The 69951-nt window shown below is 36.9% G+C and overlaps 8 protein-coding genes and 1 pseudogene across 24 annotated transcripts; 5 read left to right on the forward strand and 4 right to left on the reverse strand.

Annotated features, from left to right (window-relative positions):
* The first annotated feature begins 418 nt into the window (after positions 1-418).
* Positions 419-10545, forward strand: LOC122008821 (zinc finger protein ZAT2-like). Of its 8 annotated transcripts, none has more exons than XM_042564677.1 (5): positions 431-783; positions 1515-1582; positions 2455-3090; positions 8475-9529; positions 9616-10543. In XM_042564677.1, exon 5 carries the CDS (start codon positions 9622-9624, stop codon positions 10381-10383), a length of 762 nt encoding a protein of 253 aa, XP_042420611.1. In that variant the 5' UTR covers positions 431-783; positions 1515-1582; positions 2455-3090; positions 8475-9529; positions 9616-9621; the 3' UTR covers positions 10384-10543. The 8 variants fall into 8 exon arrangements, with proteins under 8 accessions (XP_042420609.1, XP_042420611.1, XP_042420612.1 ...); XM_042564678.1 differs by having other exon boundaries at positions 431-746; XM_042564675.1 differs by having other exon boundaries at positions 419-1582; positions 1808-3090.
* A 1872-nt stretch (positions 10546-12417) lies between these two features.
* On the reverse strand, positions 12418-12527 carry LOC122013069 (annotated as a pseudogene).
* A 15872-nt stretch (positions 12528-28399) lies between these two features.
* LOC122010759 (UBP1-associated protein 2B-like) lies at positions 28400-29925 on the forward strand. The gene is made up of 3 exons (XM_042567242.1): positions 28400-28513; positions 28675-29412; positions 29885-29925. Exons 1-2 carry the CDS (start codon positions 28400-28402, stop codon positions 29374-29376), a joined length of 816 nt encoding a protein of 271 aa, XP_042423176.1. The 3' UTR covers positions 29377-29412; positions 29885-29925.
* LOC122010760 lies at positions 29912-33461 on the forward strand. Its single transcript, XM_042567243.1, has 3 exons — positions 29912-30007; positions 32095-32592; positions 32703-33461. The coding sequence occupies exons 1-3, from the start codon at positions 29912-29914 to the stop codon at positions 32979-32981; spliced, it is 873 nt and encodes a 290-aa protein (XP_042423177.1). The 3' UTR covers positions 32982-33461.
* Positions 33462-39584: 6123 nt separating this feature from the next.
* On the forward strand, positions 39585-41183 carry LOC122008825 (proline-rich receptor-like protein kinase PERK10). The gene is made up of 4 exons (XM_042564687.1): positions 39585-40144; positions 40240-40337; positions 40776-40848; positions 40924-41183. Exons 1-3 carry the CDS (start codon positions 39658-39660, stop codon positions 40833-40835), a joined length of 645 nt encoding a protein of 214 aa, XP_042420621.1. The 5' UTR covers positions 39585-39657; the 3' UTR covers positions 40836-40848; positions 40924-41183.
* Positions 41184-41296: 113 nt separating this feature from the next.
* Positions 41297-43037, reverse strand: LOC122008824 (rust resistance kinase Lr10-like). Of its 4 annotated transcripts, none has more exons than XM_042564683.1 (3): positions 42920-43037; positions 42717-42806; positions 41297-42625 (listed from the first exon to the last, which is right to left on the reverse strand). In XM_042564683.1, exons 2-3 carry the CDS (start codon positions 42757-42759, stop codon positions 41415-41417), a joined length of 1254 nt encoding a protein of 417 aa, XP_042420617.1. In that variant the 5' UTR covers positions 42760-42806; positions 42920-43037; the 3' UTR covers positions 41297-41414. The 4 variants fall into 4 exon arrangements, with proteins under 4 accessions (XP_042420617.1, XP_042420616.1, XP_042420618.1 ...); XM_042564682.1 differs by having other exon boundaries at positions 42717-42838; positions 42920-43024; XM_042564684.1 differs by having other exon boundaries at positions 42717-42842; positions 42920-43022.
* Positions 43038-47040: 4003 nt separating this feature from the next.
* LOC122008826 (serine/arginine-rich splicing factor RSZ21A-like) lies at positions 47041-52187 on the reverse strand. 4 transcript variants are annotated; one of them, XR_006119386.1, is made up of 7 exons: positions 52037-52187; positions 51539-51651; positions 49497-49585; positions 48879-49113; positions 48367-48486; positions 47718-48167; positions 47041-47449 (listed from the first exon to the last, which is right to left on the reverse strand). XR_006119386.1 is itself a non-coding variant. In XM_042564688.1 (6 exons), the coding sequence occupies exons 2-6, from the start codon at positions 51625-51627 to the stop codon at positions 48143-48145; spliced, it is 558 nt and encodes a 185-aa protein (XP_042420622.1). In that variant the 5' UTR covers positions 51628-51651; positions 52037-52187; the 3' UTR covers positions 47041-48142. The 4 variants fall into 4 exon arrangements, 1 of the variants encoding a protein (XP_042420622.1); XR_006119385.1 differs by having other exon boundaries at positions 47041-47596; XR_006119387.1 differs by having other exon boundaries at positions 47041-47596; positions 51539-51696; positions 52037-52165.
* A 2273-nt stretch (positions 52188-54460) lies between these two features.
* On the reverse strand, positions 54461-56280 carry LOC122011467 (protein CHROMOSOME TRANSMISSION FIDELITY 7-like). The gene is made up of 6 exons (XM_042567862.1): positions 56182-56280; positions 55862-56117; positions 55689-55784; positions 55433-55507; positions 55005-55354; positions 54461-54794 (listed from the first exon to the last, which is right to left on the reverse strand). Exons 1-6 carry the CDS (start codon positions 56244-56246, stop codon positions 54659-54661), a joined length of 978 nt encoding a protein of 325 aa, XP_042423796.1. The 5' UTR covers positions 56247-56280; the 3' UTR covers positions 54461-54658.
* A 2413-nt stretch (positions 56281-58693) lies between these two features.
* LOC122011597 (zinc finger protein ZAT2-like) lies at positions 58694-60124 on the forward strand. 4 transcript variants are annotated; one of them, XM_042567982.1, is made up of 3 exons: positions 58694-58843; positions 58983-59122; positions 59207-60124. In XM_042567982.1, exon 3 carries the CDS (start codon positions 59213-59215, stop codon positions 59993-59995), a length of 783 nt encoding a protein of 260 aa, XP_042423916.1. In that variant the 5' UTR covers positions 58694-58843; positions 58983-59122; positions 59207-59212; the 3' UTR covers positions 59996-60124. The 4 variants fall into 4 exon arrangements, with proteins under 4 accessions (XP_042423916.1, XP_042423913.1, XP_042423915.1 ...); XM_042567981.1 differs by having other exon boundaries at positions 58723-58843; positions 59068-59122; XM_042567979.1 differs by having other exon boundaries at positions 58983-60124.
* Positions 60125-69951: the final 9827 nt, after the last annotated feature.

Here is a 69951-nt window from a genome sequence, read left to right on the forward strand (position 1 = left end):
TATTTAGAAAATTAAACAAATCTCAAAATTTTTATCTATTTCTTTGTAAATTTTTAGTATCCAATAAGTATGAAATTGATAAAAATAAATGAAAGACTTATTGCATATGAAATTGATAAAAATAAATGAAAGAAATAATGTAGGTAAGGGGAACATGAATATTGCTCAATGTTTAGAAAAAACAAACATTGATTAAGGTTCGATTTCGATTTTTTTTTTTCCAAACATTCGGTTATATTTTTTTATTTCTCTGAAAATAGACAGAAGAATTAAGTAATTTAAAAAAAACAAAAAAAAATATGGTAGCCCACCTTATGTGGGCCTAAAAAAAGAAAAATCATCATATATAAGTTAATCACCTCAAAAATATGAGGATATTTAAGAGGAAGGGATATTTAGAAAAATATCGCCTTTGAATATCTCATTAGATTAGAGATTAGAGATGCTGAGAATCATTTACTCGAAAAATTATACGATTAAAAAAAAAACCTTAAAGCAACCATGGAAAAATAAGGATGACTGATCCAAGCACCATCCCCTTCTCTATTCTTCCTCACCTACCGCAAGCAATCATCCAATTTATATTTTCATCTGGACCTTGGGATTTCCCATCAGATCCAATTTCGTCATAGCAGCATCTCCACCAGATCCGATCATCTTGAAGCTTCCAACAGCACCTCTTCAACATTCGGGGCAGAACTTCATCTTCTCCATATTCCGGCGATTTTGACAGCATCTCGTTATTTGTTCGATCCTTTAATGCGTTGATTTGAACATTTGATTGTTAGTATGAGCATGCTGATGGTTGATTATAATTGGTTGATTCCCCATGTTTTAGATTTCATATACTTAGTTTTGATTGGTTGATGCTCGCAACGTGTTCGCTCAAATGACCTTACAATTTGTTCACTCTTGTTAATGCACTTCATTCATTTAATTCATGCTTGTCTTGTTTTGTTGCTCTTCATTTAGATGCAATTTGATGAGGTTCGGTTAGGTTTTTGCTAAATGCTCTAGGTTGATTAGACGCTTCCTTTATGATGCTCTTGATTTCTTTTCGATCGTAGTTTAGGTTAGATTTGATTTCCTTTACTCACATTGTCTTTCAGTTATTAGGGTTAGTTTTATACGTGCATTGCTCTTTATTTGTTAGTTTAGTCCCAAAACCCAAACCCTCATTTCCATAACAAAAATCCCAAAAGCAATAACATTAGTTCCTAAGTTTATCACTCTACCATTACATTCCTTATGAGAGATGATCTGGGTCATTACCTATGCTATCTTAGTGTAGAGAGGAGTTTCGGTATTTTATTATTTGATACACATTTCACGACAAAATTGGATTTATCAAGTTGCCGTCGTTGCCGGGGAATGTTCGCAATGTTTGATATTCTTAGGATTATTCTCTATTTTATAAACTAAAAAAATTGTTTGGGTGTCTTGATGTCTATTGTATCCATGTGTTTTGCATTATATGTTTCCTGTGTCTTTGATCTTGTGTGCTAATATTTCAGGTAAGACCAGGAATTTCCTTTTATGAGTGACCATGGATCCATATTCTCAGAAGTTTGAAGATAGAAGGGTGAGTAAGTTAGATGAAATAACTTTCCATCTCATACAGTATGTTGCAATTGCAACAGCAACATACCATACAACCTCAGTGTTACCAGCCTAAACCTTAGTATTATCAGCACGAGCCTCCATATTATTAGCCTGATTCTCAATACCACCAGCCCTATCAGTAGAACAAGTGTGATTCATTTTCGGACACATATAATTCTAATTGGAGGGGTTATTCGGATTTCAGGTATGGGAACACAGAGCAGTGTATTTATGAGCAACCTCAATGATACCGACTTCCACAACACTGCATGTATGATCCAGTTCCCAATGCATATATGCCTGATTGGAGAGATCATCCAGATTATATATATGGGGAATACAATAACAGAATACTCAGACCTTCCCAACATACCAAAGTTCATTTGGATTTCAGGACGACCTAGTGCCTATTTGATCTAAACTCTAAACCATTTCAGCAAGTCGAGCCAATGTTCTCAGGCTTCCCAGCATACCAGAGTTCATTTGGATTTCAGGACGACCCAGTGCCTACTTAGTCTAAACCATTTTAGCAGGTCAAGCCAATGTTCTCGGATACATTCGAGGGCTCTAATGAAGAAACCCTTAGGCAAGGATTTGAAGAGATCATGCATGAATTAATTTTACATATGCAACAACAAGCCACTCTTAACCTTCAGTTCCAACGGCAAAATGATGCAAGGATACAAGATTTACAAATACAATTATATCATATTGCATTATCCATCAGCTAGCTACAAGCACGAGACTCCTCTAGTTTTTTGTGTTGTGATGTTATAGTTGTAGATAATTCTGATGATATTATTGTTGCAAATTCTGGAAGCAAAACTTTGGCTGACACTGTTGATATTATAGGAATTGAAGTTGTTGATAATGAAAGTGTAGTGACTTGCATAGTGGAAGCAATGCCCCAAAAATCACCTCTTTTAGTTGCACCATCATCTAAACCAAATGTTGATGAGGAGATTATAGGGACTTGTGCTGTGGAGGCAAGGACCCAAGAATCATTTCCTTCAGTTATACCAGCACCTTAGCCAGAGCCAACATCACAAGAGGAAGTCATATCCCTTCTAGAACCTTTAGGTACCTATGTTTAGTATTTCTTTTGATTTTTTGAAAAATTCCATGGAGGTACCTATAATTGATTTTATTGGATGTGATTCATTTTTTGATGCATGTTGTGTAGAGATTGATTCTATTTCATCTATTTCTTACCCTACATGCGTGTAGGAGGTGCTCTCTTTTCTTGGCCTTGTAGGTTGGCAAAAATCAAGCTTCCGAAGTGGGTGCTCCAATTGAACGACCTCCGACCTTCGGGAAGTACTTTCAAAGAGCATAGGATGAAGGGAGCAGTCATGACTTCAACATATAGCATTCCACTTCCAGAGTGGATTTTGTACCTTAACCAACTCCAACCACCGGAAAGGACTATTCCATTACTGTCATGGATTTTGTTTTTAAATCTCCTACAACCACTTGGAATAAAAGGGAGTCCGTTCTTTGTTTGTCTTTTCACTTTATACTTTACGTTATTTTTACACTTTGCTTTCATAGTTTGCTTTATACTTTACATTTTGTTTGGCTCATATTTCATTTGGTTTTGAATAAATATCTTCCTATGCATTCCTTCATAATGCCTTGAGAATCATAAAAGCTAATTAAATTTGACCATCTAGTTTTGGATATTTTTGCATGAGTGAGTCTCTTACTTGCGTTTGGTCATGTGTGTGGTGATAGATTCTATCTTGATTGATTGAATGTGATAGAAAAAAATTACCTAGTGAGGACCACTTTTATGCCTATTATTGATCTTTTCTTTTATGTGATGGCACTCATGGCAATTGATACTCTATAACTTGCTTTGCTTCTTTGTGAAACCATGGCAGCATATATAAGCATGAATATGATGAAGGCTATTTTTCTTATTTACTCCTTTTATTTCTTTTCCTATCACATTTTTGTCTTCCAACATATTTACTTCACATTTAGTTGAATAATCCATATTTTGGCCTTTCATCATATTTGCTTTGTCCTTACCTCTTTGAGAGTCTTGGTTGATAACATGATGAGTTGCTAAGATGGACAAATTTTAAGTGAGGGGAGAAGTGCCGCATGTTGTGTGTTCATAGAGGTAACCTATATTGGTCTTTCAACTTGAAATATTTTCCATACTTTTTCAAGTGCTTAGGGAAACAAGGTATTGAATGGCTTACAAAATTATTTAACATGATATTGAAAACGAAAAAAATGCCTGATCAATGGAGGATAAGTACTCTAGTTCCCTTATATAAGAATAAGGGAGACGTACAAAATTGTGCAAACTATAGGGGTATTAAACTAATGAGTCATACTATGAAACTTTGGGAAAAAGTAATAGAAAAAAGATTAAGGAAGGAGACCATAGTGACAGAAAATCAATTTGGGTTCATGCCTGGAAGGTCGACAATAGAAGCTATACATCTTCTTAGACAATTAATTGAAAAATATCGAGAGCAAAGACAAGATCTACACATGGTATTCATTGACTTAGAAAAGGCATATGATAGAGTCCCAAGAGAAATTATATGGAGAATTTTAGAAAAGAGAGGTGTTAGCGTAACATATATTGAACTAATTAAGGATATGTATGAGGATGTAACGAGTAGAGTAAAGACTTCATACGGAGTAACTGAAGCATTTCCAATAAAGATAGGGTTACATCAAGGATCAACTCTAAGTCCCTATCTTGTTACACTAATTATGGATGAACTTACTGCACATATTCAAGACAGTACCATGGTGAATGTTGTTTATGGATGATATTGTTTTGGTAGATGAAACACGTGAAGGAATAAATGTTAAACTAGAATTTTGGTAGAAAACACTAGAAAGGAAAGGTTTTAGGCTTAGTAGAATAAAGACATAATATATGAATTTAAGTTTAGAAATATTAGACATAATGAGACAATTATTAAGATAGGAGATGACGAGTTTCCGAACCGAGAAATTTAATATTTAGGATCATTTTTACAAAATGATGGAGGGATTGAGAGAGATGTCTTACATAGAATACAAGCGGGATGGGTGAAATGGAGGGAGCGTCGAGTGTTTTATGTGACCGTAGTACCTCTTAAACTTAAAGGTAAGTTCTATAAAACAACTAGACTTGCTATGTTATATGGAGTTGGGCTCGAGCACATGAGCAGAAGATGAGAGTTGCAGAGATGAGGATGTTAAGGTGGATGTGTGGACATACGAGGATGGACAAAATAAGAAATGAGAGCATTAGAGAGAAAGTAGGAGTTGCATCTATTGAGGAAAAACTCAGAGAGACACGTTTAAGATGGTACGGACATGTACTTAGACGACCAATAAATGCTCCAGTTAGGCGATGTGAAACTATGATAAACATGCATATAAAACGAGGAAGAGGAAGACCAAAAAAGACTTGGTTAGCAACAATAAAACAAGATAAAATTTATTTAAATATAGATGATGATATAATAGGAGATAGAGCTCAATGGCGTAAAAGGATTCATACAGCCGACCCCACTTAGTGGGAAAAGGCTTGGTTGTTGTTGTTGTTGTTCAAGTATGGAGTTCTAAATCAGTTTTTGGAGGAGTACATAGTGGTTCAGCAGATAGGTGATTTTGCAAGGGTTCTGGAAACAATTGAGGAAGATTTTCTGCATAATTCTTTTGCTGGTGTGCCAATCTGAAACTGATGAGCCTCATGCTTTTGCAATTTTCTGCACAATGTTTCCAGTAAGTGCTCAGAATTCTGTGATTTCTGCAATTCTGTGTTGCAGAAACAGATTTGAAGTGCTGATTTCTTGAACTGTGTTGTTGCTGGGGCATTGGTCTTGTTTGGCTTTTCAACCATACAAAATGAGTGTAGTTCACCAGCCAACCAAGGAATAGGAATCATTCACAACTGAGGAGAGTACATCTGAAATATTCAGTTTCCAAAAAGCTGATAACTTAGTCCACAGCTTCTGAAATTTTCTGAAACTGAAATTTTCTGAAACTTCAATTTCATTTGCTACAATAACTTGATTGGTTTTCTATCAATGAAATAGGAATGCACTTCTCAAGTGAAGTGGAAAGGGGTGTCAGCTGCTAAAAAAAACAAAGAGATCAGAACAGCAAACTTATCAGAATCTGAATTCTGAAAGCAGAATTCATGCTGCTGCTGAGTTGCAGCTTAGTTCCTGTTGCTGGGACTGAAAAAAATGCCGAATCTGAGTTTCAGAAATTGCTGAGCAGTTGAATCACTTTCATGGCTTTTTCATTCTTTTTCTATTTGGCTGGAATTCAAAGAAAGAGAAAAAAAAACACAAGAAAAGGGGTTGCTGTATTGTGCAGCACTGAGGAACCTAAGAGTTATGTATCATTGATAGTTTGTGCCAAGTTTTCTTGCAAATCTTTAATCAGAAGAAGTTTAAGTGGAGCTCTTGCGCTCTTATTATCATTTGGTGTTTCTTTCTCTCCAGTCCTTGTGATTCAAAACCTGAAAATTTTCCAGCAGCTGATTTCTGAAACTAAATCCAGAAAGTTGATATCTGTCACTGCTGAGAAGAAGTTGAGCGGTTCACTATTGACCATATTAGTTGGAGTGTTGAACTACCTGAGAAACAAATCAAATTCAGGGGATTTTGAAATGCAGATGTTATGATTGAAGTTAGTATGGAACTTGCGATTTCTAGAACTTGACAGAACTTGAAATTTCTGAAATTCAGTTGAACAATTCTGATGAAGAGTTAACTGATGTTTGAACAGAGGCTTGCAGATTCAACAGTGATACACATGCTTACAACTTTTTGGAAACTGATCAATTACACTTGAGTGTAAAGAAACCAAGTTGAGTCTATTGCATTTTCTGTACAACAATTTCAGGATTCAGGGTGTCCAGATTACTAACAGACCATGAAGAAGGTGGAATTGTAATGACTTGGGCAATGGATTGAGACCTTTTCAGAGATACAGGAACTACCAGACCAACCACAGCAGCGGATTTTAAAACAAAGACTCATATATCTTCAAATCTTTTAGGGAGAAAGGCGTGATTGAGAATGTCTTTGCGATAAGCATGCAGATTAATCAAGTGAAGAAGAAGTGCATCTGAGTTGATATCTGTTAGTGCTGAAAACTGAATTTCTGATTCCCAGAATTCAGAAATAATTGTCTAAGTCCATATGCCATTTCTTGTTGAAGTTTCTTACCAGCAACAACTTCAAGAATTCCATAAGCTGAAATTGTCGGAGTTCTTAGTTAAATGAAGTTAGTCACTCCAAGTGTTGGGAGATCAGAATCTCCATCTTTGATAGGTTCTATGTGAGTTTGAAGAATGAGATAAGAAATAGCCAATAAATCTGGAATGAATGTATCAATTTGAATATGTTGTGTGCCAAGAGTAAATCCTTTTGAGCATAGCAATCAATATTTATATGCTGGCAACTTCTTGAGAACATGCCTTCAAAACTGATTGTTGATTTCTGAAGAATGCATGAGCTGCAATTCTGAAGAATGGGATCAGTGAACATGTAGTGTTAGGAAACAAGAAATTGGAAGCTGCTGTAATGAGAAGTAATTTGTTGCAGATCAAATGAAGATTGGTAGTTTCAGTTTGGAATCGAGTTGGAATTTGCTCTGTTACCTCATGCTATTAAGTCTTAAAAACCCCATTGAGCTGAATCCTAGTTTTAATTTCTTGAACGGCAGATAATTGATGGAATTAATCTGATCTCTGAGGAAAATAAAAAAAAAAACTGGGTCAGCAGAGTTTGTCAAGTCAGAATTTGGTGCTAGAATGTTTATGTTATTTTTGAATAGCAGCAATCTGAATTTGAACTTCTAACATACCAGTGCCAAATAATACCCCTCATCCCAACTGAATTCTATTTGATTTTAACTGAAGCCACTTAAGAATCTCAATTCTGAAACTTAGGCCTTAATTCTGAAAATTCTGGTTCTGAGTTCTAAGTTCTGAAGCTTTGAATTTCAGAAACTCCCTAAGATTTCTGGAACTGATCTAGGAAATATGAAAATGCAGAAATCCTTCAAGCTTGAGCCTAAACTAATTTATGAAGATCCTGAAACTAGTTAGAAGCTGTAATTTTCAGCATTGAACAAGAGTTCTGATTTCTGAGATTTTGAACCAAGAAACTTTGAAAGAGCATCACTTCCTCATTGATTCATGGTGAAGTTATAGGGAGACAATCCCTTATATAAATCTATTGGTCAACTCATCATGTTTATTCTTCCAATACTTTTACTTTCTCATTAATTCTTTTCTTACCCACTTTGTTTGCTACACTTAGTTCTTTACCTCCATTTCAATTCTTGATAAATCATTTTGATTCATGCATGCTATGCATTTACAATGGTGGAAAAGTAGAAAATAAGCAAGCCTATGGTAGTTAAATTGTTGTGAATAGCTCTTGAGGGAAACTCCGTCTTTATATATGTTTTTGAGAGCTAGAGATGAAATACTACCTTGTGAGGCTCTTTTGATGCTTAGTCTACTCAAGTAGGTTGAAATCACCACAGTAGTGTAGGAATTGGACTCATGATTATTTTGATCCTTGCAAACTTGATGATCCTAGGTAATTTTCTTTTACTATCTTTAAGGTATTGTTAAGAAGTTGTTTGACAAATATTTTAGCATTTTTTATTTTGTTTGCTTGTCCAAGACGTATAAGAATAAGTGTGGGAGAATTAATAACTACCATTTTGTCACATAATTTTAGCCTTTAATTTCCATGTTTTAATCCTATCATATGGTTAATTATTGATTCTTATCATGTTTATTGAGTTGGATTCAGATTATGGATTTTATTATAATTCTTTCTATTTGTATAGATTTCTACTTATAATTGTGTATTTTTATCGTGTAGGGATTGAACTCAAGTTAGACCAAATTGAACCTAAAGCCGCGAGTCAAGGAAAAGTCCAATCTAAAGAAATTTGAGTCGTTAGATCAAATTTGATGTAAATTAATCAAAGGGCTCAGATCTAATTAATTTTGGTCGTTCATCAAGATCTGGCTAAGTTTGGTCAATCTGTGTAGATTTGAGATGATCTGAGTCGCTCATTTTGATCCAACCATCTTAACCTTCAATGGGGACTTGTTTGATCTAGATCATCCATTTGGATTGCATATGATCCGTGAGCTCAGATCTAGAAGAATCTCAGTCGTCCATTCAAATGCAATTCAAATGCGAAGCTATACAAATTTCACGAAGCAAAGTGGATGACGCCACTACCTCTTCATCCATCGTCGATCGGAGCTTCCTCATCCTCATCTTCTCATTTCACAGACACGTACAAGGATTCCACCTGATGCCATCACTACCGAGAGCCCTCTCCCGATCCTTTAATGCATTGATGTGAACATTTGATTGTTAGTATGAGCATGTTGATGGTTGATTGTAATGGGTCGATTCCTCATGTTTTAGGTTTTACATACTTAGTTTTGATTGATCCCTACAATTTGTTCACTCTTGTTAATGCACTTCGCTCATTTAATTCATGCTTGTCTTGTTTTGTTGGATCCATTAAGTTTGTGCTCTTCATTTGATGTAATTTGATGAGGTTAGATTAGGTTTTTGCTAAATGCTCTAGGTTCGTTAAACATTTCTTTTATGATGCTCTTGATTTCTTTTCAATTGTAGTTTAGGATAGACTATGTTTCTTTTACTCTGCATCGTCTTTCTACTATTAGGGTTAGTTTCACAATTGCATTGCTCTTTATTTATTAGTTTAGTCCCAAAACCTAAGCCCCCATTTCCATAACAAAAATCCCAAAAGCAATAACATTGGTTACTAAGCTTATCACTCTACTATTAATATTATTTGCTAACTATTCAGGATTAATTGGATTTATCAAATATACAGCGCGAAGCATGTCTTGATTGTTGCATCTGTGAGAGGCAGATCGTCGCAGAACAGAGTGAGTTGTTTATCTTCTGCAAGATGAAAGCTTTCTACGGTGCTTTTGATTCGTATCCATGGCTTCTTTGACGCGTTCTTGAGCAGAAATCAATGGCCGATCATTTCCATTCCATGAAGATGGCGAGTAACCCTAACCTTACTTGCCCCGAGTGCAGGAAGATCTTCCCCTCGGAAAAGTCGATGTACGGACACCTGAGGTCCCACCCGGAGCGAGACTACCGAGGAGTCAATCGACAGGCTCCAACGGCGAAGAAGAACAGAAAAACGCCGGCGAAAACGAGAAGAGATCGTGCTGCGACCACTTCCGACGGCAACGACATAGACCCTGAGGTCGTCGCCGCCTTGCTGCTTCTCTCCGACCCGGACCGGCTTCTGGAACCTCCAAGATCCGGTTTTAATGACCGGAACGCGCTCGATTTGGACGGATACCAGCCGGAACCAACTCGCCGGAAGATTGATTCGTCCGGGAATCGAATCTACCGATGCGATACCTGTTTCAAGGTTTTCTCTTCTCACCAAGCGCTCGGAGGGCACGTGGCCAGCCACAACAAGAACAAGATCGTCGCCGCTGCCTCGATCCATCCCGGTGAACCAGAGAAGGGAGCGGCGATCCCAGAGCACAAGTGCAAGCTATGCGGTATGATCTTCTCGAGCGGCCAGGCCCTCGGCGGCCACCAGAGGCGGCACTTCAAAGAACTGTGCCACCGTCGAGCGGCGTCGCCGTCGGCTCTGTCCAGCGGAGGAGACGAGATCGCGAGCAATCAAGCTTCTGCTTCGAGCCCGGAGACTGAGGAGGAGGGACCGGCGAAGCGCCGTGACTTCGACCTCAACATGGAGCCGTTCCTCGAATGACGAAGAATATTCCTTTTCATTCTTTTGCGACGTTTTCTCAGATTTGCAATAAGCGCCGGTAGTTTTTGAATCCTTACAAACAAGTCCTCTATTACCCTATTTGTTTTTTTTTTCTTTTCTAGCAAACTCGCGTTAAACCTTTTTCTATCGCTTTTATACTAATATTTAGAAACTAATTTACCCCCAAAAATTGTTGTTCAAGTCTATGAAACAAGAGTTTTAGATTCAAAGGCGAAACAACTTAAGTTGGATATAAACGATGCATCAAGAATTGCATTCTAGTACCTAGTTAGCTCGATTTTTTGTTTTAGGTAGGCCATTTTTAAAGAGTAAATCAAATTCAATTCTAAAGGTTCTTATCTATTTTATTAAAATTTTAAAAATTTAAAAAATATAGATAAATTTAATAGATCATGAGTACTTTTAAAAAAAAAATATTTTTTTAGAATTATAAATGATTTTTACATTAAACTTTTTTATAAAATAATTAATTTATATATATATTATTTTATTCAGTTCAATGAGTTTGGTTTGATTTAAAAGAGCATTTTTAAAATTAAATGCGCTCTATGAAAAAAAATGTAATTATAACGTGCCTTTTGAAAATTGTAGAATTTTTAAATGCATCCTTTCGTAAGCTGAATTAAAAAAAAACTTTAATAAAATATGCAAAGAAAAAAATAATTCTCGTTTTTTATTTCAATTTCCTTTTATGCATGGTCCTCGAACAAACACGGTTTCATTTCAAAAATTAATATAGTCGTCAAATTATTGAAGAACTTTTTATAAGCTATAGAATCTAATAAGGGCATAAATAATTTATTTTATGAGTAGTTTATTGCAAATTAATTAATGAGTACTTCATCGTAAATTAAAGTTGCCGATGAACAAAAAGTTAATATCCAAAAAAAAAAAAAACAATTGATCGATCAAAGAAACCGCTATCAAAGTAATGTGGATTGATTTATGATGACCCACGAATGTAGTCGAGTTCGTGTAGTGAGTTTTTTTCTTGGGTAAGGGTGAATTCCTATGGAGTTCATTAATTGTCACGAGAATTAAATGTCCTCCAAACTCGATATTGTAATGTACCTTCCTTCATCTCATAGTGGACCGACAATAGTGAATTCATATGGGTCAACCTATGACTAGGGCTGTAAATGAACAAAACGTTCGTGAACAAGTTTAGTGTTCGGCTTGGTAAGAGCTTGTTTATGTTCGTTCAATATAGATTAGATTAATTAAACAAACAAGCTTGAACACATATGTGTTCAGCTCGTTAACGTTCGTGAACAACGTTCGTGAATAACGTTCGTGAACAATGTTTGTGAACAATGTTCACGAACAATATTATTAATAAAATTCTTTTCAATATGCTAAATAAACAATAAAATAAAATAAATAAATTTAAATTATCAATCTTAATAATCAATCAAACAATTAAAAGTTTCAAACAATCAAATAAGCTTGAATTGAGAGCTTGATAACATATAAACGAACCAAGCTCAAACCAAGCTCGAACCAAGCTCAAGCCAAGCTCGAACCAAGCTCAAGCCAAGCTTGAATTAAGAGCTTGATAACATCTAAATGAACCAAGCTCAAACCAAGCTCAAGCCAAGCTCGAATTGAGAGCTTGATAACATCTAAACGAACCAAGCTCAAGCCAAGCTTCAAACAAGCTCAAGCTCATAAAAAATAAACCAAGCCAAGCTTGAACACTCATTTCAAAAGCTTGGTTCATTTTAAGCTCGGCTCGGCTCGGTTATCTTATCAAACAAGCTTGAACACCCCAAAGCTCGGCTCGGCTCGGCTTGTTTACAGCCCTACCTATGACAGGGCAAACCGACTCATCAAAAATCCATCATATAACGAGGTGAGCCAACTTACCATTTTAGTGGATTGGGAAACCCTCAAGTCAACTCAAGATGGGTTACGAGTTAAGCGAGTTAACCCACGAGCCCATTGAAAAATTTTAAAAAATAAAAACATATATACATAAAAAGGTTAAAAATTTTAAGTTTGGATTACGAATTAGGTGATTCTTGAGAACCTGACGACAAAATTAATTTAGTTTTTTATATCAGATATTAAACTGATAAGAACAAATACTACACTTATCTTAGTCAAAATGTCGAGAAAAATATACTTTCTATTGTTGGTGCAGGAAGCATCCGACGATCGAACCCGAGTTTTGATAATGGTAAAAAGTTCAAAGTTAAGATTAATTGTTGTATAACGTACTTGAATAAGTATTTCAGGAAAGTCCTAACTGCGGTTAGGCAGGTGAAAATCCTAAGGGGTGGTAACCTTAGTGTTGGTTGCTACTCGGAAAACCTATAGGTTCCACTGTACAAAAATTTTGTACAAAGGTCTGAACCTTTTCCTAGCTACCATGTGTTCTTTTAAATTAAATTTTGGATCGCCTGCGGAACTTAACACGTTTGATCCAAAACTTAATCTATTTGTTCTTTTAGGTTTTGACTTGGATCTCCTGCGAAACTTTACACGTTCGACCCAAGTCTCCTTAAGTTATTAATTTCATTAAATATTAATTTCCATAATTGGTTCCCAGTACTGACGTGGCGAGGCACATGGCCTTCTTGGATATGGGAGCAACCACCACCGACTAGACAAAACTTTTTATAGAAAGCTAATATTTAATTTCCTAAAATAACTTTAGGTTAACCAAAGAGAACAATCAAATCACAAGGAAAAGAAAAAACAAAAGAACACAACATCGAAAAAACATATTCGAAATTCTAGAACGTAAGCCTCTTGTATTTGGTATTATTTCCATAAATAACTAGCATGATGCGGAAATAAAAATTACTAGTTATACCTTGTAGAAAAACCTCTTGATCTTCTACCGTATTCCTCTTCTAACCTCGGACGTTGTGTGGGCAACGATCTACCGAGATGAGAAACCACCAACCACCTTCTTCTCCTCCAAGCAATGTTTGGCCACAAAGGAAAACTTCACCAAGAAGAAAAACCAAAATACTAACCAAGCTCCAAGAGATGCTAGCTTTCTCTCCTTCTTCTTCTTCTTCTTCTTCTCCAAGTAGTATCCGGCCACCACAAGAGCTCCAAGGGGGAGAGAGAGGTTCGGCCACCACAAGAGGAAGAGAGGGAGAGGATGGCCGGCCACACCAAGGAACAAAAGAGGGAGAGAAATAATAGATGTTGTGTCTCATGAAGGCACCATCACCCCTTCTTTTATATTCCTTGGCCAAGGCAAATTAGGAAATTTAATTGCAATTAAATTTCCTCAATTTCCTTGACATGATTTAATTGAGAAAAATAAAATAAAATTTCCCAATTAAATCTACATTGGCCGGCCACATCATTGGAGAACAAATTGGACAAGTTTCAATCAACAATTAAAACTTCCTAATTTGTTTCCGAAAATTTTAAAATTAAAATTTCTCTTTAAAAATCTCTACATGGTTAATAAAAGAAATTTCTATAATTTTAATTTTACAACATGTGAATGATTTTTAAAGAGAAAATAAAATATCTCACTAATCTACAAATAAGGAAAGAGATCTAATCTCTTTCTTTAATCTTTTGTAAATTTTACAAGAGAGATAATTTAATTTAAATTCTCTTTAATAAATTATTTCTTCCACATAATAAAAATTAAAATTAAAATTCTTTTTAATTTATTTTGGCCGCCCTACTAGCTTGGGTTCAAGCTAGGGCCGACCACCAATCTAGCTTGGCCAGCCCCTATTAGCTGGGTATAGGATGTGGGTATAGGTGGGTATAGAACTCTATAAATAAGAGGCTACGATAGGGACCGAGAGGAGGAATTGGTTTTGGTCTCTCGATAAAATTAAGCATCCCGTGTTCGCCCCGAACACACAACTTATTTTTATCAATGATAATTCATTCCACTAGAGAACTATCATTGAACTACCGCACCAATCCCAAATTACATTTTTGGGCTCATTCTTATTATAAGTGTGTTAGTCTCCCTGTGTTTAAGATATCGAATGTCCACTAATTAAGTGAGTTACTGACAACTCATTTAATTAATATCTTAGTCCAAGAGTAGTACCACTCAACCTTATCGTCATGTCGGACTAAGTCCACCTGCAGGGTTTAACATGACAATCCTTATGAGCTCCTCTTGGGGACATTATCAACCTAGTATCTCTAGGACACAGTTTCCTTCTATAATCAACAACACACACTATAAGTGATATCATTTCCCAACTTATCGGGCTTATTGATTCATCGAACTAAATCTCACCCATTGATAAATTAAAGAAATAAATATCAAATATATGTGCTTGTTATTATATTAGGATTAAGAGCACACACTTCCATAATAACCGAGGTCTTTGTTTCTTTATAAAATCAGTATAAAAGAAACGACCTCAAATGGTCCTACTCAATACACTCTAAGTGTACTAGTGTAATTATACAGTCAAGATAAACTGATACCTAATTACACTACGACCTTCTAATGGTTTGTTCCTTTCCATTTTGGTCGTGAGCTACTGTTTATAATTTATAAGGTACTGATAACATTATCTTCTGCATATGACACCACATGCTATGTTATCTACAATATAAATTAATTGAACAACTACAAACAAATGTAGATGATTTGACCAAATGTGATTCTTTATTCAAGACAAATGTTTACAAAAGCTTAGGCTTTCAGTATACACTCCAACACTTAGGTCCTAGGGGATGATAACCCTAGGTTGAGGAAAATCCTAAGGGGGGTAACCTTAGGTCCTAGGGGGTGGTAACCCTAGGTGGAGAAAACTCCTATGGGGTGGTAACCCTAGGTCCTAGGGGGTGGTAACGCTAGGCAGAAAATTCAGTTGGTCTGGAGGACCAGACTGATATCAGGTAATCTCTCTTGAGGGGAGTAGGTGAGGACGCGTTCCCCGTAGAGGAAACAGTAGGCGTCGGGTCGACCTAGGGTTTCCGGTCGGAGATCCGAAGTCAAACCCGGACAGTTCGACGACTGTCAAATACTGCTTTTACTATATTTTATGTGTGCTAAATTTGTCTTTCAGGGTATGTGTGTGTTTTGTGAACTAACATGCTTTGCAGGGACAAATGAACAAGGCCAGCCTCGGATGAACAGTGTTCGAGACACCTCCATGAAGCTTGGAGGCGCCTCGGGTGCAAAGGAACTGAAGTCTGCGCGGCAGAGCTGGAGGCGCCTTGGACCGCAGCTTGGAGGCGCCTTGGACCAACTTGGAGGCGCCTTCAAGTGGATCAGAGAGAAGATTTTAGCGTTGATTCACGCGGTTGACTCGGCTGCTTTGAGGCGCCTCGGAATGGCTCTAAGTGTCACGCCCCGAGGGAGTCTCTGTCCGAAGAAATTTCGACAGCACCTCCCCTGTACGGGTGACAATCTGAAACACTTCTACAGGCATAATATACCTCAGCCACATGCGGCTGGAATCATAACAATAAAAGAAAACAAACACCACGCAGTTAATATCAAATTCAGCCTCTGGCTGATACAACCACGCAGTTAAAAGTAAAGTAGCCCACTCGGCTGTACCAAAACTAAAACACAACAAAAACTGACATAAACCAAATACAACCAAACACAAAACTGCTAGCCGGCTAGGCTTACACAACCAACAACATAACACCCGGAAACAAAAACCAGAACACAATTCGAAATACAGAAATTTCATATACCAAGATAAACAACAGAAAGACAGCGAAATGTCTTCTGATGTGACGCGGGGACCAGTAGACAGGATGCTCCAAGCGACACCATAAATAACCTGGTACCTGAAAAGATAGTGTCAACGGGGGTGAGTTCAACAACTCAGCGAATACCAATAGACATGCCTAGTAAGATATATCTAACAGCAATAAACATGGAATACAGCTTCCGAATAATATATAGGAAATATACAAAACTGAAAAGTAACCAAGGAAGCTGTACTCACCAGGAACTCCTATCCTGAACTAAAGGGTCATCAAACCGATACGCAGTATGTCTCCTGTATGCATGTCAAACAAATGCATCCACCAAAATGCAGCATATAAGTGCAGCAAACACAATCAAATAAAGGCAATCAATGCATGTGATGACCGTGCACTCTAACATCACTGCTCCTGAACAGTGACCGAGTGGACGGAATGCTGTCGGAGTACTCCTGTCCTGTGACCCCAAATCATAAATGGGGGAGCTCAATGCTCTCATCTCCCGGTACACGATGACGGGGAGGACATCTCTGCCGGCTACCACGCTGAGTCACCTGACCAACGGAGCCAAACAGAGTCCACCATCTGCCGGCTAAAACCAAAAATCCAGAACCTAGATACACATGACTAAAACCAAAAATCCAGAACCTAGTCCTAACCTCAGTAAAACATGGTATGTCACTTACTCTAGAAACTAAGATACATAAGGTAATAAAGTACTCATGGCAATAAGATACTCATGGCAACAAATCATGTGATATAAGCACGAATACATCACAGGCGACAAACCTAACATGCTATGGATATCAAACAGTGACATACCAAAGACGAACATGTTCATTGCTTGTAGTTATAAAGTACTATGCATATCCAAAGACAATATCATAAATGACAAGTCAAGAGGTACCCGCCTCCAATAGAAAGGATCGTATCCGCAATAGATCCCTCGTCGAGACATCATCTCGGATCAAAGTCCTGCAGTACATAATATCCAGATTTAATTATAAACCCTGATTGGATCATCTAACCCCTCAATCGATTCTAACTAATCCATTCGAATTAGGGCTTGAAATCAAAATAATCAATCATAGCATTTTACCCGATTTAACCCTAATTCAACACATATATCAAACTTTCTACCACTTACCTCAATATACAGCCGTGCTTTTGCTGCTGGAACAAGGGAATGCTGGAACAAGAACACCTACAGCAAATCCTACTTCACTTCCTCCTCTAGAACATGATCTTTATAATCCATTCGATCAACCAATAGTACATAAATGGTACCCTCCAGAGCCCCTGCATGTAAGACTACATCCCCTGTTAATCTTGCTAGCTCTATTGCAGTGGAGTAATGTGCATTAACGTCAACAGATGATCCTGCCAACAATCAAAAATCACCTTGTGTCTTTTGATCAGAAGGGACGAAACAACGTGATGTTCTCTCTTTTGTTATCCCCATCCTCCAACTTACAACCTCAGTGCTACTATACAAAATCCCTCGGAAGGCTGATAATGTAACATAAGTAAGTTCTCACAGCAAACCCAATTCCATGTCACCTGGTAGTTGGAGAGGTAGTAGCATCAACAAATAGGAGAGGCATGACGAATTTGGCGACGTCCGATGGTTGGTGGCGCCGCGAGATCGATGAAGAGTGATCGGGAGAGGGCTGGAATCCTCCCTGTTGTGGCCACATTCGGTGTTAGTAGCCGTGGAGATCGACGGTGTCAGGGAGCAAAAAGGGAAGAGGAGGAGGCGACAATTCTCAGCTAGGGCACGGGTAAAGAGTGGCTGTGGAGACGAGGAAGAAGTAGAAATGGGGGAAGAGGATCGGCTCGGTACCGGCATCTAGGGCAGAATCAGTGAGAAGAGGGGGAATTTCGCCTTGGCCACAGCTTGTACTCGAGGGAGAAGGAAACCGCCGGCGCTAGGAGGTTAGGGCACGGGGTGAGTTCGGCGGAGGAGAAGAGAAGGCGCGTGGCAAAGAGGAGAAAACGGCGACAAATGAAGAAAAGGAAAAAGAAATAGAAAAAGAAAAATAAATCCAACCTTTTTCTCGCTTAAATGGGTAGCCTAAACAGGCTTTTCCGGGGCCCACTTTTATCTTTGTTAACTCGTCCATACGAGCTCCGAAAAATTCCCGAAAAAATTCCGAAAAATTCTCTTATTAATATTCGCCTATTTTCCGGTATTTTACACTAAGGCGCCTCCAGCACTGTTTAAAAGGAGTATTCGAGTAGCAGGTTGAAACAACGAATTCAAAAGCAATCTTCTCCTGTGTGCTGCGAACAAGACGACCCAAAAGTGCGGCTACAAGTGCCCGACGACCCAGAGCTTCAAATCTTCAATTTTAGTTGTCGGTACAACGTTTAATAATGTTAAACTGTAATACTTTTGTAACTGAATTTGCGCGATATAGTTGTTGCCCACAGAAAGCGATCAACGATCGCGAACCTTGGAGTAGGAGTCGTCCTAGGCTCCGAACCAAGTAAATAGCTTGTGTTCGTGTGTTGTTTTTTTTTTCTATTTCCGCTGCATTTACTCGAACGATTTCTGAATCTGAATCGTGTGAAAGTCACGAGCGCTATTCACTCCCCCTCTAGTGCATCTCGATCCAACATCTAATATCGTCGACCAAAAATATTTGTAGAAACTTCTCTGCTCGCGATGTTATCAATCCTAATATATGGGACTAAAAAGAGTCATGACAATAATATTTTTTATATAAAAAACAATCCAAGAAAATTAATAATAAATCTTAAAATTATTTTCAGTGTGAAAAAAAAAATATTAATATAATTTTATTTTAGATTTTACTAAAATTAGTTATTAAAAAAATCCAAATTCTTAATTAAATAATAAGATATACTCAAAATTAAAATAAAAATAATTCAAGCTGAACTCAAATTTAAATAATTTCAAATTATAATTGGATTACTAAATAAATAGATAAAACTTTGAAATTTAACAAATAAATTTATATTTTTATACTCAATAACCAACTAAATAAATTTTAAATATAAAAATTTTAAATAATTGTTTGAATTAAAAACTCATAACGTTTAAACAAACTAACCTCAAGTCACACTTAAATCAAACTCGAACTTAAAAAAAATCAAACAAACTTAAATTAAATTCGATATCTATTTGATCAATTAAATTCAAAATTTAATTTTTAATACCAAATACATTAAGTTGTAATTACAAGAACAATTTAAATTTGGATCTATTCGCCGTGACTTCATTTGGATTTTTATGCAATATAAATCCTAAAAAGATTGTGAATGGAATTTTTCAACTCACATGAAAAATAATCTGAATAAATAAATTAAAAAATTGAACAATCTAATTAGAACTAAAGGGGTAAAAAGCATGCCAATGAATCAGCCTTATAAGATTCTGAATAATCCTAAGTAATTTGTCTCGACAAACAACTCAATTCATAGTTCCTTTTTTTAAAAAATCGTACATTATAGCTTCGAGTTTTATCATCAATCATCAATCATAGGCATTGTTTCAATAGCTCTTAAACTCCTCAGGACTCAAGTGCAGTGATGGCTTTCATGTGACCATAAGTTTATCAAATGCAGAAATATTTTAAACACTAATTATGAACAGAGTGTGAATTATAGAATATTTTGTAAAAGCAACAAACCAGGTAAATTTAAATTTCTCAACACATCAAAGTTATGAGAAAACAACTCTGTTGTCACGAAACAAAGCCGTCTACATTGAAAGTAGAATGATCAGCGTGCCAAATGATGCAATTGAAACCAAACCACTGACGTACTTTATGATTTGCTTTTATGTGACAAAATGTAATTCGTTTGTCCCAGTATTTCCGTTAATTCGTCCCTAGACTAACACGGAGAAGGTAAATCATGAGTGACTACTAACCATTAGTGTAGATGGTCAAGATATAAAAGAAGACATACTCCGACACATCATGTTTCGAGCCCAAAACCTCATGTGACATACCCCATATCTTAACTATCGAACTATCCCATACTTTTGTGTGGTTTCTAATTGTTGCTTCAATGCAGGGATATCCTATGAATAATAATAAGTGAAACTCAAATCATTAATGCCATATCAAAAAATTTATAAAAAACTATTAAAATACTATGAGTTCGGCGCCTATGCTTTCCAATTTGCTAGTAATGTCAATTTCCATTTTTTTTTTAAAGATTGCTAATAAAATTAATATCTCTTTTAACAAGTGCTGCTTCAAACTTTTCAAACTCTCGCTACATAAGAGTCAAATTATTTTTCTGAAATCAAAAGATAACCTTATAAGTGGAATTAATAATGACCAGACAAAAAAATTTGAATAGAAAAAAAAAAGAAAAAGAATTTCATATAAATTAAAGACTTTTTTTAATGACTTTATAAAATGTCATAAAAGTATTCATGACAAAATATTATTCATTCAATATTCCAACAAACTAACAAAATAAATAGAATTTATATTCCATCAATTATATATATATATATATATATATATATATATATATATATATTCCAAACATTGGTTCACTACTTTAATATTTAAAAAATATTTATCAAATTCTAATAAAAAAAATGCACCACAAATTATAGGTATGATCATTGTGAATGTCAAGCCATTCGAGTCAGTCTAACTTTCGTTAGGACAAAGACAAGGTTGAAGAGTTGAATCTAATTATCAAGTCAAACTATACAATAAAGATAAAAACATAAATAAAATCAATGGCGCTTAAATCAGAAATATTATACTAACTAAAAGTTCAGCTCAAGTAATAGACATCACGATGAATAGAATGATAAACAATAATCTAGATTATCTCAATATCACCTATAATAAAGGGATAAATGATCTATTTTCCTAATCAAATACTCGAGACATACTGAAAACCTAATTTGCATTTTTCAAGAAATTATTTATTGCTCGATAAAATTTTATTCTATTTCTAAAATAATAGAGAAAAAATTATGAAATTATGCGAGTCACTATCACACTAAAGTTAGACATATCTAAAATTTCAAAGCCCAAATACATAAGCTAGGATTTGAGGTTCAAACTCCAAATCACACTTGTATTTTTTTTATTGCATCTCCTCTCCAAAACTAAATTATAATGTCAACATTGGACTAGGTATAAATGGTTATATACGCTAAAAGAAATTTAATTGCTAAGCGCATAACATGAAGGGATTATTTGGTAAAGAAATTATCCTTTGTAGAATTCAACAATTAGAATGAAAAAGAAAAAAGCAGCTATTGAGATTATATCAAAAAGTAATTATAACTCAGAAAAGATACACTTTACATGTAGATATCTTCAACACCACGTCCAAACATATTCTCCAACATAAGGTACTCTTTAATCTGAGGTGAGAAAACAAATGATGCATAATTTAAGGTCCTATCTATATCCTTATAGGAGTTGGCACACTAATCAATCAAACTAGATTACTACATCCATCTTTACTAGTTAAGAATATAAAATAACTTAAAACATTCTATTCAAAAGAGAGATAAAATTACGAAGAGTATTTAAAAAAAAAGTAAAAAGAAAATATAATGGAAAAATAAATGTAGTATTGGATTTATCCAATAGTCGTTGGATAATATATAGTACCAATAATAGTGATTACATTAGACTAGGATGATTGGAATAAGCAATTGTAGCCTAGTTAATTAGCGGCCATGATAGTAGATAATTAACAAGTGGCATTCATCAGAAAAAAATGGATGATACATCAATTTTAAAGGCTATAGTATCTGATGGTGATAATCTTGATGATGTCATGTGGGGATGTAATAAAATGCTAAATGAAATAAAAATATACAAAAACCAGTTAAGAAGATAAAATGTATGTATGCTAATACAGATTGAAAATAATAAATTTAGAACACCTTCGAATGGAACATGGTAGGACTATTAGGTAGTTGATTCAAATGAATAAATTGATTGACTTAGAAAATGAAACCATATGTAAACATATCAAGTATATGATTTCTTGAAGAATGTTGACAATAGAAAGCATCAAAAAATACTAACACTCCAATGAGTTTCAGTATTTACTAGAATAGTGTAAGTTACAACTTTGTAATGTACAACAAACTCTAATGAATAACAATATTTTCCAATTGACCAAATATAATCATTAGGAATAAAACAAATAAAAAATTGATAATTATTTATAGCATAGTAACTTTTAAAATAGGTAAGATTATTTGTCAATTAGCTAATAAATATATTTACATTTCATATTACCTCTTCATTTCAACCATGAATTGTATGAATACCAAATAAATTATCGATCTTATGCAAGGAAAGACATAATAAATTTATAAAACGCTCAAAAAGATGTTACAAACTTATCTATTCCACGTAAAGAAATGGGCAGAAACTAACATCTGTCAGAAGCGCAGGGAAATCGGCGAACGGATCAGGGTCCAGGGACCAAACTCTTCCGGAAGCGCGGGACAAAGGTGACATCGCGGTAGATAAACGATCCACGAGGGGCGCGAGAAACCCTATCATCACTCCAGCTCTGTTGACAACCCCAAATCCTAAACCTTAAATGGGGGTTTTATTTTTTCAATTCAAAATGACATTTTTCATCTATAGTTTAACTAATGGTCAAGAGATTACGGGACAGAAGATGCGATCTGTCGCACAAGGTGCCGCACGTCCCAAAGGCGGCAACGTGGACAACACCTCACGATTCATTTGCCGCACAGGCCTCAGCCACCGATGGGCACGAAGATTCCAAGGAGCCAACGTACCCTCACTATCTCCACTGGTTCCTCTCTCCCCATCTTCTGCCACCACCACGACCGTCTCGTCTACCGAAAACCCTATCCGGAATTTCTCCTCCAATAGCAAAAAGTATGATCTGGGTGTCATCCCCAATCTCTCTCAACCATCTCAGAAGCCAAATTTGAAACAAACACTCATCCTTGTTCTCGGATCTAGGTATCGATTTCCCCTTTTGATTACTGATAAGCACAAAAGTTGTAATTTTACTTCGTTCTTAGAGTAAAAAAGTGTAGCTCCGAGTCGGCTAGAAGGGGTTAATAACCCTGAAAATAAATTTACCAAATTTCTTGTTGAATAAGTGTGAATGGAGAAGAGATGGAAGAGAGAAGTTCCATTGTGAATGAGACTTTAGTCCCACATTGGAAGTTTCAAGGCCAGTTTGTTGGTTTATATTGATTTACATGCATTGAGGATGTGAACAAATGCATGGGGAGAAACTCTCTTTCACGCGTGGGTGCGCAGGGAGGTGCAAATCCAGGATCCGGATTGCATTGAAGCAGGTTGACTCGTGCGCGAGCGTGACCTGCGCACACGAATGATGGACCGGTCGGGGCAAAAATTTACCCAAGCGGAACAACCAACATTAACAGATGCATTAAAGGGAAATTAATGCATAATCAAAATGGCTCAGTGAAAAGCTGGCGTTGAGTAATGATCATTAATGGTGTCCTTTGGTCTTGAGCTCCTATATAAGGAGGTTGCGACCTCAGGCAAAAGGTTACGCATAACGAAAGCAAGCAGAAGCTCTCCTCCTCATTCCCCTTCTCTGTCGTGCAACTCCTGCTCGACAGATTGCCCGCGGTAGCTTTCGGGTACAACTTAGTTCGCCGTGAGCACCAGTGCTTGGTGGAGTTCGCGGTCAGACCGTTGTATCCTGGGAAACAGACCTCCCAAATAAGCCTCGAAACACAGTCGGAGGTGGGGGCGAATCTGTTTCAAGGAAACTGCTACTTGCAGGCCTCGGTCAGCGTGCCCGGTCGGGATTTTCCCCGACCTTACTGCTCTGCAGACCTGGTCTTCTGTTCTGCAGATCTGCTCTGAACATGCCTGGTCATTCTACTCTAAACAGACCCGGTCTTCCTTTTTGTCAAGACCTGTTCTGCTGCCCGCCGACCCGGGCGACTGACCGACCCGTCGACCCGGCTGACCGACCGACCGACCTCATCTCGACCGATCTGCTTGGCCGATCTGCCCTCTGCTCAGCCGATCTTCTTGCTCGGCAATTCTTCGGCTAGGAGCAGAAACCAGCCCCTGCTGGCAGCCTGAGATTATCCGCTCATGTCATCTCTACTGTAAGTTGAATTTAAATCAGTGCTGTTTGAATTCAGCTAATACCCTTAAAATCTCCGACAGATTGTTTGTGTATAACATTTCTCACTTTTGATTAACAAGGATAGTCAAATTAATTAATCACGGATAATTAACATTAAAAATAATAACAGAAATAAAATAAAAGGATAAAAATATTTACTTGGTTATAACATAGGTGATTGTTAATCTAAAATAGTTTAAAACTCCATTGAGAAAAACCTCCTTCGTGTAGGTGAAGTAACCTCTTATAGACTTTGAATGATCGGAAAAAGCTAGGAAAATGAATATAAAGATTGTTGAAGAATTCATAGCTCCATGGTATTTTTTATAGCCTCTTGGAAAAAATTACCGTTGGTTGGAGACGTCTTCAAAGCACTCCAGGGCACCTCCAAGTGGATAAACTTTATTCACACTTCAACGATCAGCCAATGGCTAACTAACGACTTTCTGTGTTTGAGGGCGCCTTTAATTTCCTTGAGGGCGCCTTCATCACAAGGCACGAGGGTGCCTCCAAGCTGTCTCAAGGCACCTGCTTCGAACAAGCACAAGGGCACCTTCATGCTCCTCCAAGATGCCTCGTGTCCTGAAAGTAGCAGCTCAGCTGCCAACGGCCAAGGCGCATCTAAAACCCTTGGAAGGTGCCTTCACTCTAGGCTTGCAACTCCCGAGTCCTTTCTTCGCATGGGTGATACTTCGGGCATCCGGAGTTGAACTCACCCGAACCTAACTCCACTCTCTTCAAGTAGGCTTCATCCCCAGTCTCTCGTCCCTTGAGCATTGCGTACTTCATTCTCGTCCACTGATATACTTTTCCACAGCATCTCATCACTCGGATACACCAAGTCTATTGATTCGCTTCCTGTGTCATGATTCTCGCTACCGCATCTTCCGCTTGACTTATTTTGTTCCTAAGTTCATGCACATTTAGACTCAAGTCATCAAATCATAGAACCTAACTTAATTCGATTGACCATATCAAAACTTAACTCAGAGTACTTTTTTTTTATGTGCATCAATCCTGATTAAATTAGAGTAAACAAAAAATAAAGAAATTTATGTTTTTAAATTTAGTAATAAGTAAAAAAAATTACAATATAGACAAGTAAAATATATGCAATTTCTATCTCCCCTAAACTTAGTTCCTATTTTCTCCCCCTTTCTTCCCATTAAAAAAAATATTTAGGGAGAAAAACAGTTAGAAAAAAAATTGAACAAAATTTTCTAGGGGTTTAAAACAGAATTTCCAGTTATTTATCTTTTTTATCAAAAAATAATTTTTAAAAATTTTTATCAAGTAAGTCTCAGTTTTTATAAAAGTAATGTAAAAATTATTTTAAGTTTCTAAAATATTTTAAAAAAATTTTACAAAAGACAAATATAAGTATTACAAACATGAAAAAAATATATTAAGAATAAAATAGTATTATTTGAACCATAATAATTTTTTGAATAAAATATTATTATTTGAACCATAAAAAAAATCTGTCTTACCCAACAAAAAATCAGATTGTTTAAAATTTATCACCAAAATAATTTTAAATTCTATATTATCCCTTTTTAATTTATTATTTTTAGACTTGAGTTTACACAAAAATTTAAATATTAATTTTATACCTTACAGAAATAAAAGGCATATCTCACATACCATATCTGTTTTGAAGTTTGACTCTCTCCCTTAATCGTTACTTTCCTTTGAAGTAGATCCTCCTTCATCGATGCTCTCCGTTTGGTGACTCGCCATTAATGCTAGTCCAGCGTAATTCTCCGTCTCAAATTCGGATGATGACGTCTCACCCTAAGTTACTTTTAGATTCATTTGTTTCGACTTACTTGATCCTTCGTCTTTACCTTTTAATTTTGGACAATTTTCTTTTATGTATTCTTTCTCATCGTAGTTGTACATTGTACTCTTCTCTTGTTTCGTGAAACTTGTTGAATTTGTTAGTTTTAAAAAACTTAGAAAATTTTCTAACCACGTAAGCTTTTTCATCTTTATCGAGGAATGTGTCGAAATCTGATTCATTCTTCTTGGCTTTTAGGGCAATGTTGTTGTTTGACTTTTTTATATCTTTATGACCTACACATCAAGATTCGTGAAGTTTGAAAGTTGAAAATAAATTCTTTAACGTACTTACCTCGAGATCTTTGGAGATATAGTAGGAGTTTACTATAGATGTCCATGTCATTGTTTTTGGAAAAACATTTAGGGCATATCTTAGTGAATCTCGATTCGTTACCGTTTCTCTGAAGTTGGTCAATCCGGTAATTAATTCTTTAAGCTTCAAATGCAGTTGAGCGGTTGACTCTCCTTTTTTCTAGTCATAAATTGCTGAGCTTGTTGCAAAGCACATCTCTTTTTGCCAACTTGGTCTCCAAGGTTCCTTCGTGCAACTCTAGAAATTTTTCTCAAAGTTCTTTTGCTGAGTTGTAAGCGTCGATTCGGTTGACATCTTGAGATGGTAGCAGCACGCTCAAGAGGTAGAATTCAATTTTACTGGTTGCCATGAACTTGATTTGTTACTTTTTGTTCCAATGATGCTTTTCCTTTTTTTCTCCATTTTCATCTATAGGCACTTCAAAAACATATTTCATAGTTATTAAAATATCAAAATCAGTTTTAATGTATATCTTCATTTTTTTTTGCTTCCATAGCATGAGCTCCCCCTCAAATTTTGACAGGTAATGATAAATCCAGCCATCGTCTTCTTGCTTCAATTGACGATTAGTCCTTTTGAGGTGGTTAGACTCTGATACCAATAGTAAGTTTGCATAGGCTGACTAAAGGAGGATGAATAGTAATAAAAATAAATTAACCAAATCTCTTACTTTTGCTTAGCAATAATAGTCAAATTAATTAAGGACAAATGATTAACATTAAAAGCAATAACAGAAATGAGTAGAGGACAAAAAGAATTACTTAGTTAAAACATAGGTGGTTGTTAATTCAAAATAGTTGAAAACTTCACTAAGAAAAATCTTCTTTGAATGCTCAGAAAAAGCTAGGAAAATAAATACAGTAATTGTTGAAGAATTCCTAGCTCCAGGGACTTTTTATAGCCTCCTGAAAAAAGTTACCATTGGTTGGAGGCTCCTCTAAAGCACTCAAGGGTGCCTCCAAGTAGATAAAATTTTCTCCACACTTTAATGGTCAGCCAACGACTAACCAATGACTTTTTGCGTTTGAAGGTGCTTTCAACTTCCTTGAGGGTGCTTCTATCACGAGGTACGAGAGGGCCTCCAAGCTACTCTAGAGCGCCTCCTTCCAACAAGTGCGAGGGCGCCTTCGTGCTCCTCCGAGGCGCCTCGAGTCCCGAAAGCAACAGCTCCACTACTGACGTTTGAGGCGCCTCCAAAACCCTTGGAGGTGCCTTCAATCCAGGCTGGTAGCTCGCAAATCCTTTTTTACGTGGGTGATGTTTTAGTCATCTGGAGATGAAAACTCCAACCTTCTCTTCGAGCAGACCTCTTCCCTGACTTCTCATACCTCGAACGTTGTGCACGTCTTTCTCGTCCACCGGTATACTCTTCCTCAGCATATCGTTTTTAGAATGCACCGAGCTCGTTGACTCATTTTCCTTGTCATTGTTCTCTCTAAGTGTATTTTTCACTCAATTCTTATATTTCTAAATTCCTACCTACTTAGATATAATATATTAAAATTATAATATCTAATTTAATCCGATTGACCACGTTAAAATTTAATTCAGGGTACTTACCAAAAGGTGCTCGATCCCTATCTCGAGGATTATATTTTCGGATACCACGACGACTGATCAAAAGCGCGACCTGCATGTTTCCTCATATCCCAGCTACCACATTTCGATTCCGCCAACTAGCATCGCTGGTTACCGATTCCGGCGACTGACACTCGTTTAACTTTCTGAGATTTTAATAAAGACGAAGTCTCTCATCAACTTCTGTGATCTAGTTTAGATTTTGATTTTACGAGAAGAAGATCAAGCTGCAAAAGAACCAACAACCATGGCTCGAGGCCCCAGACTGGGTCACTGTAGGATGATTCTGGAAGAACAATCTGTGCCACCATCGGCTCCTATCATTTGATCGACAAATGTTAGTTGGCAGATATATCTTCATCTTCAATTTTAACATTCTTTTCTCTCCTTTTTCCTTTTCTTTTCTTTTCTTTTCGTCAGCTCATCATCGAATATTGTTTTTTTATCACGTAATCTACAACTTACCGCGTCATGATCAACAAGGTCAGCGGCCGATTCAAGGGATCTGGCTTTGTTCTATTCCGCCACTGGAGTTCCTCCCGCCATGCCCTCCGCCGCCCACAGAAGCTAATCGACGGCCGCATGGCCTCTTGCCAACTCGCATCCGCTGGCTCCACCTGAATTCTAACCCTGGCCCTAGTATTATTTTTACCACTTATCAGGACAACGTAGCTAGAAAGATCTATGTAGGAAATGTTCGTGCTGATGTCGGTGGTGGCCGTCTCTTTGGCTTTTTCTCCCAGTAGGGTGAGATCGAGGAGGGTCCTATTGGCTTTGTTCGGAATATTGGGAAGCCGAAAGGGCACGCTTTGTTTGTCTATAAGACAGTGGAGGGTGCCATGAGAGCCCTCGAGGAGCCATACAGGAATTTTGAGGGTATTGTTCCTCAATGTGAGAGGGCTAACGACAAAAATAAGGAGACACAATATTTTAATACAGCAGCTCCACTCAATGCAGCACCGAGCAAAGGAAATCTCAATGGTCCTGGTTATACAATGCATGTATCAGATATTGGGTTAGCTCAACAAGCTGCATTGACGGGGCAGGGTTTTCTTGGCATGGGCGGGGCACAAGCATATGGGCAGGCTATGCAGTCTAATGCTGCTGTGCTTGCTTTACTGGCAGCTGCTTGGCAGAATCCAGCTGCATTTGGAATGACACCTTCTGTTCTTACTTTGAACCCTTCCTTTGCAACTACATTTGGTGCTGCAGGGAGTCAGCAGACTGCACCCACTTTACCTCAGATGGCCGCCCAAGCGCCAAACTATGGGGCTGCAAGTTCTGTATATCAGGGATCTGCTCGTTTCCAGGGCGCCACAGGTTTTCAAGGTTCGCCAGGGTTTTTAGGACCTCCAGGATTTCAGGGTCCTCACGGGTATCAGAGCAGTCAGTCTGTTACTCAAAGTGGCAGCTCTTACCCAACAGGGACAGCTCCAGTGTCAAGGTGACCAACTGGATCAATGGGTGGATATGGACAAGTTTAGGTATAGATGATATTATTTAACATGTATTTATGTAACTACTTACGCAAATTATTGGTCACACGCACATCATGTTCGATTTCCTTTCTAACTGTTGTATCCTGTGTTCTAGTTCCATTCAGAGGTCTTGGTTCTGTGCCATTTAAAGATCACATGGATTTTCAATTTCTGTTGGTGCTGGATATCAAGAAAGGCTTCCGATGCTACAGTTGTTCAAATACTGGAACTGCTTTTATCGATTTTTAGCTGTATTGATTTTTGACTTATGTTTTTGGTATTCTTCCTTGGAACTCCGTTACTCTGTGTTTTTATAGTGGACAATGTTGTTCGAACTTTATTGTCAAATCTTAGTTTCTGTAATTCAGAAGCAAGTTTTGTTTGGAGATTGATGTGCCATTATCAATTTCTAAAAATCTAATGACCGTATGTGATTATCTCACTGCTATTACATATTTTACTTTAAGCATTCTTTCAGAATTTCATGATTTGGGGTCTGACAATGATGGAGTGGAGTGCTAACACATGTGTTGTGCGGGCGGCTGAAACCGCTTGCATTTTCAGATTTGCTGTCTACTTGATTTCAGATTTATTTACCTTGGTTCTGAGTTGTACCTTTTTAACATGTCTTCTCTGTTGACTTCTAGCCTCTTCTCTGTGCTATTTCTGAAATTTGTAGGTTCAACAATGAGACAATAATCAAGAGGCCGCTGTGATATCCAACATTCTTCTACATCATTATGTTGTAAGGTTTATCTCTGGAAGCGTTGATTAAATTGTCATGCTTTTTTCACTTCATTTTATTATATTCTGCTACAATATCTTTTTGCCTCTTGTTTGTCTCCTCGACAGTGCATTTAACAATAGAATAGCATAATGCAGAATAGAGGTGCATCATAGTAATGTTTTATAATTTTGGTGATCATTCTCACTGTATGGTTTATTTACACTGGCATGCCATTGCCACTTACACGAGATGGCTAATTAACTTACTATCTTAAAGTTCCGGACCTAAAGCAAACTCCAAAATGACAATGGTGAGGTACTATTTCCTTAAATTTTATTTAAACACCACAAATTTTGACAAAGGATAAATCAAGCTGAGCTCCTTTTCATCAAAAACTTTTGCAAGCTTTATTTTTTGTGGTGTTTTTGTGCATTGAACCTCTGTTCCTGACCTTCACCGTTTGCAGCCTTCACATGCGACATTTCCATCCATGGTCAGCTCATGGTTTTCATCTTTGCGATTTGCAATCCTTGCTTCTCCAGACAACATCTCCTTTCTAACCAGGAACAGCATCTCTTACTTTCAGTATTCTTGACATTTGCAGACACTTGCCCTATGACTAGGCTGTTAGCTGCAAGATCCTATCTTGCACTAGCTGCTCGCTTTACACACGCAAGTGCTCATCCGCATATGCTGCTGCTTGCTTGCACATACTGCATGTTTCGGTCGATCACTTGCACCTATGATCATCTGCGTGAGATTGCCCCCCATGTTCATGCCATTTCACATGAATTTCATTGTCCTTTTCCATCATCCTATTCGTGGAGCAGTAACCATCATCTATTCCTCCTCTTAGCGTCAGTGCTCGCACACCGCTTGCGCGCTCATTGGTGCAATGGTGCTATCTTCCTCTCCCTTCAAGAAAAAATAAATCCACTTGTTAATCCAGTCAGGAGATCCTGCAGATATTAGGGCTGTGATTCTCCATTGAAGACGGACAAATACAATAACTAACAAATGCCATTATCATGCCATGCTTGTCATCCAATCTCCTTTTGCATGCTGCAAGGGATTCCAAGCTGTGAGCTTTGCTACTGTCAGCCTGTTTGTGACTCAACCATCCGTTGATGATTGTGCCTTATGCAAACTTGAGCACTATTAGCCTCTTCGCCTGACTTGACAGCTCGCTGACGACCATGCTTTATGTGGACGTTAACATATATTAGCCTGTGCTCACATCAACGATTGGTGCCTCACACAAATACAAGCATCGCCCCTTTGAACCTTTACTTGCTTCCTAACGTAACCATCCACATGCTTTATAAATTATTTCTGAACCTTTGTTGATCATAGGCATATGGGATCCTTAGATACATACATGCTCATGAACCCTTTAAATTATGTTTTGTTTGCCTGTGAGTATTATTCTTTTTTCATTATTTTTATTTCAAATTCATCTTTCAAAAAATATTCTCGTTAGAAGAGTAAATTATTACATCTGTGCATATAGGATCCATATAATACCTTTCACTTAAAAGCTTAAACAATGATGTGAGACTAAATTATATAATATGAATATTCTCCCTCAAATGGTAGTATAAAGTTTGATTGATGTCTAGCTTTTATCTATCAACAGATTGCCCCTCAAAGACTAGAAGCTATTGGATATATTCTCTTTTGTTATGTAGGCATTTCATTCTGTTTGAATAGTTCTGATTTTCATAGACAATTATAAACATTATAAACAAATGAAGGCCCATATCGGCAAACGAAAACAATCCTCATATATTAATGAGTTCTACGTATAATTATGTTGTTGGCCAGTTGTATTAATCACTTACAATCTTTCTCCATTTTTTGCGTATGAACAACAAATGTATAATGCTTACTGATATGGATATATGGCAGGGGGGTAATTAAGTGGAGATGGGAGGGCATTTTGGTCTTTTAGGGCAGGTTAGGCTTTAAGGGGAGGCGATTTTGGTTTCTTCCTTCTTCTTCGTGCGTTTGGCCAAGCCGTCGCTCTCTCGCTCCTTCGCACCCTCCTCGTCGACGCCGGCCTCCGGCCACTGGCTGCCACCTTTTTACTTCCCTTCGTCCTCCTCGCGACGCCATCACCGGATCGATTCGCCACCGACAGCGTCACTGGTGCCGCTAACTCCCCTTCTCTCTCGTTGCCGCCGCTCCTCTTCCTTTCCTCCTCTCATCGGAGCTGTACCCGAGCCACCTCTCTCCAGATCCAATACTGCCTACAGTGCTTCATAGCGCTTACAGCGCAAGGCACTCTCTCCAGCCGAGGCAGATGGCGTCTCCTCCATTCTGCGCTATTTCCGACATCCTGTGCGTACTTTTGCTTGGGGTCGATCCTCATCGTGTTGGTTGGTTTCCAATCCACCCTGTGGTGCGCTTCCGAGGTCGATCCAACATTTGATATGCACCATCGTACACGTCCATTCCCGGTCTGATATTTGATCTGCTACTGTCATATGATTCCGATGTGGATCGGGCCTTCGAGCTCGTGTTATCACTATATTCTGCCATGACTTGTATGCTATTTTTTATGTCTTAGCCTGCGTGCCGATCTCGTGTCACAGCCTGCGTGCCAAAGTCATATCCCGGCCGGCGTGCCGCTAGTACCTCCCGGCCTGCGTGCCGATGTTTTATCTCGACCTGCAGCTCGACTTCTAGCTCCATGATGCATCCAGCTCCGCTTCGTCAGATCCAGCCCTTTATCCTGATCGGGCATCATCTACTCTTCCGGGTCACAACAACTCTAGCAGCGTCCTATCCGAGGGCGTCCCCTGGGCCAGGGTATGTTCTCCGTACTCACCTCTTATTTATTTCATGATTATATTATTAGCCTGTTACTCATATGTTCGTTGGATCCGCCTCGAGCCTCGGTGTGCTAGGGACCGGGGGGATCCGGTCACTGGCTGCAGGTAGCGTTGACCAGAGGACTTCCGAAGACTTGGTCAACACAGAAGTCATCTCAGCACACACCCCTCCGGGACGTCGCGACTCGGTCAACATTCTCGCCACCTCCCCCGACGGCCCGTCTGACTCATATTATGGGCAGGATCACTTACTTTATTGATTTTGGGTCCGAAACAATCAAGAATGATATTGATGTTTACTTAGCACATTTGATTGGTGACTTAAAGCACTTATGGGAAAAAGGTATTGAAACATATGATGCATATTGGCAATAAAAATTCACCCTTAAGGCAGCCATACTATGGATTATTAATGAATTTTCGGCATATGAAAACCTTTCAGGATGTTGTGTAAAAGGATATAAGGTATGACGTGTCTGTGGTGAAAACACATGTGCGATGAAGTTGAAACATAATAGAAAAATGTCATTCATAAGTCATAATGTTTCTTCTTAAGAACCATCCTTATCGAAGGCAAAAGAAAGCATTTGATGAGAAGCAAAACTTTAACATTGCATCAAGACCATTGAACGGTCATAATATTTCTAGAAAAATTGATAAAATTAATTGTAAAAAAAAGGGCAGCTCGGTGCACGAAGCTCCCACCATGCGTAGTCCAGGGGAAGGATTCATTGTACGCAGTCTTACCTTGCTTTTTGTAAGAGGTTGTTTCCAGAATTAGAATATGTGACATTTTTGTTACAAAACAACAACTTCACCGTTATGTCAATGCTGTCTTCAATAAAATTAATTGTCATTGGGGGAAAATGAACAGAAATCTTCAAGAACTAGAGGATAGTAGTCAACTATATTGGAAGAAAAAACCAATATTCTTCGAACTTGTGTATTTAGAGTATCTACATGTCTGACATATTCTTGATGTGATGTACATCAAGAAAAATTTATATAAAAGCTTGGTTGACACATTAGTTGACATTCCAGGGAAAACAAAAGATGAACTAATAGTATGACTGGACCTTGTAGATATGAATGCCAAGTTGGAATTGGTACCAAAGGGAAAAAGAAAATATTTTTGTCAACGGCTTGTTATACATTAAGCAAAGATGAAAAAAGGAAATTTTGCAACTCCTTGTTAGGAATGAAGGTTCCTATAGGTTATTCATTTAATATTAGAAGTCTTGTATCGATAAAGAGTTGAAATTTGGTATGAAATCACATGATTGTCACACTTTGATGCAATATTTACTTCTAATTGGCATTCGTAGTGTCTTATCCAAACATGTTAGATATACTATCACTCGATTGTGCTTCTTCTTCAATATATTGCATAGCAAAGTGATAGATGTCTCGAAGTTAGATGATATGAAAAGAGATATTTTGATAACATTGTGCTTACTTACAAAATATTTTCCTCCATTTTTTGATATCATGGTTCATTTGACTGTTCATGTTGTACGTGAGATTAAATTTTGTGGACGAGTTCGGCATAGATGAATGTACTTATTTGAAAGATTCATGAAAATATTGAAGGATTATGTACGAAATCACAATCGACTCGGAGGTTGTATAATCGAATGCTATTGTTGAGGAGGTTATAGAATTTTACTCAGACTACCTGTCTAATGTGCATACTATTGACATTTCAACAAGAAATCGTTAATTGGAGTTTACTAGACCTTTATCACAATATCGAGTGCACACTACCAATCATAAGGAGTGGGAGTAAGTACATTGTCATGTACTAGCAAATAATGATGAGATAGAGCCTTATATCGAATAATTTCGACAATTATTGCTATTTTAAAGTGTAGCATTACATCATTTCATTATCATATTTTCAATAGAAAACACAGTACATTTCAAGGCTACATTTCATCAAAAAGCAAAGTCGAAAAAATAGTTACAAGATGAGCATAATGAAACTTTTATCATGTGGTTGCATTTATGAAGTCTCTAAGAATCTGGCATGTGTCGGTGAAAAATGTGGATGAGAGAGTTCCCAAATCAGTGTTCAGCAAAATCCTTTTCTATGGCTTTTCGGACGCCTTAATTGATTAAGAATCTTCTTAATTGACTACCGCAATCACCACGTTAGCAACCTGCTCAAAACGACTATATTTTCGAACCTTAAGGAATTACACTAATCGCTTAAACAAGGCATAATCGATTACCCTAATCGATTACGCTTCCTTCTGTTCGATCATGAGAGGGTCGTAAATGATTAAGCTTCTCTGCTTAATCGCTTACCACTGCTTCTGTTTCAAACAGAAAGCTTCTTAAGCAATTGCCCTAATCGCTTAAGATGTATCTAATCGATTAGCCTGATCGATTAGACACCTCTCTATGCACTCGTGAAAACTGGTTTAATCGATTATCCTAATCAATTAAGCATGTCGTAATGACCTTTCTGTTTCCTAATAGATACATCCTTAAGCGCTCTCCCTGATCACTTAAGGCCTTCTGAATCGCTTACCTTAAGTGATTCGGCAAGTCTAGGTCATGAACTCGAGTCTTAGGGTTCTTTGTTCAACATCCGGTCAATCATGATATGTTGAAACTCCTCATTGCCTAACATCTGGTCACCCTTGATTTGTTAGGACTTCTTCACCAAGTGTCAAGGCAATCCTTTAACCCACTTGGACTTTTCTCCTCGTGCTAAGTGTCCGGTCAACCATGACTCACTTGAACCTACCATCTCGTGCCAAGTGTCTGATCCTCCATGACCCACTTGGACTTCCATTCACTAGATATCCGGTCAACCTTTGACCCACTTGAATTTTTAATTGTCTTGCTTCACTCACCAGGACTTCCTCACTACCTGGCTTTACTTACTAGAGTTTTTCACCTGGCTTCACTCACTAAAACTTTTCATTATCTAGCTTCATTCATGAATCACTAGGATTTTCATATGACTAACTTCACTCATTAGAGTTTTTCACTTGGCTTCACTGACCAGAATTTTTCAACTATCTAGCTTTACTCACTAGGGCTTTTCACTTGGCTTCACTCATCAGGATTTCCCATCTGCCTAGCTTTACTCACTAGGACTTTTTAACTGCCTAACATCACTCACCAGGACTTTCACACAAAGTGCCCGATCAACATTGACTCACTTAAATTTTCTTATTTTGTAAACCTTTCCGTTGGTACTGCCTTTGTCTAACCTCCAGTTAGGACTTTCCAGTCAAGTATCGGGTCAACTTGACCTACTTGACTATTCTTTACATCAAACTGGTCAAACCTTGACCAGATGAGAATTGCACCAACAATCTTCTCAAACGGACAATTGCACCTGCAATCTCCATATATTGTCAAACATCAAGATTTAATTTTGAAACAACCCAAGCTTAGTCAAACTGGTCAACCTTTATCTAGGAAAATTGCACCAACAATCATGACAGAGACCTCCATTAGAAAACAATCACTATAGTAATGCTATCTTAAAAGTAGGTGTCGTGTATGAGTAAGCATGCCGATGTAATTCTAAAAGTCTATATCGATTATCTCAGGATAGACCATCTTTATGTGTATAAATATTAAGGTAAGAGAGAATGATATATAAGGTGTCAACAGTCATCGTGATGAAAAGAAACTCCTAAAATTACTCTCTAAAATTAATTTTCTCCTAAAACTCATTATGCTTTCTCAATTTATTCTCTCTCTCATGATTCTTACGATTTCAGTTGTTCTAGATAGTTTATTTAGCGATTCTAATTAGTACTCAATTTATAATCCCTATAAAATTAATATTTTATTATTTGACGATAGTAATGTATTTACTATTTTTGCCCATCAAGTTTTTTTTTGGGACATCATTGTCGAAAATGGTGTAAAAATCAATATTAGTTCAATCACGAGTTGATTAATATAGATTTTTCCCTTATTGTCAATTTTTATTGTTATTTTGTTTTCTTTTCTTTCACGGTGTCAAAATCGATAATAGTTAGTTGACATAGTATATGATAATACACAAACATTTCCTACCTATCACTACCATCTGTTAACAATTCATGGCCAACGCCACCTAGTCAGTCTTACTATCAAGGTTTAGTAGTTGTCCACATGACTACCCCTTTTTATAAATTAAAGCTTCCTAGTTATGCACATGAGCACTTGCAAGATTGCCTACACATGCGATCAGTAGTACAGCACAGTGAGACTATACCTCTCTGGGGCACATGGAAGTTCAATGGAACAAAGAATTAGAACACATTCTCTCAGGGCGAGAGTAGCAGTATCCCGACATCGATGTCTTATTAGGTTGATGATTCATCTATATAAATCTTCCATGTGCCCTCCAATTTTTGATAGTGAACTTCGGTTAAGAAGTTCATTAAAGTTTGAGTTTTGATGGTCATCTGGAGTTGAGATTAAATGTCATATTTATTCAGCTCCGTAGTCCACTTGAACCATCTCCTGAACCTCTGGATTGATTAATGCTCGGCCAAGAGTATTGTTAAAAAGAATTGATGTTTTTTTTCCCGGTTATTCTTTTTTACTATGTACAAAAACTAATGATACCATTGTGGAAGAAATAACGGTGAAATAAAATGCCATAATGTAAAACTAAGTTAGAAGAATCAGTTAACCTTCTCAACATTCTACTCACTCGGGAATTTTATCCATCAGCCTTGTTTCTATCCCCATTTTTAGCGTCATTGTAGAGCTTGGGCAGGAACCACATGCTCCTTGCAGCTTCAGCACCACAACCAGGCCATCTATCTCATGCAACGCCACATTCCCTCCATCTGCCGTTAAATTTGGCCTGACCTCATCCAACACCAACTCCACATTCTCTTCAGTTAATGGAAGAACACACGGTACTGGCCTCGACATTGACATACCATGTATAAGTATCATCTGGTAATTAATTACCGCGAGAAGTGTATGATAGAGCTCGTACATCCCTATGCCTAGTGAAATAAGTGTTGATTAAGTCTGAATGGAGAAGAGGTGGAAGAGAAGAAATTCTATTGTGAATGAAATTTTAATTCTACATTGGAAGTTTCAAAGTATTTTTGTTAGTTTATATTGATTCACATACATTGAGGATGTGAACAAATACATGGGGAGAGGCTCTCTCTCACGTGTGGTATGTAGGGGGTGCAAATCCAGGGTCTGAATTGTACTTGACTCGGGTGCGAGCATGACTTGCGCACATGAATGCCGTACCGATCGGAGCAAAAATTTACTCAAGCAAAACAACCAACATTTGAAGCAAGCAGAAGCTGTGATAACGTTGAAGTACCACTCAGTAACTTGGATTCAAAGTACTATTAAAAAATGGTCTTACTTTTGTTGTTTCGTTGGTTAAATAGAGAGATCATTGTCTCAATTCGCAGATATTTAGGAGCGGTAATTCTAGTTGGTAGGTTAAATAGCTAACCTTGTAATTAACTTGCAAGTGACCCCATATAATTACTTGGCCTAGCATACCTCATTCAACTAGTTTTGCGTAAAATTAAAGCAAAGTCCTACAAGTTTAATATGATTATGATATGGAAAGATCTGACTAACCCACTAATTAATGAGTCACAAGGCCCGCCCAACTCAAACATTTAGACGCTGTTATCCAACAAAAGTTATCAGTCTTCTCGTATAAAATTCAACAATATATCAAATGGTATGTGCATACATTATACAACGCAATGGTCAGCTCCGCAAACCACAACGCAACGGCCGCTCCGCAAGAGATTCATACATTGGCTATGTAGTGATCGGGTTTTTTATCCCATTTTTTTTTCCTATTTCCGTATTTCACTCATCATCTCCAGTTTATCACCAGCGGCTTCCGATCATTGGATCGGCCAAAACTAGTCGGTGCGATCGATATTGAAATCTGGTCAGATCTAAACAAGAGTTCAGATTGACGACAGAAGAAAATTTATTCAAATATGATCAGATTTAGACGCTGATCACACTGGTCAGAATCCCTCTGGATTCATCTTCCCAAAATATAATTTTGATAAGGTCGACGGACCACCGGTAATAAATTGAGACGACAAATGAAACACAGAGATTAAGGGTGCGTTTGGTTTGCACCGTTTTCATTTTCATTTTCTGGAAAACGCGCGTTTTCTAGAAAACAGAAAACGACTTTTTGTCATTCTCTGTTTTTCTAGAAAACGATAGTCAATTTTTTAGAAAACGCGCGCAGAAAACGCAAACCAAACACCATTTTCCAGAAAACGCGCGTTTTCCAGAAAATGAAAATGGAAAACGTGTATACCAAACGCCCCCTAAACATTTTGAGGATAGAGGATCCATCTCATCTCAGCTCTGTGAGCCCACCGCTGCTCGAGAATAAGACAACGCAACGGTCTCCTCGTGCCAGAAGCCCAACGGCTAGCGCTTCCCCCACCGAATTTAATGCTGTGAGACCCGAAATTACTTAAATTGCCACCATCTTAAACATGAAATTACACTGGCAACCAACATGATACAAAATCAATAAATCATGCTGCTCAAAATAACTCAACATAGAGTTATTAATGTAATTTCGACCAATTATTGAGGTAGACATGTAATTTCCGCTCTATTTATACCTCTTTCTTTGATTAGGAGCAGTTCGGTGGGCCAATACCGAGGCAGTACTACAAAGAACAACGGGAAAGCGAAGCCACGCTCCGCATGCCGCCCAAAAACCTCGAGTCCAACGGCTGTAGTGCTCGCCGAATCAGCAACCCTAATCCCGCCCAAAGCTTACCGCTAGCCGCTAGCCGTGCAATGGCCGCCGTGCGCGCGCGCGATGCCCCGCCACCGCCGGTGATTGGGAAGGCCGGGAGGTACACCGTTTTCATCACCCCTCCGCGCACCCCGAAGCCTTGTGAAGATTCTGGTTCGAAAAGCGCGAGCCCTGAGGCCGGGCCTGTTTCCAGCCCTGGAAAGGTGGCTCTTTTACCAGAAACGACTGTCCGTTCGCCTTCGCCGATGGCTCTGGAGGTTTCCTCACCCATAGTTAGCGCTAGCCCTGAAAAGGTGGTCCCTTTGCCGGAGAAGGCTTCTCCTTTGCCGCCTCCGGTGCAGGTGCCGCCGCTTCAAGTCGAGAAGCAGGCCGCCAAGTCATCCGGATCCGTGTTCGGGTTCTTCTGGGACGCCATTACCAGAGTTCAAGATGGTTCTCTTTTGTCCTTCCAGATTTCGATATTTGATGCCTTTTTGCTGAATTTATGAGGGTTTCCTTGAAGCTAGTATCTTCGGTTTGAATTTCAGTGCATTCGAACTTGGATGAGTGTTTAGCGGATTGGTTCGGTTTAAACCAGTCAAAATATCAGTGGGCCTTGAACGATTACTACGATTATACTGGAAAGGTAAGCTTTTCCCTTTCAGTATCAGACTACAAGTTTATATGTTTTAAAGTTTCGAGCTTTTGGTTTTTGATTCTCTCGCTTGAATGTCTTTTGGAAGAACGTCTTCTCTTTGGAGGCATTCTTAGGTAATTCTAGTATTCATGCCGTTTGAAGAGACGATGTTGGAAGAGATCGAATCAGTTGTTTCTCAGCTGGGACGATTAGTATGAGTTTGGTTGATGGTTATTAGGAACCAATATCTTGTAGTGCATTTAGTTGGGTAGAATAGAATGGAATAGGAATGGTTTGTTGCCTCAGTGAATGCTTATCGTGGTGCTTGTTTATACTAAGTTGACACAATGTATTCTGTTCCTGAGGTCTCCGTTTTAAAAATGTTTGTATAGGCAGTGGTATATAATAACTCATATCAAGTTTGTTTCTGCCTTCTTTCCACTGCAGAAGGAAGGGGATAAACGTGATAAGTTGAAAGAAATCGGTTGTAAGGGGCAATCTGTATGACACTTCGCATCAGGTATATTCAGGCCACCTCTCCTGTTCCATGTTTATCTATCCTCTTGTGAATCTTTTCCATCTATATTTGTTGCAGAAAAGCTTCTCTGAATTGGTTCCAAGTTTGAAGTTGTTCGGTAGCTATATATGATGCAACCGTCTTCTTGTCGGGCCCAACCAGCTCAATGTTCCAGTATAGCCAATTCTAGATATTTTACTAGTTATCATTTTCAGTCATGCTATTCGTAGACCCAGTCACATACTCGTGTCTAAGAATGTAGTAGAACTCTCATCTGAAATCATGCTTTGTTATATAATTGCAAGTAATCAAAGCAATTGTTCTTTCCCATGATGCAATATGTTTTCTGTTATCGCTCATGTACAATTGAGAATGGAGCTAAAAGCATCGATGCTAAGAGATCATGTCCTAATTGTGAGAAGTAGTGGATTGTGAGCAATTGGAGCATCCATAGTAGTAATAGACAAGCTCTGTTTCTATTTTATAGGTAATAACATAATGACAATAAAAGAAACCTAAAAGGAAACTGCTGGTACATGTTCCAAGACTTTGCTATTTATTCAATCTTGTCATGATGAACTCCCTACTCCAGTGCTAGTTGAGAATGTTGCAGTTGTGCTCGTCATTGAGCTCCACATAGAGATATCGACACTATATGGCTCAATATGCTTGAATGGATTGTTAACAACTGGATTTGTATCTCTTCCCTCCAAGACCTGCACAACACAGTTCATAGTTGGCCTTTCTTCAGGCTGATGCTGAATACACTTCAATGCTACTAGACACAATCTCTCGACCTTCTCCCTGTCCTTCTCTTCGACCCCACTTTCTTCAATTATGCTCTTTATCTCGCCTTGTTCGAACCTGTTCCACACCCAGACGGGGAACCACTCCTTGCTCTCCGCTTGCTTGGCGTCAAAATTCTTTCTTTTCCCCAACATCTCAAACAGAAGCATGCCGAAGCTATAGACGTCAACCTTATGGGTGACTGGCGAAGGCGACCACATCTCGGGTGCAGCATAGCCAGGAGTTCCCCGACCACCGAATGCGACCACTGAATGAGTCTTCAGCTTGTTCCTCTCACATAGCTTTGCCAGTCCAAAGTCGGCGATTTTGGGCACAAATTCTGTTGTAAGAAGTATGTTTGCCGGCTTTATGTCATAGTGCACGATCTTTTGTTGGCACTCCTCGTGCAAATATCGGATTCCTTTTGCCGTTCCAACTGCAATTTCGTACAGCTTGCTAAACTCAATCCTCTCTTGTGCTTGATCGAACAAATACTGGTCTAGTGATCCCTTCTCCATGTACTCGTACACGAGCGCCTTTGTCATTTCGTCGAAGCAGAAACCATAGAGCTTGACTAAGTTGAGGTGATAGGTTCTGCCTATGGTGCCAACTTCTGCCATGAATTGCTCCTCGGCTTTCTTGCTCGAGGTGCCATGGAGGACTTTCACTGCGACTTGTACTCCATTCGGAAACTGGCCTTTGAATACCGTTCCATTACCACCAGAACCCAATTTTTCCACAAAGTTTTGGGTGAAATCTACAAGATTTTGAGGTGTGAATCGAATGGGCTTCTCCTTCATGATCCTAAATAGGAACTCTTCAATAGGCTTCATTTCAATCCTCGATTCATGGCTCAAGGAAGGATCCATAGATCCAGTTTCCGAACAAGATGGATGCATCCTCGCATCTATCGACGACTTTCTCATGTTTTGGACACATCGTATGACCAAAATTGCTATCACGAGTTGGATTATCCCGCCAAAGATCACTAATACTGTAAAGTTTGAAGTTCAAACTTTTAAACTATTGAAATTCGAACAATAAAGAAACTTTTCACATATCGAACCTGAAGTAGAAAATCTTACTTATTATGACGGCAACAGAGAGGCCGCCTGAGCCCGAAGCCATCCCCTCAGTCGCGGAGGTAGTTTAAGATCTTAAGCTTGGATTTCTTTCTGGATAAAAAAAATCTTCTCTTGCAGTAAAACTAGCTTTAGAACAGGTAGATCTCCTTTATACACTCTTTTCTTAGAAGCAGAAATAAACTGAGGGAAGAAGAGAAACTTACGAGCTTGATCAGTGATCAACAATGGTAGATGTTCTTCTGGTTTCGGTACAAATGGGAAAGTTACAAATGATGAAGAAAGACTTTGTTTTCTTACACTAAATGGATGAAAGAAATCTTATCAAGAATGAAAGAGACTTAAACAAATTTCTCAAATTTTCTTATTGCAAGTGTATTTTTCTTGTGTTTTTTGATTGGTTAGCTGGGGCAGTTGCTGTCTGGAGATGGCTGCTAAGCTATTGTTTATCGTTTGGAAGCTTTTTGGAGTAAAAAATAATTTCAATAATGATGGCAGTTGAAGGCTTGGTGACTTTGATTGTGATATATGCAAAAGTAAAACCTAAAGTCAACTTTCATATTATTATTATTTTTTCAAAAATTAAAAGATCGTCTTCTTTTTAATTCGAATTGTTAAAAAAACACACTTCTTTTTTATTAATTATCAAAATGATATTTCATCACATTTCAATCTTATTTGGTTGTTATAACATAAATGATGTGCAATTTGACAGAAATTTGGGATCGATCTTGGATGGGTTGATAGTGAGTCTTCTTAGGATGATCTAGTAATTAACACATGAGGTATTGTCATTTTGAGATCTGAAATTCAAATCTCGATAAAGCTGAGATAAATATTTCCTTTATGTGCTAGTCAATATTCCAAAGGTTAATAGTCACCCGTGATTAACTCCTCCGTGTTGAATTTAGGACGAATTGGTGGAGACGAATGTATTCACCTTTTGTCACCATTGGATGGATTGATAGTGTCTTCAAGGGGTGGATATTTAAAAGATAACAATTTTATTATAAGAAGACATATATCAAATCTTAACAAGCATATATTCTTGAAAAAAAAAATTCTCTCATTTCTAATTATTTAGTGTCGGCTATAAGTTGAATTGGTAATTTATCGTCCTTCTTATAATTTAGTGTCGGCTATAAGTTGAATTGATAATTTATCGTCCTTCTTATAATTTAGCATAGGATTGTGAAAAATATCTGAGATAAGCATAATTTAGCGTAGGATTGTGAAAAATATCTGAGATAAACATAATTATTTTTATTATATTTTAATGGGTTAATAGAAAAAAAAACTTCCAAGTTATCTTTCTATCACCCATATGTTCTTCCTTTATCCCAGTGCAAATTCTAATGCACCTCCTTCAGACATTGTAGGTCTTCGGTTACAGCTTGGAGAGGATATAAAATCAAGGGAGTTGCGCCTCCTCTTAACCATTGTAGGCTCGACCATGTCTTTTCATATATTTTAGTCATCTGTACTAATGATCAATAGTTATTCATGATCTAGAGACATATTAGTGAGAGGGCACTAGGACGAATAAATTATATTTTACCATATGTAAACCTTCTTGCTATAGCTTGGATAGAGCGGGATCCTCTGGTCCAAGATCTTTGAATCAATCCTAAATCTTTATTCATTCATTGGTGAGATAGACTATACTCTATCTATTAAATAGATCGAGTTCAATTCATCCTACTAATAAATTTAGAGGACCTCTTTTGGTCCAAAAGATCCTAGACCATTGTGGCTTGGATAGGGTAAAACATGACTCCATCATGGATCATGTGTATTTATCCCATTTCAATCTATTTTTAATTTTGAAAATACTTTTAATTTGTTTGATATGATATTATAACAATCAAAGGATTATAATTATTACAATTGTACGGTTATAGTAATTACATAAAATCATATTTATAACGGTATAGTTCCGGGAGTCATGGTGTTATAGTAGGATATCTAGGTTATCATCCAAGTATTCATAGTTTGAATCTCAACGACGTTGTATTTGTAGGAAAATTTTCTCCAAATGAAGAGCGTAATTATAGAATACTGGACTTCTGAATTGATCATCGCGTGTACTTTTCGATTTATTCTGATGATCAACAAACATTTATATGAGATAAGATGGATTCTTGTAGAATAATCAATAAGATCAATTGAAATGATCCGTACAATAACCGCTATGAGATAGTGTCGAAAATAAAACTATTTAAACAAAAAAAAAAGGGATTGAAACGGAATGAGTTGTTTTGATAATTTTAATAAACAAGTATATATATATATATATATATATATATATATATATATATATATATATATATATATAACGGCCCTGAGTTTACGAAGCCGAGTTGGTTGACCAAGTCATAACACATTAAATTGATCGATTTATTGTGATTTGACATAGAAAAGTTTCGATCTAAACGAAACACTAAGTTTTAATATCCACCTCTATTTTGACTCACCTTCCTCGACCCAATTGATTTATTTGACTAACTTGATTAGTATGCTTGATTCGTCTGACCAATCTACTCAACCAGATCGCATTATAGCTTCCTTGGCTCAACCAACTACTTTGACTCGATCAACTCATTTGGTTTACTCATCAAGATCAACTTCATCAAAACCAACTTAACTAGCAATGCTTGACCCACTCATTTCACCAGCCCATGATCAACAGCTTGACTAGGTTCAGTTCAACCAACCTTGTCAGCCCGACTAACCCTGCTTGGATTTGATCGACCCAATCAGCTCCTTCAGCCTGGTTGGCTCGACCACTCAATCTGTCCGTTTAAGAGACTCAATCAATCTAACCAACTCATTCGACTTTTCTGATTAGCTTGGTTAGCCCCTTTAAACTGTTCTAGCCAACCCAATTGGCCAACCTAAGCATTTTTAAAATTTAACTTTTTTTTAATATATATATATATATATATATAAAAGAAAAAGAATGATACCTTATACAATTTACCATGTACAACCATGGTTGACATCCAATGTGGATGCTCTGACATGATCTTTACTCATTTTTTTTATTTTCCACTCTCATCTACTTACAATTTTTTTTCTTTTCTACATACAAGCATCTCTTATGTATGTAAGATGGTGTTAATCTTTAAAAGCCTGCATCAACACTAATTTAAAATCAACATCAATACTAGTCAGTACCAATGCTTATTTTAAACCAACACCATGTTGATGTTAATCTTCACCCGTGCTAGTTTGAAACTAACATCAGCTAGTGCTGATCTTTAAAAACCAACACTAATATAATGTTGATTGGTGCTAATTTCAAACCAATGTTAGTATTGATTTGAAATTAGCATTGATGATGATTTCAAATTAGCATAAACATCTTACATCTAAGGAAAAAGGAAAAAATTACATACTGATAAAAGAAAATAATACAAAATAATAAATAAATATCATCTCAAAGTATTGGCGTTAAATGTCACCTACGATTATGCAGGATAAGTTAAGAATTAATTGGTATAAATCTACTATTTTATTAAAAATCTCCTCCCTTTATTAACTAACTTTGACGAAATCTAAAATGAATTTACGTTAATATCCTTTTTTTCTATTTACACTAAAAATAATTATAAGATTTATTAGTAATTTCACAAGCAAAACAATCAGTGATCTAAAGTTCGAAACTCAGTTGCGACATATTATTATGAATTTTTCTCATCATTATAGTTCTCTGGTTGTTTTATATATAAAAAAAATATAATTTTCTCTGGTTGTTTTATATATAAAAAAAATATAATTCTCATTAATTTTCGTTCTTAGTTTTTTTTACTAAGATAAGTATAATATTAAATTAAATTAATTTTTTCTATAGGAAAACTGTAAGTGTAACACTTGAAAATCTAAACAATTCAAATTTTCAAAGACTCAAATAATTCAGATTTTTAAAAATCAAACACATTGCCCTAATGACTCTACTAACACTCTACTTTAGTATTTTAATACTAAAATATTTTATTTAATATAATTTCATTATAAAAGGTCAATGTAATTTTAATATATTATATTACACACGCGACGCGTGTACACAATCACTAATTTTATATTATAGTTCCCAATAAACCACTTCTTTGGAAATTAATTTATAATCAGTATCTATTAATTTTGAGTTAAAAACCAGAATTAAACCCCCAAAAATTTAAATTTAAAATTGATGCAAATTCACATAATTGCAACTAAAATACTTCAACTTAGTTTTAACTTTCCTCATCAAATTGTTTATGTGAGAAGATAGCAAAAAGGTAAACCTACAAAAATAGTGAAGATACGGTTTTTCAAAGCCGAGAAATAATGGCGAAATAGCCCCTGAAACCTTTTACAACAACAATAAAGGACTTCTGTAATGCAGCTCAACAGTAGAAGAATACAACACTAGTGTAAATTATAGAACATGATATTCTCAAATTGTGGAAGATTAGTGTTCGGACACCAAAGAGCAAAGCCATGTGTTGTAATAGAACCACAAAAGACAGTGCTAGAGACATGGTTATACCACCTCAACACAGATTCTCAGTTGTCGAAGATGGTGTTCGCACATGAAGAACGAGACCATGTGTAGTTGTAGATCCATAAAGGCAAGGAATGCTGAAGATGCAGAAGTGCCCTAAATGAAGTCCCCAAGGCAGGCAAGCGTCAAAGCAGAATGTTGTCCCCTCGACATGAGAAGATATTCTCAGGTTGGCAAAGAAAGAACCAAACTGAGTGTAGTAGTAGAACAACCATAAGGCAGGGAATGCCGAAGATGCAGTCGACCATAAAAACAAGGAATGCAGAAGGCAGGAAGTCATTAAATCAGAATGGATGCCTCCGTAACACAAGGTATTCTTAACTCGTCGAACATGGTGCTAGCATGCGAAGAATAAAACCATGTGTAGTAGTAGAAACAAAAAGGCGAGGAGTGCTGAAGATGCAGTAGAAACAGAAACAGGAATGCCGATGGCGGCAGTTGTTAAAGCAGAATGATACCTCCTTCACACGACGTTCACAGAGTTGTTGAAGATGGTGTGCGCATGTGAGGAAGAGCAAAATCATTTGCAGTAGTAGAGTCATAAAGGCAATGAATGACGAAGACGTAGCAGTAGCATAAAAACGAGGAATGCCGAAGACGGGCAGTCGTAAAAGCAGGACGACGACGATGCCTCCTCGACACAAAATAAAAGAACATACAGAACTTAGCTGGAATTATAATATATGATCCAAATAAACATCATAGTCTGCTCTAAAATATCAGGAGTTCATCATGCTTAATAAAAGACATGCAAAAGAAAGTTCAAGATACTTAACCAATCCAAGATGCCTGAGTGCAGATCAAACAGAAGGAGACATTCATTTTAAGAAAAGCCCATGACCTATAAAGTTCACAAAGAGACTCCTGATCAAGTGGACATAACTCAGCTCTTGCTGCGGCGTTGATATCTGACATCAAAATTTTGAAGGACAAACAATCAATGAATGAAGATACGATGATTATCAAAAAAGTAAAGTATTGTGACCAACACTACTGCCAACAGAAGGGCTCAAGAAGATCATCTGAATCCAAGATGAGTGCATATCTTTATGCAAAGCCATAACTGAAGCCATTTTCATTAATCAGAAAAAAAAATGTTGAATTTACCCATTAGTATGCGGTGATTCAGAACGCTGATTGTCATAAGGAGGAGACTTGCTGTGACTGCTTCGGCGAGGAGGTGAAGGACTGCGTGGTCTTGGAGAGCGGTCATGAGGACTATAGCTCCTGTTCAAAAGTCATTAATCAGCCCTAAGAGATCAATCATGAAATATAGTAGACAGTACTCTCAAAAAGTTGTCCCACAAGTGGTCCATCTTGAGTATATTTGTATTCTTTGCTGCACTTTTAAACTACAACAGTTATATGATGAAGTTTCCCTAACAAGTTTGGACTTCGTACTAAAAATTTTCAATTCCATTAAAACAAAAACCTGATGGTCTGACTTCTGAGAATACATTTTCTCATAGTATCATCAGCAATATAAAAATTGGAGTAAAAAATAAATTTTATTAATCAATTATGAATCATGTGAAAGGAAAAAAAAAACAGAGACTAATAACAGATGTCTGCAAGTTTTAAGTTAGCCATAACTTATGTTGCCTGAAGTCAATTATTACCTTCGGCCATAACTAGGACTTCGGCGGTATCTAGGACTTCTGCTGCGACTTCGACTTCGACTCCGACTCCAACGTCTTCCACTGCCTAATCCTCCAGAACCAATTCGAAGACGACACTCACGAGCAAAATGACCTGTCTCTCCACACTCATAGCACTTCATATCTGATGCTCCATGATGGTCACGACCACGGCTGCTTGAGTTATGGGACAATTCTACTCTCCATCCATTTTTGCCTGTAAGAAAGCAACCATATGAAGTGATCTAGGATAAAAACCAACTTGGAAAAAAAGGCAATTAGACTAAACTCTGGATATAGAGCAAGCACATACCTAGATATCAGAATTTCTCTACTTAAAAGATTATAACCTCCAGCATCAATTGAAACACATGATAAGATGTTTCTCAAATCATAACTAATAATGCACGATCATTGTTACTTTATCAAGACACACACACATAAAGTGATAATTCATGTGTGATATACATAAATTGAATAGAGATCATTTTTCACAGAAAATAGTAGTTAGCGCAATGTGATTAATGTTAAATATATCTTATCAAGTCTAAACCATGCAAATTTTTCAGAAGAAAATGTGTTTAGATAATTAAAACGTACCATCCAGATCACGGATTGCATCTTGAGCATCTCTCTTATCATCAAAATCAATGAAAGCAAAGCCTGGTGGTTTTCTAGCAACCCAAACGCTGCACCCAAAATTATACCAAATTGGTTTATTTTGATAGTCATGATAGTACAAATTCATGTTGAAAGCATTGGTATTAGGGGGCAAAAACATGGTATCTATAGGACAAAAAGGAAGTTCATGAGTGATCTTTGGATAAAATGTGGAAAAGATTGAACACCAAGTAACTCCATTCTAACCAAAAACCCTCCACCCAGCAGTAGAGGCCCAAACATTTATGAGTGGAAAGTCCTTTCAGAATACTTCAAGAAGTTCATGCTTGCAGCTGTAGTAAATTAGTCTGTACTGATATAAGAATCGATACAACTAGTTAATCTCAATCACAAGTAAGCGTTTGATAGTTAATAGCAGAAAGGAAATGTTTGTACTGAAAAGATAAATAGCACACATTTGAAGAGTTAAGAAAGCACTTTAAACTCTGAAGAATTTTCAAGATCAATGAAACTGGAGAAATTAGTAAGTGACAAGATACTTATGTTAAATCACTTCAAACATAAGTACATATAACCTGGAACTATTATCATTTTACATAACCAGTTTCTCAAATAAAATTGAGATTGAGTATGCCAAGGTGCACAATGTTAAAAATGTCTAATCCCTATAAGCATGGTTGTTAATAGTTGATCCCATTTAGTTTGAATTGATGATAATGACAATGGTTCTCCAAAAATGACAGTTGATTTATTTCTTTTATTTGTAAAATAGAAGAGAAAACTCATGAAGAGAAACCACTAAAACTAATATACTTGGAAAGAAACAGATCGGAAATTAGACATAAAAAAAGGAAGATAGCTTAAACAAGTTTGAAAGCAACGCCTTGATTAGTAAAATTGAATAACAGAATTAATTGCAAACAATTTTTTTCTCAATACAAATATTGCAACTTATCATCTAATATTAAGCCTTCAAACAATGAATTCATAAATTTTAAATATATCCATGCATTTCCCCCTAAGGTTGTGATTCCTATGGCATCAGGTCGGGAGAATGAAATGCGCCTAGGGAAGGCTTCTCCAGGGGCTGTTAACCATCTTTTCATTGAACAGAAACAGCACAAGCATGTACAGCTTCCACCTAATGAGCAAAAGCAATGCTGTACACGATTTTGATAAGAAATTCCTAGCAAAATCTGCATCAACAAAAATTGATATCTAAAAATGAAATCAGTTTTTTCATATTTTCAAACAATTAATTAGAGATTTTAAGATTTCCCTTTCTCTTTCCTTCCTTCCTTCCAAGGAATCACCAACAAGGAAGCCCTTTCCCTATTCACTACCACCAACTTTCTTTACTACCTACTTCCCTTCCACCACTTTTTCCCTTCCACGTAGGAAGTTGGTCTCAAATCTAAAAAATCCCTTTAATTTGGCAAGATAGATAAATTTCCAAGAAAAGCTTAAAGCAACCATGAAAATTATGCTTAGTTTAATTTTATGTAACTTCATATATTATGTAGAGAGAATTTTTTACTTGGAACATTATACAACTAAAAAAAAAGCTTAAAGCAACCATGAAAAAATAAGGATGACTGATATGAAAAGATGAAACCATGAAGTGCCTTACCAGAATGAATCAGAGTGAATTACATAACATTTGTTATCTCTTGTTAGTTAGGATTTGAAAAGCTACATCATAACATTGAATGGCACGGACCAGAATGGTCCACTGTTCACGTAGATGCCTGAGATTTAAATTACAACATTTTCACGCCATCAAGAAAAGTTATTACCCACAGAAAAATTATGATTGTCTATTCAGGCCACGGCTTGGAAGTTTGTCCTCAAAAAACCAAAACAGATGCAGAAAAAGGAACCATGGCATAAAGCTCAAAATCGGAAATTTAAGATCTATAAGTTTTCAACCCTCCAAAACCTTGCCTTTACGCAAACAGCATACAAGCTATAACACGAAGGTCACAGAAAAAAGATAATTCCGCTAGACTTCCAATATTTACCTTCGTAGAGGCCCAAATACACGAAATTCGTCTTCAAGTTCCCGTGCAGTGGTTCGGGGCTCTAGATTACCAACGTAAAGACGAGCCATTCGTGCAGTACCGATCCACAGCACCTGAAACTCCAAATACACGAAATTCGTCAAGTTCCCGTGCAATACCTGATCCACGGTAACAAGAGTCTCAGATGGATCCAGTGCCAAAGTTCACAAGAAGTTTCACCATTCGTCAAAACCAGGATTTTTCACTGGAACCACCAAATATTTGAAGCCCAGAATACAAGCAAAAGAAAAAACTCACAAAAACCAAAATTTTCTTTTGCCATCTCAAATGCCAAATCCATAACAACAACATAAAAAACCAATCCCGCTCAAAATCCATTTAAAAATTCGCTTTCCCTCTGTTTCGATAAAATGGAAGCCATTTTTGGATTCGGCTAGATCAAAGAGATTTGGAGCCCCAAAAGGAAATTATCAGAGTAGGAACGGAAGATCGTCTCACCGGAGATATAGATGAATAAAGCAGAACAAGATCGGAAGATCAGGGAGAGGGTTTGGCGCTGGCGACTACTCTACTCCGCGGTCCTAATCGCCCCCAAATTCTCTACTGATGAGTAGTTCGCTCACCGAAGAGGAAGGGGTAGAAATAAAACAAGCACCAGAAACCTCTTGGTGCAGCTATCGATCACCACCGTCCGTAAGCTACGGGCACATTTAGCAGCAATTCTTCCTGGCGCTCGGATCAGCATTCCATGATCAACCTCTCTCTTTTCAGTTCGGATCCTTTGCCCTTAAATTTTTCCAATTCAAATCTTCTGTTCCGAAATTTCTCTATCCCCGTGTTCCCTACCGATCAGACGGATTAGAATACATTTAAGACATCATGGTATCCTTAAGATGTATGTAGTATCCTTGTGATGTGCAAGGCATCCTTGAGATGTAATCTGGTCCGTTCGATCGATAAGGGGACACGGGGACAGAGAAATTTCAGTTCAGATCCTCTGTCCCCAAATTTCTGTCCCTATGTTCTCTTACCGATCGAACGGACCAGATTACATCTCAAGGATGTCTTGCATATCACAAGGATATTGCACACATCTTAAGGATACCATAATGTCTTAAGATGTAATTTGATCCGTCCGATCGGTAGAGGACACGAGGACAGAAAAATTAGAGGACAGAAGATTTGAACTGCTTTCCTTTTCCTTTTTTTTTTTTTTTTTTTTTTTTTTTTTTTTTTTTTTACTTTTAATCGGATATCCATTTCTTACTATCCGACAGTACGTCGATTCTCCCAACGGATTAATTTTGAAGGTGATGAATTCGACTTATAAAAATTTCACATTGACTATCATAGTAAATTAAAATTTAATTAATTTTAAAAATAATAGACCTGATATTATAAAAATTTTCCATCGATCGTAAATCGAGAATCGCTTGAGGTCAATCTAAGTAATCAGTGTTTTTAAATTTATCATTTCAATAAAAAAAAATCTTATAATATATCATAATTTAAATTTAAATTTTAGATGGTTGATTAATCGTTTGAAAGATTTCACTGTAGTCCTGACAAAGTGCATTGATAAAAGGTCAATCTTTTTTTTTTGTTTTTAATCAAAATCATGTTTAGATCTAAAAATGACAAATTCTAAGAAATAATATTTGGTAAAAATTATTGTTTTTCAAATGGAAAAACTAAAAAATTAATTCTTTTTAATCCGGAATATTATTTTTAAATCATAAGAGTTTTATGATTAAGTTTTTTAGAGTTATTTGGGGCTTTGAATAATTTGCTAAAACTATTTAAGAAGTGTTTCTAACTTATAAATGATTTTTAAAATTGAAAATGATAAATATTATTTTTGGCCGAAGAGATTATCACATAACTTTTTTATTAAAATAAATTATTTTAAGTTAAGAGTAAAAGTTTTACGGTCCTAACGTTGACTGGACATACAAGACTTATCTCCTCATTACTTATTAGATCTTCAGCACCAGAGCCTACGGGCATAGAACCGATCGTACTTATGTCAGTCAGATTTATGGAATTCAGCTCTCAGTACCCAAGGTCGATCGGATTTCTATGGCTTAGGGTTACCATCTCATATATGTATACTTAAGGTAAAGACATAAAGCAATTCTCATTACTCAAACGGACATAGATCCAGCCAGACCTCCAGATCCTAGAATATTTCAAGGACAAGTCCCATAACATGAGACCAATCGGCCCAAGGGTTGATTGGATATCTTGAGGCTTAGATCCCCACTCTTCAAAGACATGCATCAAGTATATAGCCGGTCAGTTAAAGATCCGGCCAGGGCACCATAATCAGCTAAATATCCGGCCAAGCTATATCCAGAGGATAACATTGTCAAAGAATCACACCCATCTATCAAAGAATAACAAGTATTCACCAGAGACTATTCTGATATCTAACACATATCTACAACAGAACTTTTTTATGAGAGTGGTTGTACAACTTCTATTATTATTGCAGAAGTTACACAAAACTGTTCATATATAAGTAACAAAAGATTTCTCAGAGGATGACTATACACCTTCCATTACTCGACATCTTCTGACACCGAATATTCCTTGTCATCTCATTATTATAGAGATTATGGGAGATGATATAAAGAGGAAATGTTGTTTTTGTTGGTGAGGTACACTTTATTACTTTGATATGCTGGAGTACAGTTGACTACATGTTTATGTGTTTACTGTTCTTCTCCATTTTCGCTCGACCATTGTATTGACTTAAGGGTCAGAGTACCTATGCCAAAAATCTCTTCCATGGTTCTCACTCTAACATTTTGTGAGCTCTCTCTTTGGTGTGCGCATAGAGCAAGGAAGCAATCGGAGCCCCTTTTTGTTCCAGCTCATCAATCTTTTCTCTAGTTCAAAGTTTTTTTCCGGTCAACAACAGAATCAACTGTCTAATGTGACATCTATTCAATTTTCACATAGGATCAAATACAATGACAGTCCAAGAAACACAAGATACATTAACCAGAACATAATCCAATCTTTGCTTCTTCAATACAATTGAAGAATTTCAGTCGATATTAGTTCGCAAGACTCTAAAGAAAAAAAAAATCAATTCAAACATACATGTTTTTTCCCTCACACATCATCTTCCCTATAGATTAGGTAAATGTTGTTGCCACTGTATCTAGATGCTAATGCTCTTCCAGACGAGGTTGGTGGAGAAAAGGCACACTGTGAGCGCTCCAGAATTGTATCTGGTAAAAATGTATGCCTGCAAAAAGTATCGAAATTAGGTCATCTAACAATGTTTACAACCAATTTCCCAATTGCAAAGATGCTACAATTAAATATAAGCAGATTTAACTGAAGTACAAGTAAGACTGAGGTCAAAATGATTATAAACATGAGAAAATACAAATCCTCAACTAGATGTCGAGTAGAGTAATATCAGAGTTTTGATGGCATCATAATCAGTCATTACCTTGCAGCATCTAATAGCTGGAAGGCAATTCGTTTCCTTCTCTGGGAAGGAACAACCCAAATGCCCCTAAACCCACAAAGGGCAGGGACAGGTTCTTCTTCGCAAAGAACAGCTCCGGTCTCGCACTCATCAATGGTTGTCCTGTTCTTGGAGACACTTCTGATAACTTCTCTCTTGAAGCTGAATCCTCCGAATTGCAATGTTGGGCATTTTCTTTCTAAATTTTGACAAAATTTAGTATAGTCGGTATGTTCACACGATGTACAACTTTCTACAACTCTATGAGCAGTTCTTATCGGTTCAGCAACTAGGCAACCAACAACCCTATTACTTGAAATGAACAGATAAACCTGCGTTTGTCAACAAGATAGAAATTCAATGCCAGACATGATTGTTGATTGTTCTTCTATCAAAGGCCAGTTCTTCACCTTGCAGAGTTTATTCAGAAGTTGACCATCACTGAACCCAAGTTCCTTCTCCACGATCGTAAGCACCTCCTTAACCTGTGATCCCAGAAGCATGGTTACTGTCTTCCATCAAAGCTATGGAATTGAAAAGTCAAAACTTGTCCATAATCAAATTTAAGAACATGCATTTCTAATTACTCAGTCATTTCAACAAACAGTTTGCGACCGCTAGGGCAAAAAGAACAAGACTGATCGATCAAGTTGTAAATCCAGCAACCTTGCGCTTGTGCGATGGGGAGTCACCGTCGAGCACCAACAGGATGCGGCAATTGCCTCCGCTGGGCGTCGAGACAACTCTCTCGCCGCGCCAGCCCTGTGCATCGAAATTAAACAAGCTAGAGAACAAGGACGAAACGAAAACAGAGAACAGATCGAAGCAACCGGATTGACCTTGAACCGAATTCCTTCGTAGTACTTCTTATGGAAATCCCCGTGGAGCTTCTCGTCCGACTCGTCCCCGGGGGCGTACATCATCCCGCAGACGGAGCAGGAGCGGAGGAGGAAGTCCGACTGCCCTAATTCGAGATGGTACTGCGCGTAGCTCCTCTTCTTGTTGAGCATCCTGGAGGAACCACTCGGGATCAGGCCCGGCGCCTTTGCTCCCGCATCTCCTCCATCTTTGTGAGTCCGATCGATATCGCACTCGCTGCGGTAATTGAGTTAACGATGGAGTCAATTAGATGAACCAGAATTAGATAAAGAACAAGAACCTTCGAGCGATTGAAGAAGAAGGCGTTGAAGGCTTGAAGAAGGCGCTGATCTTCGATTGCTGCATCTCCCCCTCCGCCAAAGACAACGGCAGCAGCGAAGCGTAGATCTGTCGTTTTATGGTAACAAAACTAACTTTTCCCGCACATTTTTTTTTTCAAAAAAATTATTTTGAGAAAAAAAAGGAAATCGAGTCTATTGTATAATTGTTAACTATTAAATAAATAGAAATTGGATAGAACATTATTAAGAAAGTAATAAGGGCATTTGCAATGGGAAGTTTATATTATGTAATTTATACTATAAATCTTTCAATATAAATCCCTCTTCCATTACATAGATGGGATTTATAGTTTTTTTATAAACATGTATCAAAGTTTTATGATAATAAAGAGTAATTTTTAAAAAAAATAAGGTTTTTAATTTTTGATGTGACAATGATATGATAGAGTATAAAGTTCTTTAAGAGATTTAAAGACTACGAATGTCTTAATAATCCAAGTGTACCGTTCTAACTTAATTGTCAATGTGACCAATCTGTTTCAAAGGTATCATTGAGAGGGAGTTTAACAAAAATCTAAATTGACTCCCCTAATTATTATAGTCATTATCTCATACATTTATCAATTGAGCTAGCTCTAGGACCAACATAAAGAATTAGTAAATAAAATGAATAATGTAGTTAACTAAACTAGTTTAGGAAAAAGCCAACAAACAAAATTGCATAGGATAGTAAAAGCACCTATATTAGTTATCCTATATAAAGATTTTATTTTAAAATTTAGATAGGATTGATGAAAAAAAACTCTTTGTATTAGTTAGTCTATTTATTTTTTAAATTTATCATTTATGAATACTATTTCTTTAAATTTAAGAAATAGATTTTATTTGTAGCTAATATATAGTGTAGTGAAAAGTAGATATATAAATTTAATAAATTTTAGATAAGGTATGGATGCGAAGATTTCTTATAGTCCTATTTCAAAAGGAAACCATAAAAGATAGAGCACGAGAATGAGGACAAGGGAGAAAATTTTATTTATTTTTAAATACTGATTATTTCAAATTAAATCGGTTTGCTTTTTTATTTTAAATTTTGAAAATAGAGGAAATTGATTAAATTTGGTTTTTATTTAAAAAAATATTAAGATGTTTATTTTTTTTATCAAATCAATTAAGTTTTATTTTAAAAGTTTAAATATTTAAAAAAATATAGATTAATTTGATTATACATCGAATTAATCAATTTTATATTTGTTCAATTTATTCGGCTTTAATAACAAATTTAGTCGGTTGAATTGGTCTAAAAAAATAATTCTTTAATTTCATATAGTTTAATTCAGTCTATTCGAAGATCCCTAACATTAAAACTTAGGCGAACTATTGAAATGACATGATTGAATGAGTAAGCTAAATTGGAAGCTTTTGACAATGGTCAAGACAAATTTTCACAAAAATTATGAATAAATATAATAATAAATAAATAAGGATAATTTATAGTGTGAGATTTTTTTAATCTTACTATTTATTTTTTTAAAATAAAAAAAATATTTTCAGCGTGTTCAAATTCATTATACATGATTAATATCGTATAATATTTTTAATTATTAAATATTTTATTTTCTTCAAATAAGAAGAAAAGGAAAAGAAAAAAAACATGGAACATGTAAACTAATAACTTTATCAAATTAATTAGAGAGAATTTGTTAATATTTATAATAAAAAAATTGTGCAAATATAATAAAAAATAAGGATAATTCATAGTGTGAGGTTTTTTTAAAAATTTACTATTTATTTTTTAAATTTATTTTTCAAAGTGTTCAAATTTATTAGATATGATAAATATCTGATAATATTTGTAATTATTAATTTTTTAAAAAACTATTAAGAAAAATTCTTACTAAAAAAGAAAGAATATGAATGCAAACTAATAAGATTATTATAACTAGAAAGAATTTTATAAAAATCCATTATGTAATTCTACTATATTTATCAAAATATTTTATATAACTTTACTAATAAGATTATTCTAGGTATTAATGGAGAAGGAATGTGTCGATTAATAAATATGTAAAATATTAGAAATCTATTAATATGAATGTAAACTAATAAGATTATTATAACTAGAAAGAATTTTATAAAAATCCATTATGTAATTCTACTATATTTATCAAAATATTTTATATAACTTTACTAATAAGATTATTCTAGGTATTAATGGAGAAGGAATGTGTCAATAATACTTATAAAAAAATATTAAAATAAAATAAGATTAATAAATATGTAAAATATTAGAAATCTATTTTTAATCAATCATTAAACACAATCGTACTAACCTTATCATATCTTATTGGAAGGATAAATTCTAATTAAATCTTCAATTAATTGGAAAGCCATCTAAATCAATCTTCTCATCCGTCTCCGTTCTTATCCAACGGCTGAGCTTTTCAGAATCGATGTCTATTTCGTCGTTAACGATCTGGATCAAATCCTATGGATCGGACGGTATATTATGGTCCTTTATCAAAAATCTGACGGAGGCCGCCCTGCATAAAATTCGCGTTCCCAAATTCCGCCTCTCTAAGAACTTTCTAAAACAGGGGGGCCGCTCTCGCCGTCGCCGTAGAAGAATTGGTCTTCCGACGGATTTTCTCGCCTTCGAAGGTGATCTCGTTCTGCGCTTCTCTGAGAATCTTGATTCAGTTGCAAAGACAAGAACCCTTTTTTTTTCTCAGTTCTGATTGTCTCGTAGAATCCGGCGAGATGCTTCTTTCGGTCTAAAAAAAATCGTTTTTTTTTACAGTTCCTGTTGCGGATTCAGCTTATGGAACTAGATTTCAATTTCTTTCACTCATTGCTCAATCGCCTGTTTGTTGTTGAATATACAGCGGGAAGCATGTCTTGATTGTTGCATCTGTGAGACGCAGATAGTCACAGGACAGAGTGAGTTGTTTCTCTTCTGCAAGATAAAGCTTTCTACTGTGCTTTTGCTTCGTATCCATGGCTTCTTTGACGCTTCTTGAGCAGAGATCAATGGGCGATCATTCCATGGAGATGGCGAATAACCCTAACCTTACTTGCCCCGAGTGCGGGAAGATCTTCCCCTCGGAAAAGTCGATGTACGGACACCTGAGGTCCCACCCGGAGCGAGACTACCGAGGAGTCAATCGACAGGCTCCAGCGGCGAAGAAGAACCGAAAACCGCCGGCGAAAACGAGAAGAGATCGTGCTGCGAACACTTGCGACTGCAACGACGACGACGACATAGACCCTGAGGTCGTCGCCGCCTTGCTGCTTCTCTCCGACCCGGACCGGCTTCTGGAACCTCCAAGATCCGGTTTTGATGATGGGAACGCGCACGATTTGGACGGATACCAGCCGGAATCAACTCGCCGGAAGATTGATTCTTCCGGGAATCGAATCTACCGATGCGATACCTGTTTTAAGGTTTTCTCTTCTCACCAAGCGCTCGGAGGGCACGTGGCCAGCCACAACAAGAACAAGATCGTCGCCGCTGCTTCGATCCATCCCGGTGAACCGGAGAAGGGAGCGGCGATCTCAGAGCACAAGTGCAAGCTATGCGGTATGATCTTCTCGAGCGGGCAGGCCCTCGGCGGCCACCAGAGGCGGCACTTCAAAGAACTGTGCCACCATCGAGCAGCGTCTCCGTCCGCTCAGTCCAGCGGAGGCGACGAGATCGCGAGCAATCGAGTTTCTCCTTCGAGCCCGGAGACTGAGGAGGAGGAGGAGGAGGAGGGACCGACGAAGCGCCGTCTGCTGGACTTCGACCTCAACATGGAGCCGTTCCTCGAGTGAGGAAGAATCTTCCTTTTCATTCTTTTGCGACGTTTTTTCATAATTGCAATAATCGCCGGTAGTTTTTAAACGCTTACAAACAAGTCCTCTATTATCCAATTTGTTTTTTTCTTTTCTAGCAAACTCGCGTTAAACCTCTTTTTATCATTTTTCTAATTCTGATAATCAGTGAAAAAAATTTCGTGTGACCAACTATACTATTATTTAGAAATTTATTTACCCCGAAGTATCGTTAAATTGTTGTTTGATATATGCATTCATAAAACATTCGTAAGTTTGTAAACACATACTCACAATAGACCATTAACCTTGAGAAAACACTTCATTATAATGAAATATAAAATTTTCAATAAGATGTAAAAAAAAATGATCCGATGTTTAGCCTTTAGAAACATAACGTTAATCACGTATCCATATGGTGAACTTATGGTTGATAGGAGGATACTTTTAGTATCTAATTCTTATATATTTTAGTAAAATTTCAACAACATCAATAATCAAGCTTTTTACCATTAGATGTACTCGGCTGTATGAATTCTTTTACGCTATTAAGCTCTATCTCCTATTATATCATCATCTATATTTAAATAAATTTTATCTTGTTTTATTATTGATAATTAAGTTTTTTTTTATCTTCCTCTTCCTCGTTTGATATATATGTTTATTATAGTTTCACTCACCTAACTGGAGCATTTATTGGTCGTCTAAGTACATGTCCATCTTAAACGTGTCTCTCGGAGTTTTTTCCTCAATAGATGCAACTCCGACTTTCACTCTAATGCTCTCATTTTTTATTTTGTCCATCCTCGTATGTTCACACATCCACCTTAACATCCTCATCTCTGCAACTCTTATCTTCTGCTCATGTGCTTGAGTCATAGTCCAACATTCAGCTTCATATAACATAGCAGGTATAACTGCGGTTTTATAGAATTTACCTTTAATTTTAAGAGGTACTTTATGGTCACATAAAACACTCGACGCTCCCCTCCATTTCACTCATCCTGCTTGTATTATATGTAAGACATCTCTCTCAATCCCTCCATCATTTTACAAAAATGATCCTAAATATTTAAATATCTCGGTTCTGAACAACTCGTCCTCTCCTATCTTAACAATTGTTTCATTACTTCTAATATTGATAAACTTAAATTCCATATATTCTATCTTTAATCTACTAAGCTTAAAACCTTTCCCTTTTAGTGTTTCCCTCCAAGATTCTAGTTTAGTATTTACTCCTTCACGTGTCTCATCTATTAAAATAATATCATCTGCAAATAACATGCACTACGGTACTGTGTCTTGAATGTGCGCAGTGGGTTCGTCCATAATTAGCGTAAAAAGATAGGGACTTAGAGTTGATCCTTGATGTAACCCTATCTTTATTGGAAATGCTTCAGTTACTCCGTCTGAAGTCTTTACTCTGGTCATTACATCGTCATACATATCCTTAATTAGTTCAATATATGTTACGCTAACACCTCTATTTTCTAAAATTCTTCATATAATTTCTCTTGGAACTCTATCATAAGCTTTTTCTAAGTCAATGAATATCATGTGTAGATCTTGTTTTTACTCCCGATATTTTTCAATTAATTGTCTAAGAAGATGTATAGTTTCTATCGTCGACCTTACAGACATGAACCCAAATTGATTTTCTGTTACTGTGGTCTCCTTTCTTAATCTTTTTTCTATTACTTTTTCCAAAGTTTCATAGTATGATTCATTAGTTTAATACCCCTATAGTTTGCACAATTTTGTACGTCGCCCTTGTTCTTATATAAGGGAACTAAAGTACTTATCCTCCATTGATCAGATATTTTTTTCATTTTCAATATCATGTTAAATAATTTTATAAGTCATTCAATACCTTGTTTCCCTAAACATTTTCATACCTCTATCGGAATATCATCTAGTCCAATGACTTTTCCATTGTGCATCTCATTTAAAGTTTGTTTTACTTCTGAAGTTTGAATTTTACGATAAAAATTAAAATTTCTATACTTATTTGACCTAATTAAATTACCTAAGTTAAGTTGGTCACATAAACTTTCATTAAAAAGTTGATGAAAATACCTTTTCCACCGCTCTTTTATTTCTCCATCGTTTACTAATACCCTATTACATTCATCTTTAATATATTTTATTTGGCTAAGATCTCTTGTTTTCCTTTATCTCACTTTAGCTATTCTATAAATGTCTCTTTCCCCTTCTTTTGTATCCAATTTTTAATATAACCATTCAAAAGTTTCATTTTTTACTTCACTCACTACTTTCTTAGCTTCTTTCTTGGCTATTGTATATTTTTTTAAGTTTTCCTCATTCTTACAAATATATAATTCCTTATAAGTTATTCGTTTTTCCTTTATTTTCTCTTGTACTTTCTCATTCCACCACCAAGTTTTTTAGTTAGTGGTTCATGACCCTTTGACTCACCGAGTACACTCTTAACTACTATTTTCAACTTTGATATCATCTTATCCCATGTTGTATTAGAGTCATCGTATATTTCACCTAATGTTTGTACTTCTACCTTCTCCTTAAATATATTTTGCTTCCCATCCTTTAACTTCCATTACTTAATTCTATGAATTGTATATATTTTCTTTCTATTGATATTATGTTTGAGACGTATATCCAACACTACTACCGTATGTTGGGTAGTTAAGCTTTCTCCAATGATGACTTTGCAATCTTTACAAATTTTTCTATCATTCTTCCTAACCATAAGAAAGTCAATTTGTGATTTACTATTCCCACTTTTGAATGTGACTAAGTGTTCTTCTCTTTTCTTAAAAAATGTATTAGCTAATATAAGGTCATATGCTATCGCAAAATCTAATATAGTTTTCCCTTCCTCATTCCTCGTTCCAAATCCATAACTCTCATGTACTCTCTCATATTCCTCATTTTTCACTCGGACATGCCCATTTAGATCACCTCCTATTAAAATCATTTCATTTGGTAGAATATTTCATAATATTTCATCTAAGTCCTCCCAAAACCATGATTTGGTAGCTTTATCTAATCCTACTTGTGGTACATAGATGCTAATTATGTTCATAGTTTCTTTCGCCACTATTATCTTAAGGGCTATAATTCTATCCCCTTTTCTAACTACTCCTACAACTTTATTCTTTAACAAACTATCGACAATAATACCCACTCCATTTCATACTTTATTCTTTCCAGTGTATCATAATTTAAAACCTAAGTTCTCTATCATCTTTGCCTTCTTGCCTGCCCATTTTGTCTCTTGTACACATAAAATACTAATTCTTCTCCTAATCATCATATCTACTATCTCCATTGATTTACCAGTGAGAGTTCCTATGTTCCATGTTTCAAATCTTATATTATTAGTTTTCTTATCATATTTGTTCTTATCCAACCTATGGTATGAGAACTCTTGCCTATTTAACAATACACCCAAGTTCTCATAAAGATGTAGCGGTCCTTGTTGAGACGTTACAGTCGGATCCTGTAACGTGAACTCTTGCATATTTAGCACTACACCCAAGTTCTAGAGATGTAGCGGTCCTTGTCGAGACGATACAGTCGAAGCCTGCAACGTGTTCCTTCCAGGAAACAATCTAACACTAGTACAATAATTTAATGAATTCATTCATTGAATATTCGTCATAGTTTGACGTTGACTGGCAACCTAACGCAACCTCCTCCTTTATCCGGACTTGAAATCGATCATGACCGGACATGTTTTTTAATAGATCATAAATGTTTTTTTTTAAATAATTTTTTAAAATTATAAATGACATTTATATGAAGCTCATGAAATAATTAATTTTATTTATTTATTTTATTAAATTAGTTTGATTCGATTTAAATTTTTAAAAATATCTTTTTACTTAATTTAGAATTGGAAAGTAGAAACACTATTTTTAAAATTAAATGCGCCATATGTGAAAATTAAAACTATAGTGCACCTTTTAAAAATTCTAGAATTTTAAGTGCATGCTTTCATAAGCTGAATTAAAAAGGCTTTAATAAGATCGGTAAATTTTATGGTCAGAATTGGGCAGCCACAAAAATAAAATTATTTAGTTAAAAAATTAATTAAGCTAATAACAAATTAATTAAGTATTATTAATGAAGTTTAAATAGGTATTATTTTTAAAAATTAAATATAAAAATAGGCGACAAAAAATATAATTGACTTATAAAAATATAATATTACTGGGGCATCCTTAATAATAATCCTATTTTTTTTTTAAAAAAAAATATTTTAACCAACCCGATTGTGGCCATTTTAGTGCTAATCAGATATGCAAAGAAAAAATAATTCTTTTTTTTTTTTCATCCTACACACCGTGGGCAACAACCCATATAGCCACCTAACATGGGTTTAATCCAAATTTTTCAATATTTCTCTCATCTGTTTGTAATAATTTTATTTTCTCCTGCATTTATGCAAAGTATGTTGATTTCTAATTCTCTTATATCTCCTGCATGTAAAATGTGTTAGACCGCGTGATAGTTTTGATGTGATCAACCAAGTTAGTTAGGTCCTGCTGTGTTTGATCCCTGTGTCTGAGTGTGCAGGAGCTTAGGAACACAGGAAGTCGAGCGGAAGACGTAGCTAGCGAGAAGGACGGCACGGGAAGGGAGCCGACGAGCTCGGTGCGTCCGAAGGACGAGAGAGCTGCGGAAGAGTACTCCCGGTGGGCGTGAAGAGCGTGCACGGCGTTCGAGGGACGTTAAGCCGGGACGGAAGGTTGCTCGAGGAGAAGGCCGGGAATTGGGTTCGGGTGAGCCCTATTCCGGTTGGCCGCAATCACCCAAAAGAACGGAGCTTCGGAAGCCAAAGCGAAAAAAAAAAGAGTCAAAAGAGGCTGGAAATCACTGTAGCAGAAAGTTACTGTAGCTTGAAGACGCCTTAAACAAGCTTGAAGGCGCTCTTGAAGGCGCCTTCAAGCCTGTTCAAGGCGCCTTCAACAGTCTGTTTTGACCGTTTGCGCTGCGGATAAAGTTTTATCCGCTGACCGAGCTGGAGGCGCCTTAAACCTTGTTGGAGGCGCCTTGGACCCTCGGGATAGACTTTCCATGAGCTATAAAAAGGCCCATGGAGCTAGGAATTCAATAACAACTCAAGCAATCATTGTGTAGCCATTCCTAGCAATTGTTCTAAGCTTCTAAAGTGTAAAAGACTTCTCCGCCTTCAGAGAAGGAGAATTTTTCTACTGAGCACTTCATCGCCCTGGATTAACAACCGTCTTGGTTGTAACCAGGTTAAATCCCGGTCTTCTCTGTCTTTTTGTATTTAGTTTTTATTGCTTTACTATTTTATCACTATTGCACTAATTGAGTTGAAAGTACGAGGAGGGTATATTTTATTTTTGTGTTTACAGCAATTCACCCCCTTCTTGCCGGTCTCCGCTGCACCAACAAAATGGTATCAATTTCTACAAGTCAGCATCAACATTGGAGCTAATCTTTAAAGATCAACTCCAACGTGGTGGTCTTTAAAGATCAACACCAACACATTGGTATTAGTATGTACAAACCAGTACCAAAAGCAGCACCAATATTGATGCTAGTTTGCATAAACTAACATCGATGTGCGGAAAGGATTTGTGTATACCAACACCAACGTGCGCAAATCAATTTTGATTTCCTGCACAAAGCGCAAACTAGCACCAAAGCAATACCACATGTGGTTAGTGCGTGTGAAAGTGTTGGCTTGCATAAACCAACACCAACATGGTTTAAAACTTCACCTCTATCCACATTTATCATGACTTTGACACAACAAATCAACGTTTCAAGTTTAAAACTAACCCGTTAATCATGAGATTGCATCTATATGGTTTGAACATGTTTAATTTTAAGTTGAGCTTGACTTTGGCCAACAACTCAAAAAAGAACATAAATTCCGATTCTTACCATATTAACGAAAGGTGTAGGTTTCAATATTGAGTAAGGGATTTATGTCTCATCTACATTATGCAAAATTCTATATATATGACATTACACTCATGACATAAATGATGACATGACACGTCACACGCATGACATAAATGATGACATGACACATCACACGTATGACATAGCATGACACATCATACATATGGTAAGATCTAATCACATCACACGCATGACAAAATCTAATCATGTCATAATTAATGCATCTACATGACATACAATATGGTATGTTCATGGCATAAATTTATATATGTTATAATTTTATTTTGAAAATAAAAATATATTATAAATATGATTTTAATAAATCAAGATTTATCTGATCAAATTAGGAAATCAATTTTCAAATTTAATTAACATACTGTAGGATCGAAAAGAATTTAGATATATCCACAATTGCATGATATTGTCCACTTGGGGCTTAAGCTCTCATGATTTTGCTCTTGGGCTCTCCCCAAAAGATCTCATGCCAATGGAGATATCTTTTCTCTTATAAACTCATGATCTTTTCCATGTGTTTTCAATGTGGGACTATGCTTGCAACTTTGCAACCCCAACAATCCCCCCCCCACTCAAACAAAGGACCACAGGCTTCCCATGTCCGATCCTCGACCCACCAGGTCTTTCTACCCCTCGGTCCACCCGACCTACTAGGACTTCCTTGCCTAGCCACAACTAGGACTCCCTGCCTGGTGTCTGGTCCTCTTGATCCAAACATAGGGACCCCCACTTTCTTTGTTCGAGGTCAATATTGTACCCACATGGTTCAATCAGACCATAGCTCTTGTGCACAATCGGTGGTTAAACCTTCTGGCAGTCCGGGCTCTAATACCAATTGTTGGATCGAGAAGCGCTAGAGGGGGGGTGAATAACGCTCGTGGCTATTTCGTTTCAGAATCGTAAAACTCGAGTAATAAACGCAGCGGAAATTAAAAAAAAAATAATCACATACAAAGACACGAGGAGTTACTTGGTTCGGAGCCTGTGACGACTTCTACTCTAAGGCCCGCGATCGTTGATCGCTTCCGATGGGCAACAACTATAAGCTCGAAAATTATTAAAATCTAAGTATAGAGAGAAACAGTAATTAAATTAATACCGACAACAGAATACTGAAAACTGAAGATCTGGGTTGTCGGGATGATGTTGTAGCACTTCGGGATCGTCTCATTAACAACTTGTATCGTAAGGATTGCTCAGAAGGTGTTCTACTGAGTTGCTGGTCGAGACTCCCTTATAAAGGGTGTTCAAGGCGCCTCCATCAAGCTCTAAGGTGCCTTAGAAGTTAGAACCTAAGTTTTATCCCGCTTCGATCGCTGTCGATCAAGCTTTGACCGCTGCTCATTATCCACCTGAAGGTGTAGGACCGTTAGGCCGGCTAGAAGGGGGGTTTGAATAGCCCTGCAAAAATCAAAACACAAACCAACCCTTCTCGAACTCTTAAACTGACACTTGTAAAATAATCAAAGCAATAAACTAAGATCAGAACAGAAAATGAGGCACCAGGTTTTGACTTGGTTACAACTGGGGAGGTTGTTAATCCAAGAAAGATGATCGCACTAGAATTTCTCCTTCAGGCGGAGAAACCTCTTACAAAGTTGAAGCGCACAACAGAAGCTAACTACAGAAAGCGTACAAGTGTTTGAAAGAAATGCGTGAGTTCTGAATTAATGAAAAGCTTCTGGACCAAGGCTATATTTATAGCCTTGGTCGGGGCGCCTGGAAGGGTTCCGGCCGCCTGTAAAATTTATCCCCAGCGGTTGGATCGAGTCAAAGCTCGATCCTGTGAAAAAGTCACTTCCGCGCGCCCCGGAGCAGTGGCCCGGCTGGAAAAGTCAACCCGTTGACTTTTTTCAGCTCTTCCGGTTCGATTCACCTCGGTCCGGGTCTTTTTGCTCGGCTTTGCTTGCTTGGGTGATCTCGACATCCGGAATAGGGCTCACCGAACCCATCTTCCGGTCTTCTCGAGCATGCTTCCTCCCGGCTTCTCGTCCCTCGCACGCCCTTCTCGTCCACCAGCGTACTCATCCCCAGACTTCGTCCCTCGGTCGCACCCGTGCCGACCTTCGTTTGCGTCTCTTGCTCCCCAAGCAATCTTCCGCTCGGCTTCGTACCTCGGAACTCTGCGCACTTCCTTCTCGTCGCGGTGTACTCTTCGACCTCGTCCCTCGGACTGTCATCCTTCTCGCTAGCTGCGTCTTCCGCTCGACTACCTGTGTTCCTAAGCTCCTGCACACTTAGACACAAGGTTAGAAACACACAGGACCTAACTTAACTTGTTGATTACACCAAAACAACCTTGGGGTTCCAACAATCTCCCCATTTTTGGTGTGATCAACCCAAGTTAAGCTAGGGTAAAATATACTTTAAATAAAATTAAGTAACTTAACTTAATTTTAAATTTAAGTACAAAAAGATAGGAAAAAAAAACTCTATCTTCCTCAGTAAAAAAGATAGACAAAAAATTAAATCTATCTACCTCCCCCTAGACTTATACTTTCCCTTCTCCCCCTTTGATCACAAAAAAAATGGAGTTCCAAGAGAAACAATCTAAGTCAATATTTTTTTTTAAAAAAAATATTTCTAACTTAAAAAAAAATTCTAAGTAATTTGAGCATAAATTTCTAATTTCAGAAAATCTTTTAACTTAAGAAAGAATGATTTTTGAGAATTTTTAAGCATATAAATGACTAGGCAATTAAAAATTTCTAAGTAAGTAAATTTCTAAATTGAAATAAAATATTTTGAATAACCCTTTTTGAAGCACTAATTAATTCTTGTATTAATGCTTCATTAGTAAGTTAATTAAACATTTATTTCAATATTTTGGCTTCCAGGTCGTGGCGAGGCACGAGGCCTTCTTAGTTATTGGAGCAACAACCACTTCCTTGACAAAGCCTCATAAAGAAATTCTTTGTTTAATTTTCTCACTTAAAGCGCTAATTTTAATTTTAAAATTCAGTTTAAGCATGATTTAAGAACCCAATATAGGTTCCAACCTACTGGATTAACTAAAACGTTTTTAGGAATATATTTTCTTGAAATGTTCCTAATTTGTCTAGGGTGATATTTAAAGTACCAATTTAAATTATTAAATCTTCTACCATTGGTTTTAAATGAACATGCATGGGTTTTCAAATTATCTACTTGAATTTTCAAGTCATTATTTTCAAGTTTCAATTTTTCATTTTCCAATTTTGATTTATCTAATTCTTCTAGAGGGCAAGACTTAGCTAAAATTATTTTTAAATTTTTTATTTCTTTTTCTAATTTACAGTAGTCTTTAGTTATAACTTAACAAATTTATAAAGTTTATCGGGAGGAAGAGAACGTACCTGACTTACCTTATCGAGTTCGTTTTCCGTGTCTCCCCCTGAACTGCTGCTTTCTTCTGACGACGCTCCCCCTTCATCGATGCTCTCGATGCTCATTTCGGAAGAGCTTGACTCGTAGTAGTCGTTTTGATGACTTGCCCAAGTCGCAGGCTAGTGAGCTGATTGCGAAGCAGATCTCGTCTAGCGAGTTTGGCTTCGGACGTACCTTCGTGCAGCTCGAGGAACTTCTCCCAAAGTTCCTTTGCGGAGTTGTATTTACCGATCCTGTTGACTTCTTGAGGCGGAAGAACGCTTAGCAGATGGTACTCTGCTTTGCCGTTTGCCACGAAGTCAGCCTGCTCCTTTTTTGTCTATTTATCTATTTCCTTGTCCTCTGGAGCTTCAAAGCCAAATTTCATTGTTAAAAATAGTTCAATATCTGTTGTAAGAAATACCTGCATCAGTTTTTTCCACGTAGAGAAGTCCCCTTCGTATTTTGGCGGATGGATGCTTGGTCTGGCCATGACGTTGCTTCGTTCGGCGGTTAGTCCTCCTGAAGCGCCTCGACCCTGATACCACTTGTAGGACCGTTGGGCCGGCTAGAAGGGGGGGTTGAATAGCCCTGCTGATCCGGTAGTAAGAACAGGGGACCCCGCCTTGTGGAGTCAATGCCACATGGAAGTCACAGTGGCAGTTGTCCATCTG

Source organism: Zingiber officinale, chromosome 8A, assembly GCF_018446385.1.
Source record: "Zingiber officinale cultivar Zhangliang chromosome 8A, Zo_v1.1, whole genome shotgun sequence".
NCBI classification, from domain to species: domain Eukaryota; kingdom Viridiplantae; phylum Streptophyta; class Magnoliopsida; order Zingiberales; family Zingiberaceae; genus Zingiber; species Zingiber officinale.

Bases quoted from the DNA above. Each gene is read 5' to 3' on its own strand.
- LOC122008821 (XM_042564675.1), top strand. From the start codon at position 9,622: ATGGCCGATCATTTCCATTCCATGAAGATGGCGAGTAACCCTAACCTT.
- LOC122010759 (XM_042567242.1), top strand. From the start codon at position 28,400: ATGATCAACAAGGTCAGCGGCCGATTCAAGGGATCTGGCTTTGTTCTA. The intron at 28,514-28,674 runs GCCTCTTGCCAA...TTCTCCCAGTAG, and splicing joins AGCTAATCGACGGCCGCATG to GGTGAGATCGAGGAGGGTCC.
- LOC122010760 (XM_042567243.1), top strand. From the start codon at position 29,912: ATGGAGTGGAGTGCTAACACATGTGTTGTGCGGGCGGCTGAAACCGCT. The intron at 30,008-32,094 runs GTTCTGAGTTGT...AGGGCAGGTTAG, and splicing joins TTTCAGATTTATTTACCTTG to GCTTTAAGGGGAGGCGATTT. The intron at 32,593-32,702 runs GTCTGATATTTG...TTTATGTCTTAG, and splicing joins ATCGTACACGTCCATTCCCG to CCTGCGTGCCGATCTCGTGT.
- LOC122008825 (XM_042564687.1), top strand. From the start codon at position 39,658: ATGCCGCCCAAAAACCTCGAGTCCAACGGCTGTAGTGCTCGCCGAATC. The intron at 40,145-40,239 runs GTTCTCTTTTGT...TTTGAATTTCAG, and splicing joins CATTACCAGAGTTCAAGATG to TGCATTCGAACTTGGATGAG. The intron at 40,338-40,775 runs GTAAGCTTTTCC...TTTCCACTGCAG, and splicing joins ACTACGATTATACTGGAAAG to AAGGAAGGGGATAAACGTGA.
- LOC122008824 (XM_042564683.1), bottom strand. From the start codon at position 42,759: ATGGCTTCGGGCTCAGGCGGCCTCTCTGTTGCCGTCATAATAA. The intron at 42,626-42,716 runs GTAAGATTTTCT...CAAACTTTACAG, and splicing joins CTCTGTTGCCGTCATAATAA to TATTAGTGATCTTTGGCGGG.
- LOC122008826 (XM_042564688.1), bottom strand. From the start codon at position 51,627: ATGGCTCGTCTTTACGTTGGTAATCTAGAGCCCCGAACCACTGCACGG. The intron at 48,487-48,878 runs GTAATAATTGAC...ACTTTTGAACAG, and splicing joins AGTCCTAGTTATGGCCGAAG to GAGCTATAGTCCTCATGACC. The intron at 48,168-48,366 runs GTAAATTCAACA...TTTTGATGTCAG, and splicing joins GAATCACCGCATACTAATGG to ATATCAACGCCGCAGCAAGA.
- LOC122011467 (XM_042567862.1), bottom strand. From the start codon at position 56,246: ATGCAGCAATCGAAGATCAGCGCCTTCTTCAAGCCTTCAACGCCTTCT. The intron at 56,118-56,181 runs GTTCTTGTTCTT...CAATTACCGCAG, and splicing joins TCTTCTTCAATCGCTCGAAG to CGAGTGCGATATCGATCGGA. The intron at 55,508-55,688 runs GTTGCTGGATTT...CTGGGATCACAG, and splicing joins CCCCATCGCACAAGCGCAAG to GTTAAGGAGGTGCTTACGAT.
- LOC122011597 (XM_042567979.1), top strand. From the start codon at position 59,180: ATGGCTTCTTTGACGCTTCTTGAGCAGAGATCAATGGGCGATCATTCC.